The sequence below is a fragment of the Cricetulus griseus genome, chromosome 3 (assembly GCF_003668045.3).
Source record: "Cricetulus griseus strain 17A/GY chromosome 3, alternate assembly CriGri-PICRH-1.0, whole genome shotgun sequence".
NCBI lineage: Eukaryota > Metazoa > Chordata > Mammalia > Rodentia > Cricetidae > Cricetulus > Cricetulus griseus.
This window is the reverse complement of record NC_048596.1, coordinates 3941497-4013585: the sequence shown is the minus strand read 5'-3', so window position 1 is coordinate 4013585 and position 72089 is coordinate 3941497. Positions and strand designations below refer to the sequence as shown.

The 72089-nt window shown below is 43.7% G+C and overlaps 1 protein-coding gene across 1 annotated transcript; it reads left to right on the top strand.

Annotated features, from left to right (window-relative positions):
• The first annotated feature begins 22744 nt into the window (after positions 1-22744).
• Trub1 (TruB pseudouridine synthase family member 1) lies at positions 22745-71310 on the top strand. Its single transcript, XM_027406897.2, has 8 exons — positions 22745-22995; positions 29351-29449; positions 35542-35597; positions 56537-56618; positions 65928-66000; positions 67492-67631; positions 69647-69703; positions 70397-71310. The coding sequence occupies exons 1-8, from the start codon at positions 22779-22781 to the stop codon at positions 70654-70656; spliced, it is 984 nt and encodes a 327-aa protein (XP_027262698.1). The 5' UTR covers positions 22745-22778; the 3' UTR covers positions 70657-71310.
• The last annotated feature ends 779 nt before the right edge of the window (positions 71311-72089 follow it).

Genomic DNA, 72089 nt, shown 5'->3' with positions numbered 1-72089 from the left:
GGTTTTTATTTTCTCTTTATATTTTTCATACTTGATCTACATTTTTTATCTGGGAAATTGCTCTATCTTTTTTCTGTTACTGAAGAAAGTAACTGCTGCAGGCCAGGAGTTGGGGGCAGCAGCGGTGAATTCTTGCCTTCCTGCCAGTCTTTCTCTTGACCACTCAGGAGCTTCCCATTGCTCACACGGCCCCCGCCTCAGGCTTGAACTTTCTGCACAAATTCTAATGACAGGTCAATAGTTCTTAGTTAAGAGATTTCCTCTCAGTCACTGGTTCATTAGGTCAGGCTTAGGACCACTCTGTGTGAGTCTTAGTCTTCTCATGACCCTGAAGTACATCGTGAGCAAGGACCATTGACTTGGGTTGTTATCAGTGACTTGAACCTAAATGTAACTGAGGATTCTGGGTTAGTGAAAAGGCTTAAACAGTGGTCCTCACCCTTCCTAACACTGCAACCCTTTAATACAGTTCTTCATGCTGTGGTGACCCCAACCATAAAATTATTTTCATTTCTACTTCATAATTGTAATTTTGCTACTGTTATGAATTGCAATGTAAATATCTGATATGCAGTATGGTCTTAGTGACCCCGTGTAAGGGTCACATTTGACCCCCAACCAAAGGGTTGGGCCCACAGGTTGAGACCATTGACATGCCGTGTAAAGCACTAGCAAGCCTGAGTTATCCTGAGTTCAATGCCTTGAACTCACATAAAAGTAGAAGGGAGAACTGATCCCCATTGTATGTTATTGTATATACACACACACACACTGGAATAATGAAAATATATTTTTTAAAAATTCAAAAACTGGCCACGCAGTGGTGGCATACGCCTTTAAGCCCAGCACATGGGAGGCAGAGGCAGGTGGATCTCTGTGAGTTCGAGACCAGCCTGATCTACAGAGAGAGTTCCAGAACAGCCTCCAAAGCCACAGAGAAACCCTGTCTTGAAAAACAAAAACAAAACAAAACAAAATAAAATTCAAAAACTGAAAGCTCAAATAAAAATTTTTATAGGGGGTATGAGAAAAGAGCAAACACCCCTAAAATTGAAAGATGTAAAATTCCAAATCGGTGAGAAGCTCACCGTCACCATGCACTGAGGGCCTGGCCTGCATGAAGACACACCCCCATGAGACACACGCAGGGGAGTGTTTAGTCCCCTGAAACTCTCATTTGTTCTGGTCTGTGCACACACCCTCTTGTGGTAATACACTTGGCAGCCCAGTTCCTCCACTTGCACCTACTATGCGCAGACATCTTCTCCAAACAAGGCACCTAGCAGCCTCAGGGCCCCAACTACCCCCGAATTACATCAGGCTACAGGTACCAACTCTTATTGATAATATGGATATCCCCTCCCTGGTAACAATCAAATTTAGTTTCTATTCAAGTGTATTCCAAAGGCATTAAGGCATGAAGACCAGATGGCAGAACTCGGCTCCTGTGTGGTACGGTAAAAGCGTGTCCCCTGGTCCCATCTGGATAACTACTTGCCGTCTTATGCCTGTGTGAAGCATGTGTCTACATGTATCATGGGGAGGGTTATGTCCTTCTGAAAAATGGTTACATAACCTAATGTATTGGCCACGATGGAGTGCCACCCCAGATAAGGTCCATAGTGACCAGGCCCTCCTCCTTGTACCCATGAGAAGCAGCTCCCAACAGCTTCTGGTGCTCCAGAACACCCCACACACATGGCTGCTGTCAGTATTGACATGTCTCTCTCTAGTCTGTGCTGTCATTTTGTTTCAACTGTCTTGCATCTTTTGGAAACCTGCGTGAGACATACAGCCCAGTTGCCAATGGCCAGAAACGCTTGTGGTGCTGTGTCAGTCTGCTAGGGCAGTGAGCCGGCCACCAAGGCCTCTCTGTGAGGAACACAATACAAAGGAAAGGGATACGCAGTTGGGCTATCTGCCGGACAATGTGAAATCACACTGAGCGGGTTCCTGTTTTGAAGTCTAACATCAGAACCAAAGGTCAGGAAAGGGTCACTGAGGACACTCTAGTGACCCACTCAGGGTCTGTCCAGTTATCGTTAGAAAATGAAAAGTGACCTTGGCTATAGCTATTGCTTACTTGAGCAGTTTAAGGAACACATCTGGGGCTCATCACAGTTTCAGCCAAGTTCTGTCTATGGTTTTCATAACTGACTCAGAATGAATCGTGTGCCCATACGTCAGAGCAGGCCCTCATCTCTGTCTTTGTCGCTGACGAAGGAAGATGGCTGTAGGGGACATCTTCTCTCTTATGTCTTGCCAGAACATCCAAAGATTCATCACCCGCCCAGGACAACCAGTTGTTTACATTGGTATTCCTTGAAGGCTCTTAAAGTACTACATTTCATTGTATCCCAGGATTTTCTTCCTCCGTTCTTAATTAGGGGGATTACTGCTTGAAAAATGAGTGTGTTTTTATTGCAAGAGGAATTATAATAAATCTTATAAATTTAAACTAGGAATCAAAGCCCCACAGAGTCAGGAGGAAATCAAAGGACTGTAAAATCTTGCTCATTCGTTTTCCCCTGGGCAGCCTGACTCTCCTAATGTCAGCCAGTCTCTGCCTGCACTCTCGCCATAATGGGCTGAACTGTGCAGACATGCAAAATGAACACCACACTGTACATTGCTAATGAGACATGCAGAATGCCAATGCTTACAAATATTTAATGTGTTGTAGGGGAGAAGATCTTTATTAGACACCTTGGAGTTTATCAGCTTCCAGGATTAAACATCTTAAAAAGTTGTATCCAATTGAAGAATTAATTTTTCAGAACTCCCAATTAAATGGTGATAAGAAACTTCCAGAATTCAATATGATGGAAATGAGAGTGCCTCATGGAAACGAGGACTGATTCCTCCTTGCAAAGGTAAGCCTGCGTATTTTCTTCTACTCCTTCCTAGAACTTAAATGAGAGTCACTTCAGAGAACAGCAGTCATTATCAACTCTACCCAGAGAAGTAATTGCCACACTAAGTATTCTCACTGCGTAGAGCAGGGCATCTCGGTGTGCCAATGTTTTCCTTCAACCTCAGCAAAAAAAGATGAAATTGTTCTCTTACTGGAAGCAGCACCGGGTTAAGTAGTTCTTTAAAAACCACAGGAAAGCTTTTTGTGTAAGTGCGAGAAAAAGGAGGGTGGGGGTAGTGTCGTAAACTCCTAGGGGATACCGAGAATGGCCAAGCCTGTTTCCTTCTTTAGACTCTAAAACATAGCTTGCCCCGTTGCATATTCCTTCCAGAGGGGAGTGGAGAGAAGGCCATTGTCTTAAAACGAGCCACTGCACACAAATGCCCAGCAATAGGCACTTGTAGTTGCAGAGCCAGTTTGCTTTCCTATCATGTCTGTGACCAGTTATCAGCTTTTGATAAAAGAGCGGCGTTCTAAGAATGAGTACCAAATGACTGACGCCACTGAAGGAAGCAATCAGTGCACCACCGTCTCCATCAGCAGTGCTGAGCGCGTGACAAACGGACTCGCTCAGCCTACACAGCCACTCTGTCTTCAGTGTAAGTTCGGCCCTGTAGACAGATTTGTTGGAGGTCACTGACACTCCTTTTTTAAAAAAATTTTATTTGTGTGTGTGTGTGTGTGTGTGTGTGTGTGTGTGTGTGTGTGTGTGTGTGCACATGAGTGCAGTTGCCTGTGGGGTCCAACAGAGGGCTTTGGATCCACCAGAGCTGGAATTTCAGGCAGTTGTAGCAGCCTAAGGTAGATGCTGGAAACTGAACCTGGGTCCTCTATAAAAGCTGTGTGCTTCTTGACCACTAAGCCACCTCTCCAGTTTCAGAATCCTTGACGTATGTTCTTTATTTGTTCACAAAGACCAGTTAAGTGGGTCTCTTTTAGAATCCATGGATAGCTTCTAGTTTTTTTGTTTGTTTCAATAAATGAAAATCCATACCCATGTAATGTATTCGTCTCCATATCCTAGTCCCCCTTTTTTTCCTTTACAAAGAGATTGACTGTGATCATTACCATTTATACCCAACCCCATATAAATGAAAACAAACATTTATAAACAGTATTTGGGAATTGGGTGTTGCTCATTCCAAACTACTTCCTGCTGGTTGAGGGCGATGTTCATACCATGGGGATCAAGACAAAACACAGAAATCTGGCCATAGTCATCTATGGCAGCATCATCTCAGCTGTTTGGACATAGGATCAGTTGGGCCACTGCTTCAGGGGGTCTTGCTTGATCAAACCATATTAGTCTGAAGGAATCCACAGCTTTTCATTTCTGTGGAAACACAAGCAAGAAATCTTTTCCCAAGTAGTCTGTCCTTAGACTTAAATTTTAAAGTCAAAGCATTTTCAAAATGTATAAGTTGGATTAATTCAGCAGTATTTATAATTCAATGTATTTTAGCAGCTGTAACTCTTTCCTTGGCAATCAAACAATTTAAAGACAACAATATAGCATACAGTATCCAGACTCTCTGTGTGTTTTCCATCTTTACGTGGCTATTTATTTATTGTACTTTTATTTTTTCCTTTTTTGGGAGAGGGTTTCTCTGTGTAACTTTGGCTGCCCTTGAATTTACTCTGTACACCAGACTAGCCTTGAAGTCACAGAGATCTGCTTGCCTCTGCCTCCGGAATTCTGGGATTAAAGGCGTGTGCCACCAACACCCAGCTACTCTATTTTTTTCTTCCTCTTTTTCTCTCATAAGCCTACATATATTTTTAAACACAGAGTAAACCTTTAGAGGTTTTTCTTCATCTGAATCTGTCTTTATTGTAAATCTTTACCTTTTTCTGGCCACGCAGTCTTTTAACTGTTAAACAACACTGCCAAAGTTAAAGGGGCGGCTTTCTTAGCCGCTGTCTTCCAAGGAGCATTCTGCCGATTTGGAAATGTGGTCACTGCCACTGCCAGCTGCGTGGGGCACGAACCCACATCAAAAGTCTCATGCTCTACCAACTGAGCTAGCCTGGCCTCTTAAAAGGGAGCCCTGTCGTTTTTTCCACTTAGGTTGAGTCAGAAAACCCCTTTTAAAGGAAACATTCAAGTCTCTGCTCCCATCTCTAGCAAAACAGAGACCACCCAAGAAAATGCTGCTAACAAGAAGTCATGCTTGTCTCTGTTCTCTCCCTTTTTAACCTTTTGTGAAGTTTACATGGAAGTTCGTAACTCCACCGCCAACTGCCAAGGTTCTGCCGCTGCTTGACTAGTCGAGGCTCGCAGCGGTGAGAGCGCAGAATCCTAACTCTAGAACTCTCGAGGACTGCAGGCCATCTCAGGAGTGCCAAGTCCAACCCCCAAGAGCACAGGACAGCACCAGCATATGGAAGCTGCTCTGATGCCATGCAGTGGCTCCACACGGAGGGCTGTGGTGGCAGGTTCCCTCTTCCTTTGGGAACCTCGGGGCGTGGGATCATCCCACTCACTGACACCATTCTGTAACAATAAGTCTTTACTCCACCCGCCTGAGCCCTGATGCCACGTGGGTGCCTTCCGCCACCCACCCGAGTTCCACCTGACACCACGTTATGGTCCCAAATAGCACACAGAGACTTATATTAGGTATAAATGCTGCTTGACCAATGACTAGGATTCTCATCTGTTAGCTCAGTCTTAATTATCATAAATCTATATATTTTATAAGACTTATCTTATCGGACGCCAGCAGAATCGTCCTATCTTTCTGGGCTCACATGGTGACTGCCACAGCTTCTAGTTTTTAAGATGATATCAAACTATGGAATTGTTTTTTGCCCCCAACTAAATGGGGGTGCCCCCTGATTTCTCCACCTGCCATGATGCTGGCTACATTATTAAGTGGCCACTGACTGACAGTCCAATGGTTAGTCATGAGTGAGAATGACCCCACTTTAATCCTGAATTGGATACTGGCCAAGGAATGAGCACCCCACCCATTCCAATTTCAGCGACTTACATAATGAAGCACTTTCTGAGACTCATTAAAGAGAGGGAACCTTGTGCACACTGGAGCATATGCAGAGAAAAAGATGTGTTTTTTGTTCTTCACAGCTTGCCCCAAAGGAGCTCCTGATTTAGCAAGTTGTCATTTATTTATGTATAGTTTTTATTTGTGTGTGTGTGTGTGTGTGTGTGTGTGTGTGTGAGAGAGAGAGAGAGAGAGAGAGAGAGAGAGAGAGAGCACACATTGGATGTGTGTTTGGTGTGTATGCGCATGTCTGTGCAGTGTGTGCAGAGGACAAAGGAAGACATGCAGCGTATGCCTTTTTGTTATTCTCTATCTTTTGAGACGCTCTCCATGCACCCAGAATTCAGGCTTTAACATCTAGGCTAGAAGTCAGCAAGTTCCAGGCATACATGGGATCACACCCAGTCTGCTACAATGGGAGCTGGGATCCACCCAGTGTAGACAGACGTTTCTGTCCCACCTGGTCCCACAGCTGTTTAGTCCCATAAACACATAGAGGCTTGTATTAATTATAAACTATTTGGCCATGGGCTCAGGCTTCTTATCGGAGAGCTCTCTTTTCATTATTAACCCATGTCTGTTAATCTGCGTATCTCCACATGGTCTTGGCAGTGATGCCCAAGCCTCTTGCTTTCTTGGCAGCTACATGGCGTCTCCTTGCAACTCATTCTCTGCATTTCTCTTCCCAGAACTCTCCTTGTCTGGTAGCCCTGCCTGTACTTCCTGACTGGCTACCTCCTGCCTGTCCATTGGCTGAAACAGCTTTCTTCATCAACCAATAAGAGAAACATATATTCACAGTATACAGAAGGACATCCTCCATCATACCAGCTTGTTCCACAGGAGCTGGGATTTGAACTCTCGTCCTCAGGCCTGCACAGCCTGTGCTCTAAACCACCAAGCCATAACTGCTGCTGTTTTGCTGCAGCTGCTGTGGGCAATGAAACATGAACCACAAAACTTAACAAACCCACACAGAATTTATTGGGAAATGGAATGAAGGGACAGGTAGGTGTTAGCCAACTGGGAACAGAGAAGGAAGAGGGAAGGGAAGAGAAGAGAGGTAAAGACACACACACACACACACACACAGAGAGAGAGAGAGGGGGGGGACAGGAGAGAAGAGGGAGACAGGAAAAGTCCTGTCTGCCCCAAGGGAACAGCAGGAAAGAGAGGAGAGCTGGAAAGAGAAGAGATCAGAAAGAGATGAGGGGCAGAAAGACTGTTAAGTGGGCAGGGTCTTTTTCTTAAAGGGGCCCTTTGCACCTCCATGGAACCTTGGGTTGACCGGGGTACTGCCTGAGTGCATTCTGCCAGGTGACAGGGGCAGAACAGCATAATGCCTGAGTCATTATAATAAATCCAGCTCCTCTATTTGTCTTAAACAGTCTCATGTAGCCTAGACTGGCCCCAAAACTGCTATGTGGCCAATGATGATCTTAAACTCCCAATCCTAGTGACTCTACCTCCCAAGTGCTGGGGTGACACCACAGCCAGCTAAGCTGCGGTTATAGTAATGATAGTTCCAGTCCTTGCTTGTTTACTTCATCCCATCTGTATCTTATACAAAATTACATCTAATCGTCTTAAGAGGAAATCATCTGAACCATCCTGCTTTCTAGATTAGGAAAAGACTCAGAGTGGGTAAGCACCCTGCCAAAGGTGGCACAGCCAGTAACAACAGAACAGGATTCAACTCAGGTCTGAACCAAAACCTGTGTACGTTAGCCACTAATATTCCAAGTCTATAAAGGAAGAGTTGAGTTCTAGGGGGTGATGTTTACCATGGCACTAACAGAGAGAAGAGGTTTCTGTAGGAGGGCAGGCATCTTGGTTAGATTGCAGTATACTAAGGCATGTACTTGAAAGACATGAGTGCATAAAGCAAAAAGACAATGGTTTGGTTTAGTCAATGCTGCTCAGAGCCGCTCTGTAGGATGGCAGAGTAGTACCCATGAATGGTGTGATGAAGGTAGAATGTGAGTCTAAGCATCCGAGAAACTTTGAAGCCATATGGCAGAGAATGACCACAATAAATACAGCATTGCACCTGGAATTTTAAATTTTAACTTTTCTGCTAGCTCATATATATATATTATTTATAAAATTATCGTTCTGGGAATTCCAGAGATGGCACAGCAGTTACAAGCCCGTGCCCCTCTCACAGAGGACTGGAGTTCAGTTTGCAGCATCTACCTCAAGAGGCTCACATGTGCCTGTAGCTCCAGGTCCAGGGGATCTATGCTCTCTGATAGCCTGTTATTGTACCAGAGCCAATGCACACATGACCACACCCACATATGCACATATGCGTAATTAGAAGTGCCAGTAGGTACCTTATCATATCAGGCATTCAGGGTGTCTCTTCGGAGTACCAGATTAGACATCCGCGTGCTGTCCTAAGAAGAGCTCTTGTGTATTCCCTGGGACACTCTGCCATGCCCTTTACCATAGATAGTTTCAGAAGGATTGGTTTGGTCATATGGGCGTGTCTATGAAATATTTCAGTCATGTTAATATAGTTTGAGAAGGATTGGTTTGGTCATATGGGCGTGTCTATGTAATATTTCAGTCATGTTAATATAGTTTGAGAAGGATTGGTTTGGTCATATGGGCGTGTCTATGAAATATTTCAGTCATGTTAATATAGTTTGAGAAGGATTGGTTTGGTCATATGGGCGTGTCTATGAAATATTTCAGTCATGTTAATATAGTTTGAGAAGGATTGGTTTGGTCATATGGGCGTGTCTATGTAATATTTCAGTCATGTTAATATAGTTTGAGAAGGATTGGTTTGGTCATATGGGCGTGTCTATGTAATATTTCAGTCATGTTAATATAGTTTGAGAAGGATTGGTTTGGTCATATGGGAGTGTCTATGTAATATTTCAGTCATGTTAATATAGTTTGAGAAGGATTGGTTTGGTCATATGGGCGTGTCTATGTAATATTTCAGTCATGTTAATATAGTTTGAGAAGGATTGGTTTGGTCATATGGGAGTGTGTATGTAATATTTCAGTCATGTTAATATAGTTTGAGAAGGATTGGTTTGGTCATATGGGAGTGTGTATGTAATATTTCAGTCATGTTAATATAGTTTGAGAAGGATTGGTTTGGTCATATGGGCGTGTCTATGTAATATTTCAGTCATGTTAATATAGTTTGAGAAGGATTGGTTTGGTCATATGGGCGTGTCTATGTAATATTTCAGTCATGTTAATATAGTTTGAGAAGGATTGGTTTGGTCATATGGGCGTGTCTATGTAATATTTCAGTCATGTTAATATAGTTTGAGAAGGATTGGTTTGGTCATATGGGCGTGTCTATGTAATATTTCAGTCATGTTAATATAGTTTGAGAAGGATTGGTTTGGTCATATGGGCGTGTCTATGTAATATTTCAGTCATGTTAATATAGTTTGAGAAGGATTGGTTTGGTCATATGGGCGTGTCTATGTAATATTTCAGTCATGTTAATATAGTTTGAGAAGGATTGGTTTGGTCATATGGGCGTGTCTATGTAATATTTCAGTCATGTTAATATAGTTTGAGAAGGATTGGTTTGGTCATATGGGCGTGTCTATGTAATATTTCAGTCATGTTAATATAGTTTGAGAAGGATTGGTTTGGTCATATGGGCGTGTCTATGTAATATTTCAGTCATGTTAATATAGTTTGAGAAGGATTGGTTTGGTCATATGGGCGTGTCTATGTAATATTTCAGTCATGTTAATATAGTTTGAGAAGGATTGGTTTGGTCATATGGGCGTGTCTATGTAATATTTCAGTCATGTTAATATAGTTTGAGAAGGATTGGTTTGGTCATATGGGCGTGTCTATGTAATATTTCAGTCATGTTAATATAGTTTGAGAAGGATTGGTTTGGTCATATGGGCGTGTCTATGTAATATTTCAGTCATGTTAATATAGTTTGAGAAGGGTTGGTTTGGTCATATGGGAGTGTGTATGTAATATTTCAGTCATGTTAATATAGTTTGAGAAGGATTGGTTTGGTCATATGGGAATGTCTATGTAATATTTCAGTCATGTTAATATAGTTTGAGAAGGATTGGTTTGGTCATATGGGAGTGTGTATGTAATATTTCAGTCATGTTAATATAGTTTGAGAAGGATTGGTTTGGTCATATGGGCGTGTCTATGTAATATTTCAGTCATGTTAATGAGTTTCCAACTCAATTTTCCAGTCACACTGCTCTGTATCCAGAACATGCTAGGTTTTCCTCCCAGGACTTTGACCATACCTGTGGTCATGGGACACACATGAAGAATCCCTTCCCCGGAACTACATGTGCTCAGCAAAGTCTGTCTTCAGAGATGTACAACGACTAACCAATCATTCCACAGTGACCCTGAAGTTAGAAGAAAAAATGTTTCCTAGGTTTTAATTTACATTTTTCTTTCAGGAAACAAAACAAACGGAGCGTGGGCGTACTGTTGAACCCGGCAGCAGCTGTGACCGCAGGGCTCGGTGGGAAACATTGAAGACACTTGCAAGGTGGTGTAATTTATCCATCGCATTGATTGAGGGTTCTGTCCTTCAGCCTACCATGGTAGAGGATGTCAGAGAATAATGCAAGGTGATGTTTCTTTCAGACTCCTCTTAGGGCGGAGTGCAGACATATAATCTGGTACTTGGAAGAGACACCCTGGACAATTTATGTGCCCAGGAATCAGAAGTGGCTTATTCATGACTTCTCAGGGAAGCCATGCATTTAAAGAGTCAATTACTGCAACTGGTGATAAAACGCTGCTGTCAGCGTTTTATTTTCCATAAGCTTTTAAAAGAATTCTTTCCCCATGCCCTGGATGATAATATGTTTAAGACTGCAAATGCACATGCGGCTTCCTTACCTTCAGGGTTGTATCCTGGCTACAGAAACATCTGGGAACAGCATCACCTTCCTTGGAGTTGACAGAGTTGATTTCCTCCTGGTTGGTGACAAGCACAAATCCACTGTGGCAAAAGCTGACAGAATGCAGTCTTGCAGGCAGCCCTGTCTCCAGAGACCAGCATGAGCACACAAGATGGCTCTTTTATGTGCAACTTTAGGACTTAACGTGCTGGCTCAGAGGCCAGGGGAGAGCAGGCTCTTGGAGTGTCTTCCTTCAAGGTCTGACTGGGAGGAAGGCAAGTGGGTGGTGAAGTCACACTGCAGATGACAATTTTCCATGGGAGGTAGTAATAGTCCACTGACAAATTCTGCAAGGTGTGTTGGGAGAGGAGGCCCTGAAAGGCAATGTGCTTGTTTTCAAAGCCATCCATCAGGGGAAAGTACTCTTGATGGAGGACACTATGTCTAGGGCGTGCTGGAGTGTGCATTAAATGTGCCTTCCCGGTAACCAGTGAACAGTGTATTCATAGGAAATCTGTGAATATCAGGCACACAGGTTTAATGAGGTAAGCTGGCTAAACACTCAAGTGCATCAAGGCGAGAGATCACGCCTAAGCTCATCTTACTGCTGATGAATGGCATAGATGGGCAATTTTATAAGTATCGTATCTATGCCAGCCTTCTAATGAAGTAGGAAATGCATATGTTATAATACACACAGACAGTCGTCAGTGTACACACAGACTCATGGGAGGAACATGCAAGTGATTTTCTCCTCTCTCCTGCTTAATTTCCTGTTCTTCACTAAGCATTCATCCTCTATTACATGCAGACACACTCGCACACAGAGGGGGGAGCAATCCCTCTAGATTAGTTACTTATTATCAGAGATAGATATGATGAGTGGATGTAACCTATAGCATAATAGGCTAAAATAAATCAGTTCAGCTATTGGATGAGGAGTTGCAGCCAATCCACAGACCAGATCCGAAGTTTAAGTCTCCATGTTACAGATTAAGAAACAGAAGCCCATAGCACAGGGTTGGCATATGTTCTTAAAGGAACCAGGAGAGGGCTGGATCCTTTCCCTTTGGAAACTGTGACGTAGAAGCAATTTGGTTCTGGAAAGAAAACATGACCAAATGTTCATGGCTGATTAGTGCCATGTAGTGTTCAATGTAGGAAAGGGGACGTAACATTTATTGTAGACATAGGTTGTGGGCATTGATCAGATCTTATTTTTATGACTCCTATTGTAAAGTCCATAAACAAAATGTACACTGTACTACACACAGTTCAGTGTTAAGTTGTAAAACCTAATTTTGGTAGTCATATGCAAGCTTTTTTAAAAAATGAAACATGTCCACACTTAACAGCTAACTATAAGAATCTAGAAACTTAGATATGCCTTGGCTCCAAATACAAGGACACATTTTTATTTTCTAAATTGGCTAAAACACTCAACGGGAATAGACACACAATCACGGACCGGTAGAAACATCCAAGCTCTCCCCATCCTCCCCCTAAATCAAACTCACATTTAAAAATATGCAGAATATTAAAAAGGCAGATTATGCTTTTTCTAAATTCAATTAAGTAGTAATAGGGAGGGTTGAAGCCTCCAGAAGTTGAGATGATGAGTGATTGAGGGCAATGTCTCTCTCTCAGCCTCCAGGCAGGCCGTGCTAAATAAGAGGCTTTCATTCAACGTGGTAATGGGGAACATCCATCACCTGTGTCTCTGAGGCCAGCCCTGACTCGTCCTCAAGTGGAGAACATTATTAAATGCTTAAAGAAAACCGGAGTCACAGAAAGACATTACCTTGGCTCATGATAATGTAGATTAATCAATGGAGATTTGTACGTTATCTTCAGAATGTGAACATAGAGCGGCTTTAAACATTCCAAGTCCTCAGAGCCTTCTTAAAAATAATACGCATAGTAGCACTTCCTCCAAGTTCTTTATTAAAATGGCCCTGTAGGCATACAGCGTTGGCCCCTGTGTAAGTTACTTTATGTGCCCATCAACAAGCAGGTGTGTAGTAAATGTAAGCAAATGAGAAGACAAAAATGTTTTCAAACAAAAGCTATCAAAGGGATGCTACATTTCACCAACCCATTTGGTCTAATGTGTGCTATTTGTAACCTAATGCATATATGTTATTTATATGAAAAATGTGTGGGGCTGGAGAGACAGCTCAGTGGTTAGGAATGCTTGCTGCTCTTCCAGAGGACGCAAGCTGTTCCCAGCAGCCATGCCAGGGGGCTCACAACCACATGGAATTTCAGCTTCAGGAGTTCCTCTCCCTCTTCTGATTTCATGAAGCACACACACACACACACACACACACACACACACACACACACACACACACAGAGAGAGAGAGAGAGAGAGAGAGAGAGAGAGAGAGAGAGAGAGAGAGAGACATATAAATAAAAATTAAATTAAATTAGAAAGTATGTATACTATGAATACAAATTAATGGAAACTCAATGTTTATGGTTGTTAGATCTCTCGGGTTGTCCAAATATTCAGAAATGAGCTAACACTGGGCTATAGAAGGGTTTCTGGTGGTTAGATACAAGTCAGCATTCAGGAACTTGTGAAACTGCTTCCCATCTGCCAGAAGGAGTCGTTCCCCTTCCCTCTGGTGGAAGGGACATATGTGATTCCTGTCAGTATACCAAAGCCCATGCTGGCCTCCAGCCCCTCAGTACCCCAAGTACCCTTTGTGCATCTCAAAGCCTCCACTCTAGCTTTCTGGCTCCTCGCCTCTGTAGGCAGACTTCCATGCTCCCCAACACACATTTCTTTGTTCTCTTTATAAAGGCAAGGTTTTCACCCCTGCCCTGAATATTGTCACTATCCCCCCACCTCTCTGCCTTCTTCCCTCCCTCCCTCCCTCCCTCCCACTCACTCTCTCTTAATCTCTGACTCTCTCTCCCACTGGTTTATATGGCTATGCTCTATTCTCTACTCCAGCCATCTCTCCGTCTCCACTATTCTTTCCCTCTGCCCTAGCCCTGGTCACATCCAGTCTGTAGGCCATGTTCAGTCTTTATCTGCTCTGGACTCTTCCAGATGCCTCTGGCTGTTCCCTCTCTGGTATCTACAATAAAAACTTTAACTGTATCATGGCGTGGTTGTGTTGGCAGTTTCTTTACTGCACAGTATTTTTGTTTGTTTCTTTACTATTACCTCTCATGTCTTTTGACGGTGACGTGTGCTTTGCTGGGAATGTTTCGTGCCCTCTGAATGAATGATTTGGGAGTCTGGGAGTAATTATAGGCATTTCTTCAAAGGCCCCCAAAGCTAAAATTTTAAGTAGTCTTATTTTATACATTATAAGAGCTTTATGGCACTGGGTGCTTCTGAATCATATGCCCTCTTTTCTATTTCTTTGCCTGTTAGAGCTTTCATAGACTTTCCAAACACGGGGAAGGGTAGTTGGTTATGGTTTGGATAGGACATGTGTCCCCAAAAGTTCGGGTGTTGGATACTTGGTCTCCAGTTGGCAGCACTGTTTTGATGTGTTCTGGAAACTTTAGGATGTAGGACCTAACTAGAGAAAGTATGTTGATGGAAGTTTCTGTCCCACCTGGTCCCCAAGCTGTTTAATCCCAAATAAACACACAGAGGCTTATATTAATTATAAACTGTTTGACTGATGGCTCAGGCTTCTTATTGGCTAGCTCTCTCTTAATTAGTTACCAGTTTCTATTAATCTGTGTATCTCCATATGGCCTTGGCTTACTGGTGATGTCTAAGCTTCTTGCTTCCTCAGTAACTACATGGTGTCTCTCTTGAGACTCACTGTCTGCATTCCTCTTCCCAGCCTTTTCCTGGTCTGGTAGCCCTCTTTATACTTCCTGCCTGGCTCCATCCTGCCTGTCCATTGGATGAAACAGCTTTAATCATCAACCGATAAGAGAAATATATGTCATAGCATACAGAAAGACATTGGTCACTGAGGGAGCCTTGTCCCTGCTCTGTCTTCTGGTCTTCATGAGGTGGGACTACTCTTGCTGACACTCTCAACTCTCACCACCATGTCTGCCCTTTGAATGGAATCAGGAGACTATGAACTGAGTCATCAGAAACCCTGAGCCCAAGTCAGTCTTTCCTTCCTAAATCTGTTTATGTCTCGTGTTTTCTTCACAGCAATAAGACATTAACCAGCACAGGGTGGGAGAGATGCTTGGTGGGTAAGGCACTTGCTGCACACACAGGAGGCCCTGAGTTCAGATCCCCAGAACCCATGTAAAGCTGAGCACGGCAGCCCACACCCGCAGTCCCAGTCGGTGCTCTGAGGTGAGGTGGCGGCAGAAAAAGGAGATCCCAGAGGCTCACAGTCCACGTCTGCAGCAGGAGGCTCTGCCTCAAGCGAGGTGGAACAAGACTGACAACCAAAGTTGTTCTCTGGCTCCCACACACCTCTGTGGCACACAAGAGCACGCATGAGTGTACACGCATTCAAAGGCTAGCAGACCGCAGGGCGGATCATTTCTTTTTGTGCACGAATATGAAAACATGCTGTCTGACTGGTGGGTTGTGTGAGCCAACTGCACTGCTAAACGAACTAGCTTTTAGTGCCAATGAGTCAGCTGAAGCAGCAACATGAAGTCACTTTGTGGACATGGACCAGGAGGCCGTAAGCTGGCATTGTTATTACTTAATGGTACAAATTGTCCAGAAAATGTAGGTCAGGCCTGGTGAGACTTGGCAAGCAGCAGGATGTTTCTGTGCTTATGAGGATTCCCCCTTGTATCTGGACGCGTGCCTCATGGGTTCGTCAGCTCAAACGCAAAAAACCTCAGCAAAGAGACTCACCAAACCACTCACAGGTGGGAGCTCACTGACATCCTAATGTTCTGATTTGCTTCTTTGGCTCCCAGAATTCCTTCCTGGGGATCACATGGTCTTATCGGGCCGAGGAGAAAGACGCTTTGATGTGGGAAAAGAATGTAAAAGATTACCTCAAGCCAGCCCTGTATTCAGGGTCCAGTAACGCCTCCCAGACAGACATAATTCTGTTATTGCTTCCAAGATTATAGCCGGACATCGTCGCTCCCAAATATGACAACAGCGCTTGGGGGCTGAAGCAGGAGGGTTGCTTTGAGTTCAAGGCCAGCGAGGGATATGTAGCAGAATTCTGTTCTAAAAGTCAAGAAAGAAATGGAGGAATGGGGAGGGAGAGAGGGTGAGGGAGGGGAGAGAGGGAGGAAATGAGGGAGGGAGGGAGATGGGGTGGGATAAAAGGTATGGGGAAGAAGAGATGGAGAAAGAGAAAAGAAATGGCATTAACTAAGCTGGTGGCCCTTTTACATCAGTATAAATCACCCATTTTAGTCTGAAATTCCAAGATCTTATTGGATACTTGATTCTCATCTATACTTTCTTTGGCCTGCCCATGGAAATTGTTTTTTTTAACTTTCATATTCCAGGACCCTATGGCTATATCTGTACTACCTCTAAACTGAGCCTGTCTGTCCTGTCTGTCTGTGTGGGTACTGGAACATTATGGACTCTCTGTCTGTCCTATCTGTATGGGTACTGGAACATTATAGACTGTCCTGTCTGTCTGTCTGCATGGGTACTGAAACATTATGGACTGTCTGTCTGTCTGTCCTGTCTGTCTGTATGGGTACTGGAACATTATAGACTGTCTGTCCTGTCTGTCTGTATGGGTACTGAAACATTATGGACTGTCTGTCTGTCTGTCCTGTCTGTCTGTATGGGTACTGGAACATTATAGACTGTCTGTCCTGTCTGTCTGTATGGGTACTAAAACATTATGGACTGTGCGTCTGTCTGTCCTGTCTGTGTGGGTACTGGAACAATAAGGACTGTCTGTCTGTCCTGTCTGTATGGGTACTGGAACATTATAGACTTTGGATGCAGCAAACCTTGCTTCTATCAACTATCATCTCAGTTTTTGGGCCTTCATAACTACTTATGGCTTTTAGACACCAGTTTGCTTATCTTTACACAGCAACACTATTTCTCAGGAGGTTAGATGGGTTCCAAGTGTGTTTACCAAGTTTTTGTGCTAATCACTGAGTATGCAATGCATGGTTAGAGCTCAGAATTTATCTTTCTGTTCTCAGGTGTATTTCTTCTCTTTCCTCACCTTCCTGTCAGGGTCAAACAAGGTACACATATATATCTTCCTCATTCTTGTCCAAGTCAGCAATACTCAAAATTTGGATCATGACAGGACCCTGAAGCTACCTGTCACACAACACTAGAGATCTCTTGTAGATGTCATTAGTCTGTTAAGCATGCTATATTCCCTCAAATTATTCTATCTACCTCTTCTTACCCAGCATCATGTTCTTGAGAATATAACAGCAACCCTCCAAATAGCCTTCTTAAGCATAAATAAATCATAGCCACTGATTTCTTTCAGGCTCCAGCCTCTCAAGGAGGAAGTGTGTTAGTGTGCCATGACTTATTCAGAAGGAGGTCTGCACGTAGCATGGTGACTTACTTACGGCAGTGGAAACTCCCTGTGTGTTTGCTGAATTCTAAAACAGGGATAGATTCTGTTTACTTACTGTGAGTCACCACTGCCTTACTAGCAGAGTCTTCATATAAATGTTTATTGAATTATTAACCCCATTCTGGAGTATTATAATCACTACTTCTTTTTTATATATACAATTATCTTCTAGAATCTTGCTAATGTTTATTTATAGTTTACCAAATCTGCCTTCAATTCCTTTGGGCATAAAAGATATTATCCAAATTATGTTATTATAGTTTGTTGTGTTTATTTTTTCTGAGGCAGAGTCTCACATGGTAGTCCAGGCTGGCTTTGAATTTGTGATCCTTCTACCTCTGCCTCTAGAGAGCTGGAATTATAGGTATGGACCTCCCAGATCTTTGACAATGATCTACGGTGTCAGCCTTCCTCTCTCCTGTGTGCTAAGAGGTTAACCCAGAAAGTTTGGTTTACTCAAATCCTGAACATTCCATGAAAAGACTGGCCCTTGGGAGAATCAACTTCTGAGCCCGGGGATATCCCATCTGACAAGGATACAATGGTGTGTCTCAGGCCTCAGGCTGCTGCAGCATCGTTTTGACCTCTGCTGTGCAGACACTGAGTGTGTGGGGTCGGTCACTCAGAAGCCTTCTCTACATGACTGATTGCCATAACCCCCTGACTATGGCTCAGATGAGTTCCCGCAATGCTTCCATTACCGTGTAGGACAGGTTGGCCCTGTGCTTGCCCCTCCACGGAAAGACAAAACTGGAAGGGTGAGATAGTTTCATCCCTCTGCTTTGCCTCTTGCGTGTTTGATCTGAACCCTTTAAAAAACAAACTTTAACTGTGAGTGTGAGAAGTTTTCTGAACCCCAAGTCTTTCTCATGAGTCTGGCCTGAATTGCTTTCAGCGATTCCCACAGTATTGTTGGTTCTATTCCAGTCACGTGCTCGTGGTCAAATTAACCTCATTTAGTTTCACATTCCTCCTCCTCCTCCTCCTCCTCCTCCTCCTCCTCCTCCTCCTCCTCCTCCTCACCACCATTATCATTGTTTTGTGGTTATACCTTCCAATTGAAGAATTCCCTACTACAGGGCAGAGGGGCATTAATAAGACTCAGGAATAAACAAAGTTTACAAGACCCAGGAAGCTTCTAAAACTTAAAGCTTTTCAGCATGGTTATCTAAGCCATGGGTGATGGGAGAGACTCTCCTCTTCTCTCTTTCCTCTCTCTCTTTCACTCTCTCTGTCTCTCTCTGAAGCACAGCCACCTGCAAGTTGTGCAAGGAGCTCCAAGATGCAATTTCATGAGTCTTTACCCACACTGTTGGGGGGGGACTTTCTAGCAATGCAACTGCCTTTGAGTCACCCACGATCCTGTAGGTTACACTAATGAACTCACTGGTTCACAAAGCTCAACTTGGGTAGAACTGGTTTGGGACTCTGGCATCGGTGCCCTATCTAAGGTGAAGTGAAAGTTGTTCACATGACCCCATGAAAAATCACACAGCATCTACTTGGCAGTGCAGTTGTGCTATCAAGTTATTTTACTGAGAATTATCACAAACATTCCGGGGAAAAGCTAAGTCTCAGCATATAGCATATATCCAACCAAAGCCTGTTTCTTTGGCTCTGTCTCCCATGAGTTCCTGTAGGCCTCATTCCCCAGGATAGAATTCTCTTTACCTGAGTGCTAACCTCAGTTAGACCCAGGAGAGTTTCCTTTCAGTCTTTTCACTCTCTAGGACATTGTCTCTCTCTTGCCCTTCCTGTTTCCACCACTTGTTATCCATCATCTTTATCTTTTGGCCTTAAACAGCACAGTTATCTATTTCTCAATCTATTAAAAAAGTTCTTTTGGTTTTCTTTGAACATCTCTCGGATTTCTTCCCATTCCCAGATCATTGGATGTCAGCTTTTTTTTTTTTTTTTTTTGCCTTTCTTCGACATGTCTGTGATACTCCTATATTAGCCTTTTGTCACAGATCCTTTCTTTTCTAAGACAAAAACATTCTTTGCTCAATTTTAAGTTTTACTTATTGCAACTAAACTATCTTTCCTAACTACAAAAGGAATGTAAGTGAAAATCAAAACTTTACATATATTTATACTTCAGAAAGTGCACCTAAATGTTCTTTAACCCCCTCAGTTCACAGCAGGGAATCCCTTGTGTAGCCAAGTGATTTCTTTAATTATCTTGCCATTTTCTTCCCAAGTGGCATAGACAGGGACAAACTTTAAAGAGTTTTCAACCCTTTTTAATTCCGTGATGGAAATTATGAACAGATGGGACAGATACATCTGGCTCTGAACTTTTAAACACGGTGCCTTTCCCGTGTGTGTGGTGCAGATCTGTGCATCCTCAGCTCTGTTTTCCTAATGTCGGGAACACCTTTCTGTGTCTCAGTTTGGATACTCAGATTGTAAGGCCTCAAATCAGCCTCTGTGTGCTGCTGCCCATGGCTCCAGACAAGAGCGTGTACAGACGCCTCTGGGAAGAAAGGCTTTCCCAGGTCTGTGTGTCTATGTCAGGGGTCAGAGCAGAGGCCCAGGAACCACAGGAGACCCAGCACTGTATTTGGATCTGGTTGATTTTTTTTTTTTTTGAGTCTTACTCATAAACACCCTTTGGTGGCACATGGCTAGTTGAGGGTAACAAGGCAATTTTATCTAGAATGTTAGAGACTTCAATTTGTATTAATATTATTTCCAGACAGGGTGTATTAGTTATTTTTCTTTTGCTGTGACAATGCATAGGACCGAGGCAACATGTAGAAGAAATTGTTTATTTGGGCTAGAAGAATAAGGGTCTGTTGGGACAGGGAAGCAAGGTATCGAACAGCAGGTCAGATCAAGGTGCTGGGGCTCAAATTTTGAACCAAAAGCAGGAAGCAGAGAGAAAACTGAGAATTACACAAGGCTTTTAATCTGAAAGCCTGTCCCTAAAGCTGGACACAATGTGGAGCCAGATCTACACTGATAACAGGTAGTTTATTAAGAAATAGTACTCACCCAAGTCTGCTTAGCCAGGATGCAGGGAGTGAGAGAAGGGCCCCGAGTGTGCACCTCTAACTACTTAAACCTTTCCCAAGCGGGCATGGTCAGCATCACACCCGTGTCCAGCCCCAAGCGGGCATGGGCAGCATTGCCTCTAAACAGGGTTCCTCTACATGTCCCCACTGAGATACTTCCTCCAGCATGGCCACACTTCCTAAACTTACCCATACAGACACCAACTAGGGACCAAGTAGTCAAACATCTGAGCCTCATCTGAGCCTATGGGTGACATTCTCATCCTTACCACGACACAGTGTCTCACTGCATATCCCCACCCTGATACACTCTCCCAGCCCACAGAAAATAGTAAATAACATGACCTGTGGGTTTAAGGCTTGCCTAATGTGTAAGATGTTGGTTACTTCAGAAAATTGAAGCCTGGTGATTCAAATGTCAAGAATACTGTGTTTGAAATCATTGTTTGGCCATGTATTTGTTGCACAAGTGGGAAAAATGCAAATAGATGCCCTGACTGGGATCACCTAAGCAACTTCACTAGGACAAGGTATTATCCTAGGAGGACACCACAAGAGAGAACAGCTGTGAGGAAATGTGGGAAACCATTGAAAAACGCATTTAGGTATCCCACAACATCCACAGGAGTAAAGCCATTTCCCCCTTTATTTTGACTTACTCTGGGATCAAAATAGTGTTTGTGATTTTTCTCTGCTGGATTGATACACTTTTAGAGAGAAGATCTGATGTCCCATCTGCAAAGAGTTTAATTTTATTAACTTAAATCATAGGGTTTTGTTTTTGTTTGTTTCTTGAGATAGGGTCTCACTATGTAACCCTGGTTGGTCTGGAACTCACAAAAATTCACCTGTCTCTGCCTCCTAAATACTGGGATTAAAGACATGCACCATTATGCCCTGCCTTACTATAATTTTTTATATCTAATCAGTGTCTACAAAGGAATGGAAACCCCCAAAGAATATTTTTTTTTTAATCTTAGAATTGTCAAGAGCTGCATTTATCAAACCAGGCTCATATGGTTTGTTTTGGGGGAATTTGTACACTGTGTGAAGATGTATTGTTGTGAATTGGTGTAATAAAAAGCTGATCGGCCAATAGCTAGTCAGGAGGTATAGGCGGGATTTCCGGGCACAGAAAGGAAGAGGAGGAGGAATCTAGGCTCACAGGAGAAGCCAGGAGACACAGAGAGCAAACAGGAGGTGCACGATGGAAGAGAAGTAATGCCATGTGATAGAACATAGTGATGGGGAGGTCCTTCTGTGTATATGTTTCTCTTATTGGTTGATAAATGAAACACTGATTGGCCAATAGCCCAGCAGGAAGATGGGGCGGTGAGGGGGTACCAGGCCAGGAGAAAGCTGGGGAGAGGAAGGCAGAGAGAAGCCACAAAGAGACTCCTTGTAGCTGCCAAAAGAGTAACGTGATGGATTATTGGTAAGCCACAACTTCGTGGCAATACATAGATTATAGAAATGACTTAAAATTAAGACAGAGCTACCTAATAAGAAGCCGGAGTCATTGGCCAAACATTTTTTACTTAATATAAGTCTTTGTGTGTTTATTTGTGGCTAATCGACTGCAGGACTATGTTGGGCAGAAACCTCCGTCTTCAACACAGATTAATATAAATGGGTTAATTTAAGTTATAAGAGCTAGTTAGGAATAAGCCTAAGCCATTGGCCAAGCTTTCATAATTAATGACAAGTCTCCTTGGCATTATTTGGGTGCTGGTAGGTGGGACAGACTTGTTACATGACTTACCACTGGATTGGTCTATATGTTTCTTTGGGGTCTTTGAATAACTAGAATTCATTTATTCATTCCCAGGTATTTATTTAAGCACTCACTAATGTGTGAGGCATCTGTGATACAGAATGAGTTCCATAGGCACCTTGCCATAGCTGAGCATATATTCAGATGGTTGTCATTCTAAATGGCAAATCCAAGAGAATGCTACATCAGAATATATATATTATCTATCTATATAAATATCTATACATATATCTATATGTCTATATCTATCTATATGTATGCATGTATATATATGTGTGTGTGTTTATGCATGCATGTATGTATGTATGTATGTATGTATGTATGTATGTATGTATGTATGTATGTATACACACACACACATTCACAAACAAGAATATGAAGGTATAGTTTTTTTGGGGGGGTTGGTTCTTTTAGTCGTAGAAGGGTGCCCATGGGACGGGAAGTGAGTCCTTCACCTAAAATTCACAGTTTGCTGTTTGTGCTGGGTCGTTTACAGTGCAACTCGCTTGTACCCCTGCCTTGGGGACCTAAGAGCACTCCAGTAAGCAGAGATAAAGTAGAGATTCCATCAGACCAGAGACGCCACAGCAAGCCATAGGCCAGTACGGGAGCGGTCATGGACTACAATTCCCAGAAGGCGTTGCGGCACAGCGCGCGGAGAGCTGCGTCATCTGCGTGCGCCTCCCGGTCAGCGGGCGCAGGCTGTGGAAGCATGGCAGTCGCTGAGGCGGAGGTGGTGTCAGCTCTGACTGCAGACTCTGCAGGGACAGCCGCCACCCCTGGAGCCGCAGCCGCCCCGCAAGCCCAGCTCTCCAAGGCCGCCCTGGCTGCTAAGCTGTTGTCGCTCAGCGGCGTGTTCGCCGTGCACAAGCCCAAGGGGCCCACGTCAGCCGAGCTGCTCAATCGGCTGAAGGAGAAGCTGCTGGCAGGTACTGCAGCCCTGGGTTTAAGTCTCACTTTAGTACTTATTTATTTACTGACTCAATGTGCGCGCTCAGGGGTCGAGAGAGAGAGAGAGAGAGAGAGAGAGAGAGAGAGAGAGAGAGAGAGAGAGAGAGAGAGAGAGAGAGAGAGAGAGAGAGAGGAGAGAGAAACAGAGAGGAGAGAGAGGGGAGAGGGAGAGAGAGACAGACAGAGAGAGGCAGAGACAGAGAGGAGAGAAGAGAGAGAGAAACAGAGAGGAGAGAGAGAGGGAGAGAGAGAAACAGAGGAGAGAGAGAAGAGAGGAGAGAGAGAGAGAGGAGACACAGAGAGAGGGAGGAGAGAGAGAGAAACAGAGAGGAGAGAGAGGGGAGAGAGAGGGAGATGGAGAGGAGAGAGAGAGGGAGAGAGAGAGAGGAGAGAGAGAAACAGAGAGGAGAGAGAGAGGGATAGAGAGAAACAGAGAGGAGAGAGGGAGAGAAACAGGAGAGAGAGAGAGAGAGAGAGAGAGAGAGAGAGGGGAGAGAGAGAAACAGATAGGAGAGAGGGGAGAGAGAGGGAGAGAGAGAAACAGAGGAGAGAGAGGAGAGAGAGAGAGAGAGGAGAGACACAGAGAGAGAGAGGAGAGAGAGAAACAGAGAGGAGAGAGAGGGGAGAGAGAGAGGAGAGAGAGAGAGAGGAGACAGAAACAGAGAGGAGAGAGAGAGGGAGAGAGAGAGGAGAGAGGGAGAGAGAGAGGGAGAGACCGTTGAGTTGAATTAACTCTGGACTGAAACCCAGGGCAACTTGGGTTGCAGGCTCTTTTCTAACATTGGCCACGTGAGCTTCTCACGGGAGGGTGTGTGTGTGTGTGTGTGTGTGTGTGTGTGTGTTCCTGTGTGCGCGTGCGTGCGTGCGTGCGTGCGTGCGTGCGTGTGTGTGTGTGTCTAACATTGGCCACGTGAGCTTCTCACGGGAGGGGTGTGTGGTGTGTGTGTGTGTGTGTGTGTGTGTGTGTTGTGTGTTGTGTGTGTGTGTAGGTCAGAGGTGATGATGGTCATCCTCAGAGAAGGCTTTCCTTTGATTTCATATGTTGAGGCACAGTAGCTCTCTTGAAACTTAAGACAAGTCTAGCTACTGAGCTCTCTCTAGAGAACAACCAGCCTGGCTCCCCCAATGCCATGTGGTATTCATGTGGATGCTGGAGATCCAAACTCTGGTCCTCGTGAATGTGTGGCAAGCATTTTACCCTGTGAACAACCTCACTTCCGGTCTTGGTTTTACTTCTCGTATTAAGCCTTGTCTTTGCTGTCCTATAGAGACACGGGGATGAACAGTGGCTGTCTCTTCCCTTAACTATGCTTGCAGTCTTGTGATTTCTGCAGGCTTTAGTCATTAAAAAATGAAGGATATAAGTAATTTGGGCCTCACTTGGCACTAGTACAGAAACCTCTTACATTGTTCAGTGTCTGCTGGAAGACTTTGTCTATGTTTGTTTGTTTGTTTGTTTTGAGAGAGGCTTGTCTTGAACTCACTATGTAGTCAAGGGTAGCCTGGAACTCACAGTGATTCTCCTGCCTCAGCTCCTGAATGTGAAACTTACTGGTGTGCACCTCCATAACTGATCTTAAATTGTTCTTTAGACATGGAATCAAACTATTCTAATAGGAATTTGCTGATTATGACAGGTCACGTCCAACTTTAAATGTTTAGTGTCTAATTGGTACATGCTTCCAGAAGCTAAATGCTGGTGTTAAACCTGCTCATTTGTTAAGTGTGATGGTTAACTTTGATTGCCAGTTCACAGTGACCTAGAATTTCCTGGGAAAGAGAATTTCAGTAAGGGTGTGAGTGGGATTGTCTGTATTGGGTCTGTGTGTATGCCTATGAAGGATTGTTTAGATGAGTTCCCTGATAGGAAGACCCAGCCTACTGTGGGTGGCACCATCCCCTAGACAGGGCATCTTGACACATGTGAGATTGGAGAAATTGACGAGAGTGCAAGTTAGCTGATCATGAAGCACGCATGCCTTCCTTTTCACTGTGCTCCTGACTGGATGTGATGTGACCAGCTGTTTCAAGCTCTGTGATGACAGACCATAAGCTGGAGTTATGAGCTAAAAATAAACTCTGAGTTACCTTTTGTGAGGGTATTTTATTACGTACTTGACGACACTAGAATACTGAGTTTTCTTTACACTCCATTTCCTGTCAGGGGATATTGAACTAAGGGATAGGACTGATGGTGTCAAGGCTGTTGCTAGGCTGGTTGCTGGGCAACACTCAAGGAGATGGTGGCACCCTTCCTCCTTGTCTACAGTACTCATGATTGGGATGCTCTGTATCACTTCCTGAATGCCATCCTAACACCACCTCCTACCCACCCCCCACCCCTACCCTCACCCCTCACCCCTGTCAGAATCACCTTTCAAAATGCTGACAGTAGGACAGTATTCTGTCCTGTCCAGGGTTGATAAACACCGATTCACTCATAGTCAGCTGCCACAGTTAACATCCTTTACCCATCCTTACTGTGATTTCTGTCATTGTAGGATCCCTTCTCTTCTGTGACTTTGAACCTTCCAAGGCCTGAAGCATACTATGTTTTTTATAGTTAGAAAGTGTAACACGGAAAAATAAAAGACCCAGAGACTGATATTGGGGTTCAAGCTTCAAGCTGAAGACCAGAGAAGCGAAGCAGCCAAGCCAGTGGCTCTCACCTCTACCCAGCTGAAATGGCAATCCTGTCTCCAGGAATCCTCAGAGGCAAAAGCTCTCAGTTCCTGTCTTCTCCTCCTCCTTATATTCCTTTCTCTGCCCAGCCATATCCTCCTGTCTCCACCTCCCTAGGCTGGGATTAAAGGCGTGAGCTCTGTTTCTCTTTTAGACTGATTCACTCTTGTGTATCTCAGGGGGGGCTTGAACTCACAGAGATCCACCTGCCTCTGTCTCCTGAGTCCTGGAATTAAAGGTGTGTGCCACCACTGCCTAGCTTCTACAGCTAACTAGTGTGGCTGGCTTTGCTTTCTGATTTCAGGAAATCTTTATTAAATCATAAATAGTATATCACCACAAGAAAGGAACTTCAGTGGTCATCCATAAACACTCATCTGAATAATTGGTTCAGAAGACTGGACAAAATTTCACTAGTGTGGCAGAGACCTTATGTGTGTGTGTTAGAGATAAATTTGGGCTCAGACAAAATGATTGGATTTATGAGACCTTTATACTGTGAGACGTATCAGGATTCCCTAATGTATCTGATTGGGGAAGTACTTCTGTGTATGTGTTTGTCTTACCAAATGATAAATAAAATACTGTTTAGCCAATGAGGCAGCAGGCTAGACAGGACTAGGAGTCAAAGAGGATTCTGGGAAATGTAGTAAGAGAAGTGGTGATCCAGGCAGGAAGTGACATAGCAAGGAGACTCATATTTAAAGGAGAAACAGGAAGTGTCCTTTTTTCCCCTCCGCTCCTGCTCCAGCGGCACAATGTGATCCACCGGCAAGGAGGGACGCCAATAAGGCATCCGATAGATAAGTCTTATAAAATATATAGATTTATGATAATTAAGACTGAGCTAACAGGTGAGAAGTCCTAGTCATTGGCCAAGCAGCATTTGAACCTAATACAAGTTTCTGTGCATTAATTGGGGCCCTAACTCTGGCAGGCGGCTGCTGTAAAGCGTGGCGGTGGGGCTCCTCAGCCTTTGGCGGAAAGATTTATCGTAACGAGTCTTTCACGGACAGATCCATGGTATATTGGAAGGTGAGGCATTTGAAGTCCAGGCCTAAATTTTGAGCTATGGTTCTCAACCTTTCTAATGTTCTGTGACCCTTTAATACAGTTCCTCATGTTGTGGAGACCCCAACCATAAAATTATTTCCATTGCTACTTCATAACTGTGATTTTGCTACTGTTACGTATATAATGATCTGATATGCAAGATGTCTGATGCAGTACCCTGTGAAAGGGTCATGACCCACAGGTGGAGAACCACTGCCTGAGCGGCTCATGGTGCTTCAGTTGTGTTCTTCCCAGTGTGGCGATGTCCTGTCTGAGGGACACTAGGACTGTTGCCTGATCTCAGATTCCGAACCAGTGGGATGATCATGCTGTGAGGCTAGGGGGCCCAGCACTCCCTCTGAAGGGTTAATCTGCCTTCTCCACTTCCCCTATGGCCGGCTTCCTTGTCTCTGCCCTGCCCTCTCTTTTCACTTCATGTCATGTTTTCTGTCCCCTGCTGTCAAAGGCTATAAAGTAGTTTGATGGGCAGAGGGACAGAGTACAGAGATGGCAGTTGTCACAACAGTGAGAGACAGGGAACAGGGTGACAGTTGTCACGACAGTGAGAGACAGGGAACAGGGTGACAGTTGTCACGACAGTGAGAGACGGGGAACAGGGTGACAGCTGTCACGACAGTGAGAGACGGGGAACAGGGTGACAGCTGTCACGACAGTGAGAGACGGGGGAACAGGGTGACAGCTGTCACGACAGTGAGAGACGGGGAACAGGGTGACAGCTGTCACGACAGTGAGAGACAGGGAACAGGATGACAGCTGTCACGACAGTGAGAGACAGGGAACAGGGTGACAGCTGTCACGACAGTGAGAGACAGGGAACAGGGTGACAGCTGTCACGACAGTGAGAGACAGGGAACAGGGTGACAGCTGTCACGACAGTGAGAGACAGGGAACAGGGTGACAGCTGTCACGACAGTGAGAGACAGGGAACAGGATGACAGCTGTCACGACAGTGAGAGACGGGGAACAGGATGACAGCTGTCACGACAGTGAGAGACAGGGAACAGGATGACCCTTGTCATAAGGATGGGAATGTGACATGAGCTGGACTGGGAGCCTTATTTTTTTCTTTTTATTAAATGCAAGGTCTGCACCAGGTCCTCTAGGTTATGGCTGGTAGCTTCTGTTACTGGGGGACTCCTAACTTTGGGTGTCTTTTGCCTGCTCTTGGGGCTCTTTTTCTGCTGTTGGGTTGCCATGTCCAGCCTGGATATGAATGCTTTTGCCTTGTCTGATTGTATCTTGTTTTTTCATGTTGGTTTTTGTGTCTTGTAGGCCTGCTCTTTTCTGAAGAAAAATGGAGGGAGAGTGGTTCTGGGAGAAACGGGAGCATGGAAAGGGGTGAATGGAGGGGAAACTGGTCCAGATGTATTTTCTGAGAGATGAGTCCATTTTCAATTAAAAAAATGCTTCGGAGGTCAAGCGGTAACTTCGCTGTTCCATACTTGCCACTTACCGTCTTGTTGAGATTAGTTTCTTTAATGAATTGAAGGTTTTGCTCAAGAGAGCAGCAAGTAAAGCCAGTTTGAGGGCTGAGTGTAGGGACATGAAGCCCTGTGAGGTGCTTTTAGAGTTGGGAAGCACCCGGGAGGGCGGAGGAACCTGAAGATATTTAGAGAGGTTATCTGAGGACCTTTTAAACTAGCTGCACGTGCCAGACCATGCCATTTTCCAGCTGCAGGGGTATCGCTAGAATTCACAGAGTTAGCTTAAATATTGACTCACTCGAAACTGTTTTCCTTGGGGTTGCAAAGATGGCTGTGCTGATAAGAATCCTGGCTACTCTTCCAGAGAACACAGGTTCTATTCCCAGCCCCCACTGGGGTCTCATGTCCATCTGTAACTCTAGTTCCTGGGGCTCTGATGCCCCCTTCTGGCCTCCTTGGGCACTGCATGTATATGGTACACAGACAACCAAAACATCCATACACAGTAAATAAATAAACAAATCAGAATCGTTTTTCTTTTAAAATGAGTTCTATTTTCTAGTTGACTAATTTTGAAGTACTGTTTATTTTTCTTTACGTGCGTGTGTGTGGGGGGGTGTGGATGCATGTGTGTGGAGGCCAGAGGTTATCCTCAAGCACCGTCCACCTTGTTTGAGACACGGTCTGTCACAGGCCTGGAACTCACCAAGTAGCTGTCTTCAAGCCTCAGAGACCTACCTGTCTCCCCTTGCCCAGCTCTGTGATGACAAATTCATGTTACCACACCCAGTTTCTTCCATGTGTGTCCTGAGTTTGAGGTCAGGTCCTATGCTTGCATATCGAGGGCTGTACCAATTGAGCTATTCCCTGGCCTGGCTACTCAGTTTTTATTGTTTTGGTTTTTGAGACAGGGTCTCACCATGTATCCTTGACCAGCCTGGAATTCACTATGTAGACCTCCCTGGCCTGAAACTCATTGCTGTAAGCATGTAGCTCCACACTGAGCCTGCCATACATTTTAAAATCTGCTTTTTGCTAGATAAGTGGCCATCGGCTTACATCTGCATTGTCTTAATTTTGAATGGGTCTTCTTGTCTGAATTCCTCCTGACTTATCTTGGTAATTACTCTTTTCACCCTGGTCGCTCTTATAGAAGCTGGGATGCCTTCCCCAGAGTGGAACAAGAGGCAAAGGCAGACGTTGAAGATTGGACACGGAGGGACGCTGGACAGTGCTGCACAAGGTGTTCTGGGTAAGAGACACGAAGGAAGTTTAATAGCACTCCCCTGTAATGCCAGGAATACTAGTCGAACACAGATTAAATCATCTGAAACCCTGACTCCTCAGCACACCCTGGAAGGTTCTAGTTGCACTGTATTTACAGTGCTTCTAGGAAGCCCTTGAGTGGTGCAAAGCCACAGCACCCCCAGCACCCATACACAGCACCATGCAATATCCAGCACTGTATAGCACCCAGCACCACACAGCACACAGCACACACTGCACAGCGCACACACAGCACACACCACATAGACCGTACACACTGCACACACAGCACACACCACACAGCACCACACCACACACTGAACACACCACACACACCACACACCGCACACACAGCACACACAGCCCACAGCACACACAGCACACAGCACACACTGCACACAGCACACACCACATAGACCGTACACACTGCACACACAGCATACACCACACAGCACCACACCACACACACTGAACACACTGCACACACTGCACAGCTCACACACAGCACACACCACACAGCACCACACCACATAGACCGTACACACAGCACACACAGCACATACCACACAGCACCACACCACATAGACAGTACACACAGCACACACAGCACACACCACACAGCACCACACCACACACACTGAACATACCACACACACCGCACACCGCACACACAGCACACACTGCACACAGCACACACCACATAGACCGTACACACTGCACACACAGCACACACCACACAGCACCACACCACACACACTGAACACACCGCACACACTGCACACTGCACACACAGCACACACCACACAGCACCATACCACATAGACCGTACACACTGCACACACAGCACACACCACACAGCACCACACCACACACACTGAACACACCGCACACACTGCACACTGCACACACAGCACACACCACACAGCACCACACCACACACACTGAACACACCGCACACACTGCACACCGCACACTCAGCACACACTGCCCACAGTACACACTGCACACAGCACACACCACACAGCACACACTGCACACAGAACACACAGCACCATCATCTCTTCTACACTTGCATGGGGCTTTGAACAGAGTGTTGAAGCCGAGCAGAACAGTTAACACACCATGTATGAAACCATTGTGTTTGGAAAGCTGTGGCGTGGCTGCCGTCTGTGGACCTGGATTATGGGAATGACTTCCTCCTTTTACTATCTCATAACATGGTTGGCTCTGTGACTCTGTGGGCTTCTGCTTCCATCTAGGAATCTGGAATTCTGGGCTCCCTCACAGGCCTGGGTGACCATTTCCCAATGCCAAATAAAACGTTGCCTGACATGTTTGCTGAGAGAAGCATTGTATATGTGATGTTGCATTTCAGCATGTTGAAAGAGCAAGCCAGTGTATCCCTGAAGTGGAAGGAGAGAGGTTGGGGAAGTGGGCATCTCTCCAGTGCCTTTTTCCCTGGCACACCCTACTGTGTCAGGAGATCTCGCTAAGTCATAAGTACACTATAAATAATGATCCCTAGCTGTTTATTAGTCTTGGGCATGGGACAGTTGTGGGGGCATTGCTATGTCTAGTATAACCTCAGATGAGTGCTCTTTAGAATATAAGCCTGATAGTTCTCAGGGGGAAGCATTTGTGTTTCACAGACATCTATAGGTTTAAGTGCTGTGGAAGAAAACTTGGTAGTATTGATTGAGAGGAGAAAAACCATCTGTCCTTTTAAATGTCTTGTTTGAGAACTCTGGTAGAGGTTCTGAGTCTCACCTTTACGGGCTGTGAAGATGCGCACCCATAGGATAGGGTGTGTTTAAAACTCCCTGAGATTGCACCGTAGGCACAGGAATGCGTATATTGGGCCTCCTGTCATCTCCATCCCCACGTACTAGAACAAACATCTATTGCTCTATGCGATACTTGACTTGAGTCAACCCTCCTGCCTTTGCTCCCTGAGAGCTGGGATTAAAGGCGTACACCACCATGTTGGCCCTATAGAAGCTTTTTGGAAAGAGTGAGATAAAGATACTGATGAAGAAGGCAGGAAGCACAAGCAATCAGAGGGGCTTCCTTTCGGGCCAACTGAAGTCAGAGTCGTCCTGGGTTCAGGTGAGCATGTGGACTGGGTTTTTCCTGTGACCGATGCTGGGGTTGTGTTTTTCTGTGGTGTGTGTGCTGTTGTTTCCTTTAGATCAGGCCTCTCCTTCCCTACCAGGGAGAGTCAGGCTGGAGGGGATAATGGTTGGTGTCTCCCCTGCCCCGCCCCCCACTGAGTCCCTCTGCTGTCCTGTTGTTCCCATCATCCCATTGTGACTTTCCTGTGTTCTTTCTCCCTTTCTCTCTTTGACTCCCATTCTACCTTATCTTGATTCTGTTCTTGCTACATGTTATACGGGACAGCTTTTGATCTGCCGTCTTACTGGGAAGTACTTCATGCGTTTTAGAAACTGTTCTTTGTATTCATGGTACAGATCCCGGATCTAAGGTGAAAAGTAAATGTGAAATATATTACAGGAGAGCTTGCAAAATGAGCTAATGTAAGAGCTGTTGCCAGGAGCCATCTCACCACAATGTATTACAGGAGAGCTTGCAAAATGAGCTGTCAGAGCTGTTGAATGTCAGAGCTGTTGCCGGGGGCCATCTTACCTTCATCCTTAGAACCCCTGAGCAAGTTAGGTTAGGTCACAGGGTCCGGGGTCAGCCAGAGTTAATGTTGCTGGTCAGGTGACTTAATAAGATTATCCTGGAGTTTCCAGGTAAGCCCAGTGAGCATCTTTAAAAGCAGATGAGGCACCAAGGAAGTCAGGACATGGCAGTGGAGGCTGCCGTGATGTGATTGCTGGCTTTGAAGAGAGAAGGGACCATAACCCAAGAGTGTGAGTAGCCTCTAGGAGCTGGAAAAGGCAAGACATTCGTTGGGGAAGCTTTTAGCTGTGGCTTCTCCTCAGGACCACAGAAGTGGCACGACATGTCAGTCCCCGGAGTTCATTCTAAACTGATGTGTTTCATTGTCGTAGCCCGTGGTAACCTGCTTTAGATTTCTTACCCGAGACCCATAAGCCAGGGCATTGGGTTACTTTAAGCCACGTGCACAGTTTGTGACAGCAACCAGAGGATACTAACCCACACTTCATTGCCAGTCCCTTAAGATGGAAATTTAAGTGTCCATTAATCACTTTACATGGGTAGGCGTAGCTTTGCAGGTTATAAAAGCACAGTGGAAATTTTCAGAAGTATTACAAACTGTATTTCTTCTTAACTCTCTATTCATGTGTATTATTATTTACTTTTATTTTGTATCTCTGGGTGATGCCAGAAGAGGGTATTGGATGCTCTGGAATTAGAGTGATGTTTGGTTATAAGCTGTCGTATGGGTGCCGGGAACTGAACCCTGGTCCTCTGGAAGTGCAGGCAGAGCTCTTAACCACAGCACCATCTCCCCAGTCCCCGGCCAGGCCTTTTCTAACATGGAGCTTTGCTTTGTGGTTTTTTTTTTTTTTTTTTTTTTTTTTTTTTGTTAACAGAAATATTTCTCAAGATAGTTTAAAAACTTTGAAAACACTTTGTAAACATTTTTCATGTCTATGTAACAGTAAATGCACAGTTGTGTGGTCAGTTCTCCAGCTGAGGCGATAACTTTTCTGCACGTGAGGCCTGCTCCTTAGCGTTTGGTAACATTTGTACCCTTGTTTCCTGCTAGGCGGTAGCTCTGCCGACTAAGCCAGTTTCACTCAGTCCTTCACCTACACACTAAGTACGAAATAGAATTTTGCTTGATCAAATGCGAGTGCAGGCCTTGGGGTGGGGTGGGGAGAGCCACCACCAAGTGAAAGCACAGAATTGTCCCTTGACTCTTCATCCAGCCCTCATGCCGCTTCTCTCCACACACACCCCTGCTGGCTCACCCCACTCGCTGTGTTGATTGAAGCCTCTCTGGCCTCCGCCTTCCTGGTGGTCTTCTTGCCGCTTCCTGCAGCAGGCCCCTCTCTGTGTCCATGTTGACACTTACATGCCATCACGTCATTTAGCATTACCCATGAATGGGGACAACCGTTTTAAGCACTGATTTCTCCCGGTCTGAGTTTTGCTTCCCCTGAGAACACAAGCGATGTCTCCTCTGTTGCCCTCTCAGGACTGCGCACGTAGCAGCTACTGACCAGAGATACCTGCATGTGATCAAATTATCCGAGTCTTTGTGGCTATCGTACAGTTCTGGCCTCATCAACAGTATCAGCAGGTGCTGCCATTTGAAGAATATCGAGCTCTTCAGAGCCACTGAGCCACTGGCCTTGGATCTTAGCTCTTGAACTATTATGGTTCTACTAAAGGAGCAATCCCAGTGAGGGCCATGGGCATTCAGAGGGGCCTGGGACAGACTTTATGAATGAGTTGAGACGAGCTGCATTTTGAAGGTTGACCTTTGAATACTGCGGAGATGAGCTGTGCAGCGAGCACAGCGAGGGTTTCAGGAACAGCTAGGAAGTGGTTCAGGGCTGGGAAGGGTGGCCGGGAAGGGAGGCCAGGAAGGGAGGCTGGGATGCAGAGGTGCAGTGGTCGGGCTGGGGTAGCAATGGTGAGGAGACCACACAGTTTGGTTTGAACTTCAACTCTGCCATGTGTGTCTTGAGTTGTGAGAAGCTGGCCAGCATTCTCAGTCCCCAAGGGCCTCAGTTTCTTCATGCCTGAGGTAGAAATGAAGACTGAAATACCTTGTAAGGATTGAATAACTTAATGAATGGAAAGCACGGAGTGCAAATTAAACGGTATCTGCTGTAGATATTGACGATGATCTTTTTCAGCTTGCCAGCCATTTTGCCTTGGTTCCCCTGGATTCTGAATTGTGCAGCTACATTGTTTTCTTATGGTAATACTTGGATCCTTACCAAAAATTGTCTGCTTTTATAAAAAGAAATTATTAAATCCTCTCTACCATCCCTGGTGGCTGCGGTGTGTGAGAAGTTGTTGTGGGATACTAGTTTAACCAGGCAAAATTGTGTTACATTTGTTCATGCTGCATTTGTTAACTAAAAATGTGCTATATTTGCATTAATTAAATAAAATTAACCTGGGCTCAGAGAAACGGGGTTAGCAACTGGTTGACAGGAAGTAGCTTAGTGTAGGTTTTTTGGGAGGTTGGGGGCAGTGTGGAAGGGAGTGTTTCTGGGAAGCCAGCAAAGAGAGAAACTTAGTTGCTGTTCTGACTCTCTTTCACACTCACTTTTGAATCTCGTGTTTTCTTAGAACGATAGAGATTTAGTTAGAACTACCTTTAGTGGCAGCAACAGAGCCATCTGCCTGGGGGAGCAGAATTCCCCAGGCTCCGGCCTTTGTGGCTGACTGCTAGTAGTTTAAAGCCCAGCCACTGTGAGGAAGGTCAAACACCACTAACTAATGTTTGAAACAGATGAGAACCACGGTCACTCTGCTGAGGTTGGCTGGTCTGGCTTGAAGCAGTTCTCTCTTCGTCATTCCAGTTGTAATCTTTCTTTCTTTCCTTCCTTCCTTCCTTCCTTCCTTCCTTCCTTCCTTCCTTTCTTTCTTTCTTTCTTTCTTTCTTTCTTTCTTTCTTTCTTTCTTTCTTTCTTTCTTTCTGTGTTTTCCTTGTTGGCTCATTAGCCATGTTTCTCTTTTCCTGATTGTGTGCTGTCTGCTACTAATCATCTTTAATGGTTCGTTAGCTACGATGATGACTTTTGCTTTGTTTGGTAATGAGTCCTGCCAGAGTTGCATCAGCATACTTGAACATGACAAATTGTACCATGCCTTTGTTACGGTATCCAGATAAAATCCCAGCATCTTTTGGTGCTACTTTGAACCTCCATACTGAAGTTGGCTGTATCGAGGCATCTGCTGTGTTTAATACTTGGGAATGGGAAGATAGTCTTTTTTCTCTTTCCCTACTCAGAATTTCTTAGTTTTCTGACATCATCTAACCGAATTAATTGGGGCCTTAAATTCTATTAAATGTCTGTTCTTTACAACCTCGAACTACATAGGCCAGTGAGTTATGAACAAGGTGTGCAGATGTTTGACAAATGTTGTTTTCAGAATTGAATGTCATAATATTTCTTTCTTTCATAGTGGTTGGGATTGGAAGAGGAACAAAAATGTTGACCAGTATGTTGTCGGGGTCCAAGGTAAGTCTGTCAGAATGTTTTTTTTTTCTTCTTTCATGTGGTTCTCAGCGACTTTTCTATTGCTGTGACAAACCACCACGACCAAGGCAACTTATGAAGATCCTAATTGGGCTTACAGTTCCAAAAGGTTAGCTTCTAATAAAGGAGCAAAGACCTGGCACCAGGCAGTTGGAGCAGCAGCCTAGAGCTCACATTTCAAATCATAAGCAGGACCCAAGAGCACACTGGAAATGGCAGGAGTCTTTTGAAACTTTAGTGCCCACCCCCAGTGACACACCTCCTCTAAGAAGACCACAGCTCCTAAACAGTTCCACCAACTGAGGACCAAGTACTCAAGCATATGGGGGCCATTCTCACTCAAACTACCACAATGACCTACCTGTTGAATTTCATCAATAAAAACAAACAAGAAATGCAGAGGACTGGGAGATGACTTAGAGTATTTGTTGCTTTTCTAGAGGACCCAGGTTCAGCCCTAGCACCCATACGATGGCCACAACCAGCCATAACTCCGGTTCCTGGGGATTTGACACCCTCTTCTGACTTTTGAGGGCAGGCAACAGGTACTCATGTGTGCTCATATTTAACATGCAGACAAACCATTCATACACAGTAAAAAATATCTAAAATCCCTCAACCAGAGTTAAAAAAAAATTGCCAGACATGATGATATAGGACTATGATTCCAGGACTTGGATGCTGATGTAGGAGTATTGTTGCAAGTTCAAAGCCAGTCTGAGCTACCTAAGAGAACCCTGACTCAAAAACTAAAATAAATAAGTAGTGGAAATTGCATGAATAATAATGCTGTAAATACAAGGCTATGAATTGAACAGTTAGACCAAAAATATTTAAAAAATTCTATATTTAGATTTCTTTTTCTTTCATTAGTTCATATTAGGAACAAGCTTGTTTCACATGTCAATCCCTTCTCCCTCTCCCACCCCATCCACTCTCTACTCCCCAGGCAGTGTTGGGCCCTCGATGGGGGGCTCCCCAAAGTCCCCCGCATCATCCTGGGCTGGGCCTGGGCCCTCCTCCATGTGTCCAGGCTGAGAGAGCATCCCTTCATGTGGGATGGGCTCTCAAAGTCCCTTCTTACACCAGGGAAAAATACTAATCCACTACCAGGGGCTCTCTGGAGTGCAGAGGCCTCCTCATTGACATCCACATTCAGGGGTCTGGAACAGTCCCGTACTGGTCTCCCAGACAGCAGTCTGGGGTCCATGTGCTCCCCTTGTTCAGGCCAGCTGTTTCTGTGGGTTTCACCAGCCTGGTACCCACCCCTTTGATCTTCACTCCTCCCTCTCTTCAACTAGGTTCCAGAGTTCAGTTCAGTGTATATCTGTGGATGTCTGTCTCTGCTTCCATCAGCCACTGGATGAGGGCTCTGAGGCTGGGGCGCCTGCTGCAGGGCCTGTTTAGATTTCTTAATGATGAAATGAAATTATACACTATAAATTCCAGTGGAAGATTGTGTGTGTGTGTCTTTGTATAGACATTTATGCTAGTGCTACTGTGCCTGGCTCTTAACGGGATTTGGAGATTTGAACATAGTGTTTGCATGGCGAAGGCTCTACTCACTGAGCTATTATTATCTCCAGACTTTTTTTTTTTTTTTTTTTTTTTTTTTTTTTTGGCCTTGGGATTTTTATAAAAACAGACCATTATGTTAACTGTGTATTTTTAATAAAAACAGGCTTTCTTCAGTAATTGTTAAGTGAAGACACAGGGTTATGCAGAGAATGCTCAGTAGTGCACTCAGTAGTGCAAATACGAAAACCTGGTTCAGATCTTCACCCTGTGTGGAGACATGTACATGTAACTGCATTGTTGAGGGGCAGAGACCGGTGGATCCAGGAGCTTGCTGGCTGCCCAGTATAGGCAGAATGGTTAGATAGGCTGGAAAACCATTCATGGAAGATGTTCCAATGTCAGCCTGTGCCTCCACACATGTGCACCCCCCACACCTACACACACACCCACACACCCACACACACACACCCCGACACACAGTCACACTCATATGAGCACAAAAATAAGATAGCAGGAACCCTTTAAGATGATAAATTGTATTGCTTGTCTATGGACGTAGCCTTGACTAAATCCAAGTGTACTTTTTTAGGCACTTGGGAGGAGAAAGAGGCGGTGGGGAACTGTGGTGTGGGGGCTGGGGGGCATTTGTGTTCAGCATGGTAGAAGGAATGAATACTGAAGAGAAAGGATGTCAAAGTGGTCAACCTTCATAGGCTCCCCCCACACATAAAGTACATACATACAACTCGCACATACATGCAAAAGTGTTGAATGTGAGGCATTGCCTACTAGCAGTAGATTTATATATTGTTCTTTAGGACTGTCGTGCAGTTTTCAATCTGTTTCAGATACGAGTTTTTGCCAGTTGCTTTAATTGTTTCTTAACTACAAAATGTAAATGGTGGCTATTTAGTAGGGGAATAAGGATTATATTTATTTTATTTTTTACACTGTTTGGTGTCTTTAAAAATTTTACAGTAAACAAACCAGTTTTATGTCAGTAACAAAAAGACATATTTCCGTTAATAATTTATTCAGGCTTTTTCCCTCCAAGCTAAATGGGTTGAAGTCACTGAGATATTTGCTGCTTAACCTTCTCTACAAAATCATAAGCACATGAAGTGCTCTGTGCTACTCAGAGAGTTCACTTGTAAATTCCAGACATATTTTCAGAAAAGTGATGACTGAAGATGTAAACACATCTGGCTCAGGTTTTATTTGGTAGAAACCGTTTTGGTGTTCAGCTATGAAAGCTGAATGTCACACAGAAATCAGGGATCCTCAGATGACTGTAACGGAAATAGAACACCCAGGTGCATCTTGTCACAGAAACCTAACTCCTTGTTTCATAGAATTTTGGATCAGGCTTCGATGTTTGCTTTTCTCACACTTATGATTTTATGTTACGTATTTGTTAAAAAGACTAAGTCATTTTATTTTGACTTGGGTGTTGAAGATTGCATTTTTGTTAGGAATGATTAGTAGCTATTAATAAATACTGCTCTGGCACTAGGAAGTGGAGACAAGGGTGATGTGGCTGGGCAGAGAGGACTCTGAGGAGGAGGAGACAGGAACTTGGAGGAGGGAAGCCTGAGGTTTGCTGGATACAGCATTGTAAAAAGAAAAACATAGATCCTGTTCTGGTAGACTATATTCCTTACTTTGTATGTTGCTGTGATAAAATGTATAACAAAAGTAACTTAAGGGTTTCTTTGGGCTCACAGCTCTTGGGTTCAGTCCTTCTGATGGTCAAAGCAGTAGCTCCTGCTTCAGTAAGTGAGGAAGCAGAGAATGGAATTCTGATGCTCAGCTGGTGGTCTTCCCCTTTTCACTAGGGCTGGGACCACAGCATGTGGAATGGCACAGCTACATTTAGGGTGAATCTTCGTTTCTTACCCTAATCTGCACAGCTCTTTACTAATGGGTTCAAATACTTGTTTGCATTGTGCTTCTAGATCCCATCAAGTTGACAACCATACAGACCATAGTAAATTCATTTGCTTGTGAAGCTATATATACACAGACATCTATAAAAGCAAACATTTTCATCAAATAACACCAGTCCTATATACAGTGTATCTTTGTTTGTTTGAAACCGGGTCTCATGTGACCAAGACTGGCCTTGAATTCCTGACCCTCCTGCCAGTGCCCTTGAAGAGCTGGGACTGGGTGTTCCACCACCATTCGACTGAGATAGGCTGCTCTGCCCCACTACTCCCCAGTCTCTGGTGTAGTTTTGACATTTTCTTCTAGCTTGTTTTAAGAGATGTCAGTGACTATAGCCTCCACTTGACCCAGACTTAATGGAATGGCTGAACTAATGTTCACTCCTTCTCTGCTTCCTAAATATGCAGATGATACTTTATAGAGCAGGAACTCACTGCTTCCTGAGTTCTAGGATTAAAGGCTTTTGTCACCATTAGGCTCATATATAAAATCTTCAGGACATTTGCTGTTGCTATGTCTCTGAAGATGGAGACTGTCTGGACATGTAGATCTTTTCTTGTGATTTCTTGTTCAGGTTAGGGTATTAGAGCCAGGAGGCCTACCCTGTTCTCTTGGGGCCTTACTGTAGGGTTTGCTGTGCATGTGGTCTTGTTGCTCTTAGGTCTTGTGTGTTTTTCACTGCTCTTTTGGCTTATGTGTATAAGGTGTGAAAAGCATCTAGGTTTTCCTTACAGTTCTTAAGTACACAGAGTGCTCAATAAGTAGTGTCATTACTATTCCTGAGAGTTTCAGGGATCAAGTCCTTTCTCCTCTGAATTCCAGGCCCGCTCGATTGCTCTAACTACATTTTCCATATACACCTGGAGTCAATTTTATCCAAACAAGTTCTTGGCGACAGTTAATTTTTTCTTCTTTTTAAAATCCCTGTAATTTCTTGAACTATAGAGAAAACAGCACTCATCAGAAAGAAAAATCTATTTTTGTTTTTAAAGAAGAGACAATTTCTGCAGACAGAAATTCTACACATTAAAGGATTTGGGGTGTAGATAGATGTGGTTCTCAAAAGAGTTTACAAGCCAAGTATGGTGGCACACACTGGCACACACTTAGTCCCAGAGTTCTCTTGGGGAGGCGGAGATGGTGGTTATAAGGCCAGCATTGTCTACATAGGAAGTACCAGGCCAGCCAGGGCTGCACAGTGAGACTCTATCCCAGAAAGAAAGAAAGAAAAAAGTGTGGAATCCATGTAGAAATGGGACTTTGTAAGATATAATTTAGACAAAATTCTCCTGGGCGAGTGGACTAGTGTCTGAGGGTGTAAAGGAAGGCAGTACCTCCCTCCCTCCCCTAAGTTAATGCTTCGAACCGGTTAACTCAGCCAAGGCTGGGGAGCAGGTGCACTCTGAAGTCTCAGGCTTTGATGAGCTGCCTTCTCAAGTTTTCTGTATGAGGATTATAGTTGGCTACTTTCAGATGCCTTAGAGACCGGAGCACACAAAAGAGTGACCTGTTATGAAAACGTGAATCTGATTATCACCATACAGACATGAGGCTACCCCATTTCTACAAGGAGGTAGACCACAGTGGTCTCTCAGGCAAAGCTAGTAAATGCCACAGCAGAACAACTATGGTTGGCTCCATAGCTTCCCACCCTGGATGTGGTCAGGGGACAGAAGTTTCTCTAAGAATGTCAGCATCTTAGGGTCATCAGTCATGATTAACCTGTGAAATTCAGCCAGGTCTTTAAGATTCTATCAGTTGTGGGATATCTACACTGTGTGAAGATGTGTTTGCTGTGATTGGTATAATAAAGAGCTGAACAGCCAATAGCTAGACAGGAAGAGGTTAGGTGGGACTTTCAGAGCCAGAGAGGACTCTGGGGAGAAGGAAGGCAGAGACACCAGGAGATGCGAAGAGGAAACAGGGCTTGCAAGATAAAAGAGAGGTAAAAGTCATGTGGTAGAAGTTAGGGTGGTAAAAATATCAGTTAATGTAAGTTATAAGAGCTACTGGGACAAGCCTAAGCTTGTAGACGGAGTTTCTGTTCTGCCTGGTCCTAGATAAACACCTAGACTTATATTAATTAGAAACTGTTTGGCCGATGGCTCAGGCTTCTTACTGGCTAGCTCTCTTTTAATTATTAACCCATAACTATTAATCTGTGTATTTCTGTTTGACCTTATCTTACCAGAGATCGCTCCAGCATGTTACTCCTTCATCAGCTACATGGCATCTCCTCTGTGTCCTCTCCCAGAATTCTCCTCCTCTAGTAGCCCGCCTCTGCCTGGCTACTGTCCAATCAGTATTTTACTCATCAACCAATAAGAGATACATATACAGAGGGACACCACCACCCCCATCAGCTGAGCTTTCATAATTAATGAGAAGTCTCCATGTCATTATTTGGGAACTGGCTGGCGGGATAGAGAAAGACTGGTGTCAATCAGTCTTCTTCAGAGGCAAGTTCAACTTGTTCCTTTTCTATATCTTAATTTTCAAATGTTTCTTAAGAAGTTTATTGAAAATTGAAGGCTGACACTTAGGAGCTGAGAAGAGCTGTTCCTTTTATAAGGAGGACATTCAAAGCCACATGGTTTGGCTCTCTTTTTAAAACAAATATTCCTCATCCTAAGTAACATGTCCCCCTTTCTTTGTGCAACCTTGAATTGTGAGCTTTCAGATCAAGTTTGACAAGAGTAGAGGGGAGCTGTTTTAGTTGGAAATCACAAATCCCGAAGAGCACAAAGTTCAATGGGGTTTTGTACAGCGTTTCTACTTGTTTGTTGTATAAAATTGTACTGCAATAAATACATCAATCTAACAGAGTTCACAACTCCCAGGAATTCGTGCTGGAGAATAAATAACTCAAACCCAACTAGTGAGAGGGAGTGCCTTAGACCCCACAGGAGGACACACTCAGTTCTGTGTTGTTATTTTAGCTTCAGCACAATGGCTGCACTTTAATCTACCATTATTTCAGCCGGCAATTGCAATTCTGCAGTTAGTGGCCTGCTTCTCTAGCAGTGGCCTGACCCCTCAGATCACAACCTGGTGGTGTGAACACCGACTCTGTCACTGCAGCTAAAGGTAGCTTTAACTAAACTTTATTGTTCTATTTACAAATAAGTCTCGAGTTTCAAGGGCCGGGGTAAAAACCTGCGAGCTCAGAGAGCCTGGGTTGCCCCTAGCTGACCTTCCCTCTTGCTGGCATCTCCAAAAGACTCATGCTTCCACTGCACCAAACCAGAAAAGGATGCACCACTCCAAATTCCTCCCTGCTACTTCCTGTGTCTCTGTATCTCCTGGATGCCCAGTGATGCTCTGTGATGACTTTCTGTCAACTAGTTGCTAACGCAGCCTCCTGACCCAAGGTTAATTTTATTTAATCAATGCAAATGGAAACTTCGGGTTCACAGTTTGATCAAATATCCTCCTTTTTGTCTAAATAAAGAGGGAAGGTTTTTAACTCTATCACAATAAAACTCTGTACAGTAAGAACTATCAGCTATTATCTAAATAAAGAAGAAAGGTTTTTAACTCTAACATAGTAAAACTGTATACAGTAAGAACAATTATCAAGTAAGGATTACATTCACAATGTCCAATCCATTTGTATTTGACAAATTCAGAGAAACTATTTTGGTAAGTCCAGTTTTGTACCTAATCTACTTTCTATCCTAACTTGTATACCAGCCCCAAACTATCTTCTTAGACCTCATTTTCTTAGATAAACAATTTAAGCTTTTATGTCTCTCATCCTTACACACTTTACACCTCTTTTGTGAGTTTCTTTTCTGAATTTGGTAACAAGGAAAACTGTAACTATAACTATCTCATCTTCAACTCCATCAGAGACCAGAGAAGGATATAATATTACCTGAGTAAACAGGAAGTGTGGAGCAAGCAATGTCCAAAACTAAGAAAGAACAGAGACAGCTGGCTGCCTGGACAGTCACCCAAGGTTCCTCTGTAATGTTGGGGCATCCATCTTCAGACTACAGGCCTAGAACATCTGACAGACTTGTCTATGAAGCAGGAATTTTGAAGGACTGGCCTACCTTGTTTTGGAAAACTTCATTAGTCCCCTTCTTTTGTATCCCGCTTGTCCAAGTTGGACAACATACTGTTAGCAGTTGAGACAAGGGCAGTTTTTTGCTCAGTGGCTAGCTTTGCCCACAAAAAGCCAACTACACATGGAAGTTCTTCAATGTCCATCATCTTTTTTTTTTCTTTTTTTTTTTGAAGTAAATTGGTGCTGCCAGGAGCAGATGTGTCTCCCTGTCAGGAAAAGCCTTATGTTATTAAAATGCCATATTGTGTAGGTCAAGTGTTTAAAGACCATCTTCTATTTACAATATATCTGTTTAACCTTGATAACATATCTAACATAACTACAAGCTTGACTATTATAGATGACTATTAATCTATATTTCTTAATTATACATTATATTTTAGAATGAGCTGCATAGGTACAATACCTTAAGCAAGAATAGAAACATACACAATATAACAAAAATAACCTTAAATTTGTATCAGTATATAAAAATCCATACCAATGTAAACTATTTGAGACTGCTAGTTGTTTTTTGAGTTTAAAAGTAGATTCAAGCCGGGCATTGGTGGCGCACGCCTTTAATCCCAGCACTCGGGAGGCAGAGGCAGGCGGATCTCTGTGAATTCGAGGCCAGCCTGGTCTCCAGAGCGAGTGCCAGGATAGGCTCCAAAGCTACACAGAGAAACCCTGTCTCGAAAAACCAACCAACCAACCAAAGTAGATTCAATAATCTACCAAAAATAACCTTAAATTTGTATCAGTATACAAAAGCTCATACCAATGTAAAATATCTGAGATGAATAGTTGCTTTTTAGTTTAAAGTAGATTCAATAATCTACCCTGTTATCCTATCCTTCCCATATCCCCTCTTTTTTCTCAGAAATAGATACTTGAGTCCATCCTCCGTTGCTTAGTTTCCTCCCTTACCGTGACCAGTAACAATCTGCAACCAACCCAATGATAAACATTCATGGCCCACTGAATGACCAAAACCACCCAGCCCAACTCTTGGGAATGCGGGCCTTGTATTCTTAAAATTACTTGCTGTTCTCTGAGGGCAATGGCATCTTTAAGGGACCCTAAGAAAGTTGAGATAATGATCAAGTCCTAGGAAAGCTACCTGTATTATTTTCTGTTTAGTCTCTGTGTGATAGGAAAGGGGAGAGCTTATCTGAAATCCTGGCTAGAGTAGTCTGTGAGGATGGACTATCTCAGCTAACAGACAGACTTGCAATTGTCGTGAGCAGTTTGTTGTTCAAAGCTCATCATTGGGTGGTGTTTGTCAGCTTAATGGTGTTACCACAATCCAGGAGGAATTGTTGTGGGGCCTTATCATCTTTTTGGAGACTTCAAAGGTGACTGGTGACTGTTACTAATGGTCCCAGCTCACTGCAGAAAATGTAAACATTTTAAATGTCATACGAGCAGATCTCAGTGAAGCTAAAGGATCACAATCAATTTAGTATATCCAGGGTACACAAACTTAATTCCTGGTGACCTCCTTTAGACTCAAGCCCCAAAATCATGTACAGGAAGCTAGGTGAAGCCTATTTCTATAATTAGTACTCTATATAACCATTAATATCACAACAGAAGTATATATTATATATATTTATATATATGTATATATAGGTTACTATATATGTATATATATGTACATACACACACATATATAATAATCTTATAAATTTAGAGATAATATTTATACCTCAGTGATGATAGAATAATCCCTTAATTTTGGTCTTACTTCTGTCCCATATCAGCTGGATCTTCTGACATGAGACAGATATTTTGGATTTTCCTTCAGCAAGCATGTTTAGATTTAGAGAAGGAGAGAGCTGTGTTCCAACTCCAAAACCAGTTTTGATCTTTTTTTTTTTTTTTTAATTGAAACAGGACCACAAGAAGACCATTTACCTTTTATGTTTGTAAAGAGCAACAGAAACAAATATTTGAGAAGATTTATGGAATTTTACCTTATTAGAAATGTGCTATACATGACCAGGCGGTGGTGGCGCACGCCTTTAATCCCAACACTCAGGAGGCCGAGGTAGGAGGATCTGTGTGAGTTCCAGACCAGCCTGGTCTGCAGAGTGAGTTCCAGGTCAGCCAGGGCTACACAGAGAAACCCTGTCTCAAACCAGCCCCCCCCCCCAAAAAAAAAGGAAGGAAGGAAGGAAGGAGAGGAAGGAAGATAAGAGAGGAAGAAAAGAGGAAGAAAGAAAGAGATGTGCTGTACCATTAGGCCAATTTTACTCTTTTTCTTGGGGGATTTTCTCTGGATGATTCGTCCTTCTTCAGATGTCTCATTTTGTCCAGGGGTCTTCAAATTTCTTAGTTGGATGCTTTTAGTCTCCTGGACAGACAGAAACAAAATTCTGCCCCAATCTTAATTTTGGGGATTTCCTTTTTTGTCAGGTTATACTCTTTGTTAAGACAAAATGGGGTTTGGCAACAGAAAATGTATTATCTTTTAAAAATTTTTATTGTTGTTATTGTTATTATTATTTAACCTGATCAAATGAAACACATTTGTTAATCTTATAAGTTTATTTGGATTTAGTGACCAAGGCGTTTAATGAACTATTGCCTCTCCTAATCAAGAGGTCTCTCCCGTTTGAATCTAATCTTTATCTATTTTGGTAGTATTCATAGCTTTTCTTCTCCTGTGGAAACAAAAGCAAAACCTCTTCCCCAAGGTAACATATATTCTGATTTCCATTCTGAGGTCAGCATATCTTTAAAATATATAGGATGATTTACTTTGGGAGGTCTTTCTTTTACCCAGTGTCTCTCTGTAGCTGTCGTTCCTTTTTCATTAGCATTTAGAAAATTTAAAGTTAAAGCACTTTGCAATCTATCTCTGGAGGTCTTTATTACCCCCTTTTGTTTATTAAGCATAGCTTTTAAAATGCAATTAGATCTTTCTATAGGAGCTTGTATTGTAGAATTGTATACTTTACCTGTAATATGCTTTATGTTGCAATATGCAAAAAGCTGTTTCATTTTACTAGATACCGGTGCTGGAGCATTGTCAGTCTTAATTTGTGCAGGTACCCCCATGATGGCCATACCTTCTAACAAATGTGTAGTTACAGAATCAGCCTTTTCAGAACTTAAAGCAGTTGCCCATTGAAATCCTGAATATGTATCTGAGGTATGGTGCATGTGTTTTAATTTTCCAAACTCTGCAAAATGAAACTATCCATTTGCTAAATTTCATTTCTTTGAGTACCTTTTGGGTTACTTCCTTCAGGTAATGGAGTTTGATTATGCAAAGAAAAAGTAGGACATTTCCTTATAATTACCTTGGCTAGTTGCCAAGTGACAGATAAATTTTCTTCAAATCTGTTGTTCACATGGTGTTTCTTAGGAAATTCTGAGGTCTTTAGCACAGTTCCTACCAATAGCTGATTAATGCTATCATTACCTTGTGCTAGAGGGCCTGGTAGACCCATATGGGATCTGACATGTGTTATATACGAAGGGTGTTTCTGTTTCTGATTACTTGTTGTAGTTGAATAAATAACAAGGCGAATTCTGAATCATCTTGAATAAGTTCACCAGTTTCAATATATAAAACAACTTTTTCTGCATATTGAGATTCAGTAACTATATTGAGGTTCTAGAAAATCTTGTAATATTACAAGAATAGCATATAATTCTGATTTCTGAACTGAAGCACAAGGGTTTTGAGACACTTTACTTGAATTTCCTCACTTATAACTTGCCTTTCCTGGTTGGTTTGCAGGTGTTACTTTTATTATATGAGGGAGAATCCACTTAGTTCTTTTACTTGATGTCTCTTGGTTTGGGAATATTTGTTGTTAATCTCCCCCAAGAAATTACTGCAACCTCTTTGCAAATGTTCATTTTCTGCTCATAGTGAGGCAATTTACATATTGATAAAGGTACCACAATTTCTGCTGGATCTACTACTGCTAATTGACAAAGTCTCACTTTTCCTTTCAGAATCAATGCAGAAACCCTTTCTGCATAGGTCTTTAATTTTTTACTCTGTGTGGTAAAAATATCAATTCTAAATTATTATCTTCTATCTGCATAAGAATTCCCGTAGGAGAATGGTAGAGGGTAATGTGACCAGGATACACTCAAGCTGTGGATCCAAGTGATCCGACTGTGCATGCTACAATTTCACTTCTACCAAAGCCAGTTCTCTTTCAGCCTCAGCTGATAGGTTTTTTTTGGACTATTTAAGTCCTGATCACTACATAAAGTTTGAAATAAATTACTTAGTTCTTGAATTGTTCATTCAGTTGTGGGCTGTAGTCAGTTAATATCTCCCAGCAATTTTTGAAAATTATTAAGATTTTGTAATTGATCTCTCCTGATTTGTACATTGTGTGGTTGAATTCTTCTGTAAACCTATCTTATAGCCTAGGTAATTAATAGAATCTCCTTCATGTTTTAGCTGGAAGAATTTGTAATCCCCAACAAGGCAAAATTCTCTTTACTTCATCAAGCATTTTTTTTCCCTAAAGTATCTGTGTCTGAATCACCCAGTCAGATATCATCCATATTGTTAGACCCCCGGAAAACTCAGGTATCCGGGGTCCCAGGCCATGACTGCAGTCACCCTAATCACCAGGCGGATTCGAGAGCTTGATGCAAACTGCATGAGGCTTTCTTGTAGTTTAATGAGCTAACCCCATGTTAGCTCGGGTCTTTCACACACCCACCATGGCGGATGGCTAGCAAAGACAACTCCTAGGGCCTCCCAAGAGATCTTGTAGGGCAGCGTAAGGGGAGTGTCTAGGGGTACGCACAGGCTCACTATTGGTGTGCCTCCAGCCTTGGAGGGCTTGCCCTGTGTTGATTGGTCAAGTGGTTGTTATGGCCCATAGGCCCTCCCAGGGTGGTTGCTATGCTCTGCATCATTGCTGTGTGCTTGTCAGTAAAGCACACCCAGGGTCGTAAAGCATAGCGCCACCAGCTAACTTCAGATTGGTTCCTTGTCATGAAGCAGGCACCTAAACTCTAGTGACTAAGACAAGGTCATAGAGCACGTGTTACTGTCATGGCTGCCGAAATGGGGAGCTGGTCCCTTCACATATAATGGTACATTATAGATTGAGGAATCCTATTCATGAATTAGTTCCAATGGCTGTTATAGAAAATATTGACACAAGGTAGGGTTGTTTAACATCACTGTGGAAGAACTTTCCACTGATCCCTGATCCCTTTTAACGGGGTGGGATGTATTATAAGTAGTCACTGTGAAGGCAAATTTTCCCTATCCTGTACTTGTAAAGGTATAGTAAAAAAAAAAAAAATAGTCTTTTAAATCAGTCACTGTAATAGACCATCCCTTAGGTAATCAAGTAGGCAAGGAAATTTCCAGGCTGTAAAGACCCATTGGCTGAATTACCTTATTTATGGCTCTTAAATCTGTTCACAATCTCTATTTTCCAGATTTCTTTTTAATAACAAATATAAGAGAATTCCAAGGACTGGTCAATTCTTCAATGTGTTGAACATTTAGCTGTTCCTGTACCAGCTGTTCTAATGCCCGTAACTTTTTCTTTTCTTTTCTTTTCTTTTCTTTTCTTTTCTTTTCTTTTCTTTTTTTTTAAATATTAGTTCAAATTAGGAGCTAGTTCAAATTAGCTTGTTTCACATGTCAATCCCTTCTCCTTCTCCTTCTCCTTCCCCTCCCTCCTCCCCTACCCCAACCTACCCCCCACCCCATCCACCCTCCACTCCCCAGGCAGTGTAGGGGCCTCGATGGGGGCTCCCCAAAGTCCACCACATCATCCTGGGCCGGGCCTAGGCCCTCCCCATGTGTCCAGGCTGAGAGTGCATCCCTTCACGTGGGATGGGCTCTCAAAGTCCCTTCTTACACCAGGGAAAAATACTGATTCACTACCAGGAGCCCTCTAGAGTGGAGAGGCCTCCTAATTGACTCCTTTCTCCTAGATGGCCCTTAACTCTCTTCACTTGTTACTTACACACTTAGCACCTCTGCCCAGGTGCAGGCCTATTTAAATGCTTAGTTCTGTAGAGATGCAAACTAGGAGACATTCCTACACTGAGGCTATGCTAAACAATAGCAGACTTGCTGGAAATTACCAATACAATATTGGGCCGGAGCTCCTGGGTGCTCCTGTTTAGTGAAACTGGAGGCTGTGCCTCAAGACATTCTATAACAGAACTATTTTGGTCCCCCACAGGGTTGGAGTTTTCCTTCCAGAACTTTCTATAGTGCTGGATTTGTGGATATGTATTGGTTTTGTCATGAAATATCTCGTTTTCGCCATGTATAGTGATTGAAAGTTTTACTGGGTACAGTAGTCTGGGTTGGCATCCATGCTCCCTTCGTGTTTGTAGGATATCTATCCAGGACCTTCTGGCTTTCAAAGTTTCCATTGAGAAGTCGGGTATGATTCTAATTGGTTTGCCTTTATATGTTACTTGGCCTTTTTTCTTTGTTGCTCTTATTTTCTTTTTATTCTGTAGGTTTGGTGTTTTGATTATTATGAGGCAAGTGGACTTCTTTTTGTGGTCCAATCTATTTGGTATTCTGTAAGCTTCTTGTACTTTCATAGGCATATCCTTCTGTAGGTTGGGGAAGTTTTCTTCTATGATTTTGTTGAATATGTTTTCTGTACCTTTGAGTTATATTTCTTCACCTTCTTATTCTATTATTCTATTATTCTTAGGTTCGGTCTTTTCATGGTGTCCCATATTTTCTGGATATTTTGTGTTAGGTATTTTTTGGACTTGAGATTTTCTTTGGTTGATGACTGTATATCCTCTAGAGAGTCTTCAACAACTGAGATTCTCTCTTCCATCTCTTGAATTCTATTGGTTATACCACATCTTTAGTTCCTGATCGTTTATCCAGCTTTTCTATTTCCAGCATCCTCTCATTCTGTGTTTTCTTTATTGTTTCTATTTCAGCTTTTATGCCTTGAACTGTTTCCAGTGCTTCCTTCACTTGTTTGGTTGTTTTTTCTTGGCTTTCTTTAGATTCTTTAAGAGATTTGTTTACTTCTTGAATTTTTGGTTTGTCTTTTCCTCCATTTCATGTGATTTTTTCCTTGTTTTTCCTTCTATTTCTTAAGGGATTTTCTTGTTCCCTCTTTAAAGGTCTCTATCATCTTCCTAAGATAGTTTTTGAGGTCCGTCTCTTCTTCATCTTCTGTGTTGGCCTTTTCAGATCTTGCTGGAGTGGAGTCCCTAGATTCTGGTAGTGTCATATTGGTCTTTCTGTTGTTCAGTGTGTTCTTACTCTGTCTTCTTCCCATCCCTTCTTCCTGTGAGTGCAGGTGGTGTCTCTCCCTCTCTGGTGGCAGGCGGAGGGCTCAGCCTCTGGCAACAGCTGGATGGCAGAGGGCTGTGGGTGGACAAGGGTGAGGTGTGTCCAAACTCAGGGCAGGCCTTCCTGGTCTGGGCAGGTCCACTCTTGTCCGGGTGGGCTCAGGCAGAAGCAATCAGGGGTTGATGGGGGAGGTTGGGGGGGGCAGAGCAGCATCCAGACTCACCTGAGGCTGGTGCCCCCCACCGCAGGACAGAGGGCAGAGTGTAGACAGGGGTGAGGTGTGTCCAGACTCAGGGTGGGCCTTCAGGGGTTGATGAGGGAGGTTGGGGGTACAGAGCAGTGCCCAGACTCACCTGAGTCTCAGGCCTCCTGTAGCTTTTTCTGATGTCAAAGGCCATGTTCCACAGACATAGGTTTGTCAGTTAACTATAAAGATAGGGCTGTTGAAAAGTGACTAGCTCTTTTTCCCCACTTAGGCAAAATATGAGCAATTGGTGACTGCCCTTGACAATATTTTTCTCAGAAGTGTTCTTTATTTTGTGGTTTGTTTCTGAGATTGGAGGAATGCAAATCTGGATGTTCCTTGGCTGCAACAAATCAATTCTCCATAAACTCATTGCTATGTTAGCCACATATGGCTTTTAATTTTCCTCTCTGTCCTTCTGGCCCTACACACTGAACCCATCTTGTGCTTTGGTCTTCCTGAGATAAAGTTCCAGTCCCTAGAAGCTGAGCATTTACCTCCTGAAGAGGTCAGTCTAGATGCCAGGATTTGGGTGAAATTGTTGTATCTGTACCTTTGTCTACTAAACCCTCAATTTCTTTTCTTTTTTCTTTTTTCTTTTTTTTCTTTTTTTTGAGACAGGTTTCTCTGTAGCTTTGGAGCCTATCCTGGCACTCGCTCTGTAGATGAGGCTGGCCCCAAACTCACAGAGATCTGCCTGCCTCTGTCTCCTGAGTGCTGGGATTAAAGGCGTGAGCCACCAAAGCCTGGCCTAAACCCTCAATTTCAATTGCGTTTATTTGTATTTTTACCTTTCGTCTTTGATAATTTATAGAAGTTTGCTAAAATACTTGTTTTATGGTCTCTCCTGAAAATTTTGTTCTATCTATTGATGCTGTTTTGTCATCCAGAGCAGTGTGGTTTTTCACAACAGGCATTAAGTCTTTTAAATGCTCTGTGGAGGAGTTTCCCCAATGTTGACAGGGAATGGTTTAACCAAATTTGACTTTGGGGCCTGCAAGAGGCCCTATAAGGGGTTTCCAGGTGGCAAAGGGTCACCTTACCTGTCCCTTTTTGATCTGCATTAATTAGTCTAATGCTGCCCTCTGCCACACCTTCTGCACACTCCAGAATTATCTCTAGAAACAAACATTGTTTCTAGGAACACCTTGCCTACAGTTCCTTTTCAGAAAACCTTGCATACCACAATTAAAACATCTGACATTTCGATTTTTCTTAAAATTTTTAGAAAACACTACTCCTATCAAAGAAGCTTCATAAGGATGAGATCTAACATCAGCTGTATTTCTAATCCATTCATCTATTGGTGCTGATCTTGCCTTTAAAGGCCTAATCATCCCTTTGCATTCTCTGTTAGCATTTTCAAAAGCCAAGGTGTCAGTATTTTCTAATGTCTGTTCCTGATGTCATTCTCTTTACAACTGAGGTCAATCTCTGTTAAAAAAAAACATCAGTGAATTCTTCTTTGTGGCCTTGTATAATTTTAGTAACTGGCCCATCTCTTTCCTGATTCTTCAACCCTGTCCCAAGCACTCAAAGCTGCTGTATGGCATAGAGCCAAGGTGTAATCATCAAATTGACGTACTGGCCCTCATCGAGAAGCTGATCTTGGGAAATATCAATACCTCTAGCCCTACCTTGTTGTTTAATTATCCTAACTTCCTCTCTGTACGTATTTCCATTGTAACTGAGGGCCAGTTTCCAGTACTGCTGTAAGTAAATCTTTCCAGTCTTGTGGAATAATTCTGTTCCCAGGTGTTCATGAATTAAACATCTGCTTCACAAAAGGTGAATGCATACCATATGAAACAATTGCTTTCTTAAATCTCTTCAAATCTAACATTTCTGTAGGATTCCAGTTAACTTCTGCATAGCCTTGTGGGTGTCTATCATCTGGTGGTCATTCTTGTATAACTGGATAAATTAATGTTGGTTTCCTAATAACTTAGACCTCTCCTCTTCAGTTTTATAATGCAGTGGTGCAGTAGGTTCTGTTCTAAATTCTTCTGTGTCTGAGTATTTTTTTTTTTTTTGTAGTTTCATAAGTAGGTCTTTCTAAGGCTTGTATCTTATGAGTCAAAATTTTCTTATTTTCATTGGTGAGTCTTTCTAAGGTTTGTATCTTACCAATAGTAAGGCTTGTATCTTATCAGTCAAATAGTATTTGGCACAGTTATCAAACCACTTTTTACAGGAGAAAATATGAATTACCAAACTGATAGTATAATTACAATTGACATTGTGTCAATCCCAGCTAAGTCGTTTATATCCACATTAAGTTTTCCATTTTCAAGCCATCCATAATAGCACTCTGCAGGGTCTTAGCACCCTACATTGTGATGTTCCCTCTCCTAAAGGATGTCCCAGGTATCTCACCAAATCTGCTGACTTCCCAGTAGTTTGTCGGTGGTGTCAGAGGTGTAGAACTCAAACCGCTCCCACAGTTTCTAAGCAGTGGGTTGAGGTAAGCAGCAGTCGCCGGCTGTGAGTGCTCCCATGAGGACTGTCTCCCCTACCCCCTCTAGCCATGTGAGTGCTCCCATACAAGAGGCTCTGAAGCCAAGTGTGGCAGCTGGCATGATTCCTCTGTCAGTGTGGTTGTGCCGTGTGTTGGAGGACCAGATGTTTTCATTTCAGCACAGTAGCTGTGCCTTAATCTACTGCTGTTTCAGCCTGCAGTTGCAACTCTGCAGTTACTGACCTGCTTCTCTGGCAGTGGCCTGGCCACTCAGACTGCACAGTGTGAGAGCCCAGGAAGATTAGCCATCAAGTGGCCTTTGTTAAGTGTTACAGTCAGGCCCTTTTCTCTTGGTGGGGTTGCCTTCGGTGTCTTCTCTTTTCATACAGTAACATCCTAGAGGTGTAGAGTCACTGTGACCTGACGCGTGCTGAGGATAAGGTCTGCGCTTTCTCAGCTCTTAGGAAGCATGGCGGAATCTGGGTTTGAGACGGTCTCCCATTACTTTTATGAATACAGTTTATACTGATTACCTACTGTTGTCCATCTTTTGGAAGTGACAGTCTGGAAGTTGTGGGGCAGGGGGGATTAACAGGGTGACTTTGAAAAATGAAAGGGTTTGATACTTAGGAGAAAAAAACCCAAAGTCATGGACTTGGCTTGTTCCAAGGTAAAGGTCATCTAGAATCCAGAGACCAAAATGTAAGCATAAGGCACGCAGTTCAAGCATGATGCATAACAGACACTGCAGATAACATTCAAAAGCACAGTATATAACATCATCACGTCTTTTCTTTTAAGTGTAGACAGCTGTCTCACTGCCCATCCCACCCTGTGTGTGTGCTGCTCTGTGACTGTGTGGTAGCCCGTTGTCAACCTTGGGCACCTTTTCTCAGGAGTGTCACCTTGATTTTTGAGGCTAGGTCTCCTATCAGGACCCTGGGCTTGCTGATATGTTAGCCTGGCTGGCCAATGAGCCCTAGGGATCCACTCATCTCTGCTGTCCAAGCACTGGTTCTATAAACACAGAGTACCGTGCTGGCTTTTTATATGTGTTCCGGGTCCTTCCGGTATAGCAGGCACTGAGCCAGCCATCTCACTAGTCAGCTTTCAAGCTACCTGTAAGAATGCACACACACTGTGACGTGTGAGTCACTCCGAATCACTCTGTTTTTATGTGGTAGTGATTGTTATCCACTGCTTACCGGGACAGAGATTGTTGTTTTAGATTCCTGGCTTTCTCTCATGAGGCACTTTTTATTTTTCCCTACTTTAAGATGAACTGATTCTGAAGCAATTAACATGCACTTAAGCACTTTACCATCTGTGTTGGAGCTGTAATTGCCACCCTGCCAGTTTGAGTTTGAGCCTCTGCTCTTGCCACTTATCCTTCTGTGCCCTCCCTGTGGGACGCTGACTCAAGGTTGGCTGCTGTGAGCTGGAGGAGAGAAGCTGTCTCAGGTATGAGACCAGAGAAAAGCCACGTGCGTGAATCAGGTGATGAGATTGAGTGTAGAGTTATAAGGAGCTAATTTTTTGCCAGTCGCAATGAAAGTTTTAAAAACGATGATTCAAATGCATTGGGGATTCACTCCTGTGTTGCATTTATGCTAAGAAACGTGAGACATGTGATATGAAGGCGGCTTCATCAAAGGCCTTTTGCTGTCATGACTGCATAAGTTACAATTTTTAATATTTTCATATTTAGTTCCTTTACTAGCATAAGTTTGTCATTGATAAATTTGTATTTCTACAAAATACTTTGAGGTTTTGCCCTCAGGCAGCGTCTCACTAATTAATGTAGCCCACCTGAAACTCACCGTGTAGTACTGGCTGGTCTTGAACTCACAGACATCTGACAGCCATTGCCTCCAAAGTGCTGAGATGAGATGCTGCAGCCTCGTATCTGGCCTGAGTGTCTCTTTAAAAGTCACAGAAGTACACACTACTTTCTTCTTTCTCACTACTTCATGGGAAACCCCCAACAAAACCAGAGTTTGTCCAGGAGAGTAGTGGAAACAATTTGTGGTGCAGGTAGACCTAAAGAGAGGTGGCCCAGGCCTAAAGAGAGGCGGCCCAGGCCTAAAGAGAAGAGGCAGCCAGGCCTAAAGAGAAGAGGCAGCCCAGGCCTAAAGAGAGGAGGCGACCCAGGCCTAAAGAGAGGCGGCCTAAAGAGAAGAGGCGGCCAGGCCTCAGCTGAGGCATCTTAATGCCATGAGAACTACGGACAGTGATCAATTCTAAAGCATTTTCCTTCCAGACAGCTTTAGTGTCTTTATTGGTCTTTATTGAGGAGAAATGCCGCTTGCTAAGGGTGCCTGTGTTGTACTTTGTGTTCTAGCCCACTGTTGCCCAGAGGTTTCTAACATTTAGCTTTTGTTTAAATGTGTTATGTAGTTACTAAGACAGGTTTTAGTGTTAGTATTCAGGCATCTGTACTGGCCTGCCTTTGGAGTTCTGACAGGATACACCTCAGCTGCTGCCACTACGAGCACCACCTGTGCCTGTTCAGTGTGTTCCCTTTTAAAAGGGCCCCGCCCACCTCCCTGTGTCTGGTCTATCTGTTCCTTTCCCTCTTCATCTCCCCCCCAATACCTTTTTCCTCTCTCTGGCTGCTCCCATCCCCAGAGGTTAGCCCCTCCCCCCTTCCCCGTTTTAGGATCCTTTTCCCCTGATTAAAGAAAAGAAAAAACCCTCTGCTTGAACTCTGTCTCATGGTGTCTTTCTCTCTTGAGCTGCTTTTCAAATGACAGCAGTTAGTATTTCCTGGAGTAGTACCAGCTCACTTGGCTTGAAATCATTTTAATTGTATGTATGGTAAAGTAACTGATTCTTGTGATACCACGCTGTGTTTTATTGTACCATTCTGTCCACTGTGTGCCTATAATGTTCCCAGTCTCTCATGCTTCTGAGTATCTCTGTGCTTGTAGCACGAAGCAGCTCCTATAGAGGAAATGCTATGTACGCAGTTGTTACACTGGATTATTTGGGGAATAACGACAAGTCTGCACATAATCAGACTGATCCTTTTTATTTTTAGAATTTTTTTTTAATCTATGGTTGTGGAAGTGGAATGAGTTCATGATGCAGACAACTGACTATGTTTGCAATTTCTTTAAAAACTGGTGTGCCCAGTATAAAATTAGTTTTGGAAATTTGCAGTAACAGTATACATTTAAGCAATAAACTGTTTTAGTGGGTTTGTTTTTTTCTTGTTGGCTGGTGTGGGGAGTCTGAGTGTTCCTGGGCATGCACGTGCTTCCCACACAAGAGACACAGACTGAGAAGACAGTGTCAGTGTGTGACTTTTGCCTGTGCCTTGTTTTGGGTTGTTAGTGTGAATGAAGTTCTCTGTCTTAGAAAGCACACCTAACAATCCTGAGTTACTCAAGGCTGCTCTTCTCATTTCCTTCCCTAGAGATACATTGCCATTGGAGAATTGGGGAAAGCAACCGACACGCTGGATTCTACCGGGAAGGTAACCGATGAGAAGCCATACGGTAAGGAGCCTCTAACACCCTTTTCCTCTGCCATTAAAGAAAGTTTGTGTGATTGCAAAATACAGAACTTAAGTAGCAAGTCCAGCACTTGGGAGACCGAGGCAGGAGGATTGCAAGTTCCAGACCAGCCTGGCTACACAGTGAGACCCTGTCCCCAAAATTAAAGTCACAGCAGAATGAGAAACAAGTGTGTTGCTTGGTGTTTTCAGTTCTCAGAGAACATTTCTCTAGCTTGAGCAAATTGGAAATTGCTCATCATACCACAGCTATTTGCTGTCTGTCAGTTTAATAGCGACTTTGTAAGTGCTGTTCCCCATGAGTGTTTGTAATGCTCAGAATTATTTGTATTTATAGCTGGGATTTAGGGTGTTCTTCCCCAGGAAGGAGTAACAAAACAGAGCCATTATCACATTGGATTTGACCTGTGTTGGGCCTCTAGTTTTTTTAAGCCAACTCCCCAGCTGTTGAAATAAATGTGCCTGAGTTGGTGCTGTAGAAGCCACCGTGTGGCTGTGGCTTGGAGTGAAAAGATCCAATAGGAGAGCGCTAATTCTCTGAAGTAGAAGGGAACTCCCCAGGGCCCACCTTAATTTGTCTGCTATTCTTTCCACCACTTTAAGGAAGGGAAGATAAATGAACTGGTCTCCTAGCAACCCACACAGCGCAGGAGCTATTTATAATGCAGTGCTGGGGCATTGTCAGGAGTTCACCTGCATTGCTGTGTCGCCGATGGTGAATTATTTGTAGGCCTTCTTGTTTTTCCCCATCCTTGACATTAACTCTTCTTGATTTGACAGCAGATGGTGTGGTGTCTGCTTCCCCGAGCTTCTGTGTTGGTGGCCCTTACTACAGATTCCATATTATGCCAGCAGCAAGGACAACCTTGACTTGCCCTGGTGACGTCTCTATGCCATGTAGTATCTCACTCAGTTAATCAAGTAACACAATGAAAATTAAAACCACTGATGGTGAACACCAGCACTTCCGCTAAATAAGGGTATAACATTCAGCCAGTGGGTTTGTTTTTAAGGTGTAAGAGGCATAAGACAAGAGGCGGGATGGACTTTCAGAGTACAGCAGGGATGCTGGTGACAGTGACACCCAGATAAGCCGACCTCCTGTGTCCTCATCCCCATTGGCCAAGCGTAAACCAGGGAAGGGAGTTTCAGAGGTGGTGGAGGAGGGCAGTGTGAAGGGGGCACAGCTGGAGGAGGATTTAACCCTGCCTGCCCTTCCCAACCTGCGCTCTGAGCACTCCTGAAGCTCTTCGTTTGTAATAGTGACTCAGCTCCATATTGTTGCTGAGAGATGACAGTAGTGGCCGAGGACCACACAGACACGTCACGGTGTCTTGGACAGAGACAGTTTTAATTAAAAGAGACTGGAAAGGTAAAGTGGTGCAGCCTGCTTATTGGTGAATCAGATGGGGACAGCTGTCAGTTGTGACCTAGGATTTGAGGTTACAAAACTGTTTAGGGAATGCTGCAGTTCCCTGGGGGTAATTGGTGGAGGACTGAGGGCAATATTTTCTTCCTAGCCTTAAGCATTTTGGAATCTTAAAATTTCTGCATTGCATTTGTTAATTTGTCACTTCGTTTATGCTAAAGAAAGCTTGGGGTATTTAGAGAGATGACCCAGTGGGTGAAGTGAGCTGCTCAGGAGTGAACGCCTGAGTTCCCACCCCCAGAGCCCACGTAGGTCTAGCTCGGGTCTCTAAACCCAGCACTCCTAGGCAGAGATGGAGGCAGAGACAGGAGAATCTCCAGACGTCATGGGCCAGCTAGTTTGACATATGCAGCAGCAAGCAGGGTGGCAGGTGTGGACTTGAAGTTGTCTTCCGACCTCCACACGTTTGCCCCTGTCACACGGGCACACCCACCCACACAGGCACATGCACGCATTGGCACACACGTATACTCACACATGCATGTACACGGTCTCTTACACATGAACACACACATATACACTCGCACACACACACACACACACACATTCACAAATTTTTGAAAAGTGAAAGAAAACACATGTGTCGATGTGATGACTGATAAAGACAGTGAAGAGCTGTCATCCACCCCCAGACGGAAGCGTCCGTCACACAGTGTACTGTGCAGTGTTTGAGACCCTGGAGGGTGGTGGCTCCAGACAGTCTTTGCAGGTCGGCAGGGTTTTTCCCTTTCTTTTAGTAAATCATGGAATATTTGCTATCTGAAGCCACAGTGGGCACCAAGGTTTAAACTCTAGCTTCTGTCTTGAGGAGCTGACTGCCTAGTGGGGAGTTCTGTGTTCAACCCTGTGAGGCCAGTATTTTATGCGCCTTCAGTATTATCCCGAAAGAATATCCCGAAAGAAAATCAGAGACACTGTGGCCTGTCTGCACACATATGTCTCTAAAATCAACGTAGACTATAAAGAAGAAATAAGAGTAATTTACACTAAATACAGTATACTGATATGCAAATGCAAACACTAGGACACTAAGGGCTCCAGGAAGCAGCATGTGTGAACCGCCAACTGAATGGGCACACGTCTAAAGTAACACACAGGCGTTGTGTCAGCCACTCGGTACAAATCAAACTAGACAAAAATTATTTGTATTGAAATAGAAAATGGAGTGAAGTTCTAGCAGTCTCCTTGTATTGACATTTATTTGTATTTAAGCTTTGTTACGAAGTTTCATACAGAAAGCAAAAGATAACTTCACAGTTCAGTTTGTTATCACCAAGCAAACACCCAGGTAGCTAGTGAAGAGACAGATTTCTCAAACCTCTCCCTCCCTGCCCTCTCTCTCTCTCTGTGTGTGTGTGTGTGTGTGTGTGTGTGTGTGTGTGTGTGTGTGTGTATGTGAGCCACTAGCCCGTGTGTGTGTGTGTGTGTGTGTGTGTGTGTGTGTGTGTGTGTGTGTGTGTATGTGAGCCACTAGCCCGTGTGTGTGTGTGTGTGTGTGTGTGTGTGTGTGTGTGTGTGTGTGTGTGTATGTGAGCCACTAGCCCTTCCCTCTTTTCTCAAGGTGGACTCTGACTTTCACATTATGGTGGTAGCCCTTACACAGTATGTGTCTTCTGTGTTTGGATTCTCCCATGTGTATATACGAGGTTTGTTTTTGTGTGTGCGTGCATGTGTGTATCTGCTGTCCATGAAACCCAGAACAGAGCATTGGATCCCCTAGGACTGGAGTCACAGGCAGTTAGTTGTACCTCTGGCTTCTTCTGTTGACAGACATGTGGGTTGTTCATAGTTTGGAACTTCACAAACTAAAACTGCATTTGTGCTCATTTCTCTTATGTTTAGACCCCTAGAATCCCTAGACCACAGGGTGATCATATGTTTATTTAACTGCATTGGAAATGGTAAAATAGTTTTTCCCAACTTGCTGTGTTTCCTTCTCTGTCTCTCTGATGTGTTTGAGTGAAGAACTCACCTCCACCTGCATACACACACACACATACACACACACACACACACACACACACACACACACACACACATGTGCACGTGCACACAATTTTTTTTATTATCTATCTATTTTACATCCTGGCTACAACTGCTCCCCATCTTCGCCTCCCAGTCCCTCTCCCCGGTTCCCACCTCCCACCTGCCAGCTCCCCCCCTCCATTCCCATCTAGGAAAGGGCAGGTCTCCTATGAGGAGCAGTAAAACATGGCAGGCATATCCAGTTGCTGTAAGACGAAGCACCTCCCCATATATTAAGGCTGGGCAAGGCAATCCAGTATGAGGAGTAGAGTTCCAAAAGCCAGTAAAAGAGTCGGAGACAGCCCCTGTGCCTGCTGTTAGGAGTCCCATAAGAGGGCCAAGCTATACAACTGTAACATATATGCAGAGTGCATAGGTCAGTCTCATGCAGTCTCCCTGCTGGTCTGTCCAGTTCAGTCTCTGGGAGCCCCTATGAGCCCAGGTTAGTTGACTGGGTGAGCCTTCCTGTGGTGACCTTCCTCTGACTGCTACACTCCTTTCTCCTCCTCAGCAGGGTTCCCAAGTTCCAGCCGGTGTTTGGCTGTGGGTCTGCTTCTCCCTCATCATGCTGGATGTCACCTTTCTGATGACAGTTGGGGCAGGCACCAATCTGGTCACAGAAGACAGCCAGTTCAGGCTACATATCTGCTTGCTATTGCTAGGAGTCTAAGCTGGAGTCCTCCCCAAAGACTCCTGGGAGATTCCCCTGCACCAAGCTTCCACACAACCCTGAAATTCCCCCCAACAGTCCCCCTCAGCACTCTGCCCCCTCCCTGAAAACCTGATGCTCATGTTACCATTCCCACCTGCCCTCATTCCGGCTCACAAAATCTCTTCTGTCTCTCCTTCCCCCATGAACTCTCCTTGTTATCTGTCTCTCTAGGTCTGTGGATTATAGCATGGTCCTCCTTTGCTATATAGCTAATATCCACTTATGAGTGAGTGCATACCATGTTTGTCTTTATTGGTCTGGGTTACCTCACTCAGGGTGATTTTTTTTTTTTTTAGTTCCATCTCTTTGCCTTCAAATTTGCTGATGTCTTGTTTTTAACAGCTAAGTAATACTCCATTGTGTAAATGTGCCACATTTTCTTTATTCATTCCTCAGTTGAGGGGCATCTAGGTTGTTTCCAGGTTCTGGCTCTTACAGATAAAGCTGCTATGAATGAACATAGTTGCACTAGTGTCTTGGTGGTGCAATTGAGCATTCTTTAGGTATATGCCCAAGAGTAGTATAGCTGGGTCGTGTGGTAGATTGATTCCTAGTTTTCTAAGAAACCACCACACTGACTTCCAAAGTAGCTGTACAAGTTTGCACTCCCACCAGCAATGGAGGAGTGTGCCCCTTGCTCCACATCCTTTCCAGCGTGAGCTGTTGCTTGTGTTTTTGATCTTAGCCATTCTGGCAGGTGTAAGATGGAATCTCAGAGTCATTTTGATTTGGGTTTCCCTGATGGCTAAGGAACATCTCCTGAAGTGTTTCTTAGCCATTTGAGTTTCTTCTGCTGAGAATTCTGTTTAGATCTGCACCCCATTTTTTAATTGGATTATTTGGTTTATTGATAATCTAGTTTCTTGAGTTATTTATATATTTGGAAATCATCCCTCTGTTGGATGTGGGGTTGATGGAGATCTTTTCCCAGTCTGTGGGCTGCCGTTTTGTCCTCTTGACTGTGTCCTTTGCCTTACAGAAGCTTCTCAGTTTCAGGAGGTCCCATTTATTGGTTGTCAGTCTTAGTGCCTGTGCTTTTGGTACTCGGTTCAAGAAGTTGTCTCCTGTTCCAATGCGTTCAAGATTATTTCCCACTTTCTCTTCTACCAGGTTCAGTGTATCTGGATTTATGTTGAGGTCTTCTATCCACTTAGATTTGAGTTTTGTGCAGAGTGGTAAATGTGGATCAATTTGCATTCTTCCACATGCCAACACCCAAGTTATGCCAGCACCATTTGTTGAAGATGCTCTCTTTTTTTCCATTGTATAATTTTGGCTTCTTTGTTGAAAATCAGGTGTCCATAGGTAACACACAATTTTTTTAAGCAAAGGATATTTTTATATACTCTAGAAACCTTTATTGCTTTGCCTCTGACAGTACATGTCCAATCCATCACTTTCCCCTTTGTGGATATCCAGTTGGCCTTGCACTTTTTCCATTATTCTGTCACAAATCAAGCACCTTAGCAGGCATGGGCTTGTCTGGAATCTTCATTGCCAGCTTAGTGAATTTGTCCATCCTTGTCTCAACACCAAAGGATCTGTTATCTTAGAGGAAAAATAGATCTTCCCACCTTGTTTATTACAGACCCCACCTTTAAAAATAGCTGTTTTGTCAAAGGAATTCATCCCTTTTTTTCTTTCCTGCTTTGCTGAAATTTGGTTTGCTTTTAAATCATAAATGGAAGAGAATTATGGGAAGGGTTGTTTGTGGGCTGTCTCCACCTTGTGTAGGTAACCTCAGCCCTGGGTTCATGAGTGGGCTAGCCATGTCATGTTCAGAAGACAGCATTAGCAAAGCTTTTCTCTGATTTTTTAAATTTTATTTTGTTTTCTCCGTATTCAGATGTTAAGCTAACTGTACATTTCTGGAGTTGATTTAACTTGGTCATCGTGTATTATATGTACATGGTAGACTTGATAGGTGAATGTTTAGTTAGGGTTTTTGCATCTGGGTTTATGAGTAGGATTACCTTGTATTTTTTTTTTTTTCTCTGTGCTCCCAACTTTACCTTCTCAGGTTCTGACTGGGCCTAAGAGTTAGGTTCATGTGAGAAAGATGTCACTGTCTTTAGATCTGGTTTTATCTTTGTGGTGCTGGAGAGAGAACCCAGAGCTTCACAGTGGCCCTGCCCCTGAGCTGTCCCTGGCCCTGTTTATCTTGTCTGCTTTCGGGAAGAGTTTGTGTCCAGTTGAAATTACTTCCTTTTCTAATATTTGGTAGTGTTTACTGGTAACATCCCTGGGATATTCTTTTATAAGGAAGGTTTCAAATTATAAATTTTTTAAATTCCAGGCAGAAGCACATTTTGAGGTGTTTGTCTTTTTGTCCTTCTCTCCGATTGACTGCAGTCCTTGTTCCCTGCTGTGTAACAGCCAGCATGAGGTTGCCTGAGGACTGGGATGCTTCACAGTGGTTGTGGTAGCGCGTTGTCCAGCAGTGGCTCACTGTGGTAGAACACAGTGCTTAACTTCCTCACTCTCCTGTTGGCTCTGCAGTTCAGGTCGGTAGCAGGCACCATGCCGTGTGCACGGAGGGCTTGCTGCATTGTAAGTGAGTAGTGATTGGGTAGCCTGTCCATGCGTGTGGTCATTTTATGGGGATGACGTGTATAGGAGGTACCTTTTTCCATGTTAGGCAACTGCTTCACCACTGAGCTACAACCCTAGCCTAGATAATGACTTTTTAAGATGCAGTTCAAATGGATGCTTTCAGGTCGATGGCTCATTACTTTACTGAACAGAGAATGAATATCCAGGTCCCTTTGCACTTGTGCTATGCCTCTCTCTTCTCTTTGGGTTCATCACTGGATTTCCTTGTGTGGAGAACTTTATCTGCATCTTTAAGATCTTAATGGTGGCAGCACTGTTAAATCATGGGACAGCTATTTGGTTGGACTAAGGCCAGCTTTAGACATAGCCAGTGTTTCACTGCATATCCGAGTGCCCCAAGCTTGGCTGCTATTATAAAATAACCTTTTCTGTAGGCTCTCTGCCTGGTCATCCTAACAGTGGATAAATGATTGGCCGAGGTGACTTTTAAATGCCCTTCAACCTGGAGATTCTATTACCCTGAGCAAATTAAAGTTCAGCAGGAATGTGTTGAGTGCCATCCTACCAGTGTCTGTCATCTCAGAGACACGCTGGCTTTGTCTTCAATCTGAAGATTTTGTTGGTGAGCTAATAGCTCAGCATGCTGTTGAAAATGGCTGGGATGAACAGCACACACAATACAGATGCCTGCACTAGAGGGTCAAAGAGAGATGGTACAACAGAAGTAGAATGAGAAGGAGCATGTGTCATGTGTGTGTTGTACATCTGTGTGTGTGTGTCTGTGTGTGTTGTACATCTGTGTGTTTGTGTGCGCACATGTGTATATCCATGAGAGAAAGCCACTGAATCAGGACAGTGACAAGCGTGTTCACAGGAAAGCAGTGTCAGGGCAGAGCTGGGCCTGACAGGAATGGACAGCTGTCTTGTTTTGAACTGCCTGGCTAAGTCAATGCACTGTAGCAGCTTTACCAACTATGGCATCTCCTTCAGCAGGTCCAGCCTGGTGGTACCATTGGGCCTGCTACATCTGGCAAGCTCGGAATAGCATCACTAAGGTGCCAACTGTAATTATTTCTTACTGTGACAGTACAGTTAAACTTTTCCGTGGGAAAGTCCTCACCCAGACTTGCAGTCAGGTCTCTGCGCAGCCGCGGCGCTGTAGGGGCTGCTGTCTGAGGTCTGTGGTGTTGGAGGCTGCTACAGGAAGTCTTCCGACATTGTAGCTCTTTACTGGCTGAGTCTAGCAGATCCCAGCTTTGTTTGTGTTTTGCTTACAAGGTCATAGTGAGGCTACGACTGTCTTGCTGAGTGTACACAGACTCCCTGGTGCCCTTCAAGCTTTATCATGGTACTGTAACAATTTTTGTCTAATCTTTTCAAATAAAATGAAATGCACATTTACAAAAAAAGTTTAATAAATTTTCTACAAAATAATGAAAGCACTGGCAGTAATCTAAGTATTTCCAAGGTATGGTTTGTTCTCAATCATCTGCAAGTATGAAAACCCAAAAACTGAACTTGAGCTAGTACAATACTTCATCCTTCTGTTAAATGCACCAAAAAAAAAAAAAGCCTGAAAAGATGACTGACATGTGAAAAGCTTTGTGTGTGTGTGTGTGTGTGTGTGTGTGTGTGTGTGTGTGTGTGTGTGTGTGTGTGTGTATTTTTTTCTAAAATCTGCCTTTGAAAAATGCTTAGTGAGCATGCCAAAGTCCTTGCTGTGTGTGTTCCTTTTCTGTTCTGGTTTGTTTTTGAGCTGAGAGTGATCATTTAAAAGTGGAGAGAAGTTCCAGGCAGGGAAGGATGGGGAGACAGATCAATAGCTCTGCTTGGAGACAGAGCTGAATGTGTGTATGTGACATTTATTTCATAACATAGCATAGTTAAATCCTATCAAGTGAGACTTAAGGTGCCACTACGTCCGCTGTCCTCTGTGCTCAGGCACTCAGGCACTCAGGCACTCAGACATGGAGCCTGGAGAAACAGAGCGCTGCAGCGTGGGGCATTCGATGTCTGCCCTTTGATCACGCTGCATTGACTGCTGTGTCACCATGTCTCTAGCTAATTTCCCATCTTTCTTGGATTTTCTAGGCGGCATCAGAATCTCCCAATACGTATATGATGCATCATTTTTAATAATAACTGGGGAACAACTGGGGTAGCATGAGGCTTAAACTAAGGGAAATTAAGTTTCTAAAAAGAATAACATAAAATTTTCTTTGCTTTTCATCTCATTAATATGCATTTTATTCTTTTCAACAAGGTGGCATTTGGCCTATGAGCCATACACTGCAATTTATGATGTTTTATTTGTATAGGTGTTTTGCCTCCATATGTCTGAACATTGTGTACCTAGTGCCCTCTGAGGCCAGAGAAGGGCATCAGATCCACCGGGATTAGAATCTTAGAGCTGTAAACCACCACGTGGATGCTACGAGTTGAACTAACCACTGAGCCATCTCTGCAACTCCTGTAATTTGTGTTTTATTGAGAAATAATAATGATGACTTTCAGAGTTGTTGGGACTGTTGCCTATGTGGCTGTGTCATCTTTCCTTGATTCATTTCTGGCAGATAAAATAACACAAGAAGATATTGAAGGCATTCTGCAGAAGTTTACTGGGAATATAATGCAAGTACCCCCACTGTAAGTTCATTTATTGAATTTATGTTTAATTTTATCATCTATAGGCTAACATCAATAATTAGTGGGCTTTTCTTTTGCTCTGTTTTTATCTGGACACTGTAAATAATCAAAAAGCGAGGAGCAGATTCATCCTGGAGGCAAAGCTTTGATCCCAAAGTGCATTCCAGTCTGTACTGGACGTTAGCTTAGCCTGGCGTCTGTTTCCCCAGCTCTTCAAGCTCTGTCTGTAGATATCAGGGCAGTGACAGGTCCAGAGAGGGCACTTTCCCAAAAGTAACAGTGAAAGCACAGTGTTGAAGCAACAGACCTGTGAATTAAGAGTCCTAATGTGTGCTTCCTTCCCACCCCAGAATCTTTATTTTTATTTTTTATTTTGTTTTGGTTTTTCTAGACAGAGTTTCTCTGTGGCTTTGGTGCCTGTCCTGGAACTAGCTCTTGTAGACCAGACTGGTCTTGAACTCACAGAAATCCTCCTGCCTCTGCCTCCCGAGTGCTGGGATTAAAGGTGTGTGCCATCACCGCCCGGCCCACCCCAGAATCTTGACAGCATATCTAACAGATTAAAGTTATAACTTTGTAATAAATGTGAGTATAAATTGCCTTACTTTGTCTTGGTGCATTGGGCTGTCTATAAGAAAACAGCCACAAACTCATGAGCAGTTTCCCACGGTCCTGGGGGCCATGTCCAGGTTAAGGCAGGCGCTGGTGGATTGCTTTGCTGGTGAGAGCCTGCCTTCTCATCGATGCTGCCCTCATGTGGCCGAGGGCTGAAGGCATCTGTCTGGGGCAACAACTGCTTCCTTGAGAACTCTGTTTGTGACTGGTCACCCTCTCCTCCCAATGCCATCATCTTGGTGCTTAGGATGTGAGCAGTGACTGGGAGGGGAGGCGCTCAGGCCACAGTGCCTCTTACCATCTGCGTGTGCTCGTTACTAGGAAACATCGGGATGTGTTGCTGAGGTTCTTTGAGAATTTAGATTTTATTTGTATTTAGAAATCTTGTTTTTGCTTCCCCTGAGAACACTGGATTATTCTATGGAGATACATCATTTCTTCAAGCTTTTTCTCAAACATAAAACTTGAAAAATTTTAGCAAAGTCTGCACAAAATATTTGAATCATTTGTTAGACTAAGAGAAGTATATATGTTTATTGTATGCAAACTGCTTTAATGTTTTCTGTGGTTATCCATGGGTTTGTGATGCCATGAGATTTCACTGTGTGAGACGTTTCTCAGGGAGAAGCTGCTTCTGAGTTGGGGGCTAGCAAAGGGCGCTGACAAAGTCATCTCCAGGAAAGCTAAAGAAGAAAATGGGTGCCGCTCACTGTATATATCAGTCTCAGAGACGCGTAGGGACTTTGTCCCCGAGATGGGTAGACCAGGAGAAGAGACTAGTTGAATTTTAGACAAGTCTTGAGTATGAAGAGCTGGGAATTACCCTCTCAGCTGCCATCACCGTCTCTCTCACCCCTGCTCTCTCTTACCACAAAGCTACTCTGCACTGAAGAAGGATGGGCAGAGGTTGTCAACGCTCATGAAGAGAGGCGAAGCTGTGGAGGCCAGACCCGCCAGGCTAGTGACTGTGTACAGCATCGCCCTCCTGAGGTTCCAGCCACCGCTCTTCACACTGGGTAAGATGCACAGGTTTGAAATAATTTGTTTGCTCGTGTCTTTATTTTGTGTTTGGCTAATTTTATATAGTTAAAATGGATCCTTTTGGTCTTGGAAAATTTTTTGAAGGTAGGAAAAGTTATGGTTTGATTTCATGAGGTAAATGTAGCTAACCCCATAGAAGTTCAGAAATACCTAAATAGGCTACAAATTTGGGAGTAGAATACTTTAGATCTCTTCAGAGAACTACATGGGGGTATGTGTATTTTCGAGATTTGAGAGTTGGGGCCTGGAGAGATGATGGCTCAGCGGTGAGGAGCATTGGCCGCTCTTCCAGGGGGCCTGGGCTTGATTCCCAGCACCTGCATGGCAACTCACAACTGTCTGTAACTCCAGTCTCAAGGGTTCCAACTCCCTCTTCAGACCCCCTTGGGCACCAGATACACACGTGGTACTACTCGGATGTGTGTGCAAATAAATTCCCCATACATGTAACAATAAAAAATAAATATGATTTTTTTTTTTTTTTAGTTTTTATCTTTTCCTTCCATTAAGAATGAATTTGGATCCATTCTTAATGATTTCATTCTAGAGTAAGTGTTGCTCTGCCCCTGTGAAACAGCGCCTTTAGTTAGTTTTGGGATGGGGCTGTGAACGCATCCTGGCTTCCATCCCATCGCTTCTTTGTGATCTGCACTAATGTTGTGACAGTGTGGGAGAAACAGGGAGGCAGATGTGCTGCTGGACACCTGGTCACATTTTTAGTTCACGCTGTCAATTTGAATATGTGATCCATATTTGAAGTAAATTTTTAAACCAAAAAATACCCTTGTTTGTATGGTTTAAAATGATTTACATAGCTTTAAAAATGTAGTTGTTAGTCCTCAAACTCTTTGAAATCAATCCAGCCTTCATTTCGCAGTAATGTCGAATAGGATTCCCTCAGATGGTGTCTCTCACCCTCACTGCTTCTCCTTGGTGTTCTTACTCCATACACAGTAAGTTCCTGCAGAAGGTGGTACCGTTGAGAAAACAAGGCTTTTGCTATGATTCCTGATTCTAAATGACTTGACAAATAAGGAAGGAAAAAACATGAAAATAAACTCCATGAGAGTGCAGCCTCCTCTCTGGCAGAGCAGACAGACCATGAGCCATTAGGGTTCCTGGCTGCCTGTAAGTCAGGAATGCCTCATCGCGTAGACTAGAGAGTGTGGAAGGGCAAGTGTGAGGAGCAGCTGTCTTCTAAAGTCAAGTGTCACTCAAATGCTGGCACAACCCAGGTTGGTCCCAGCGTTTCACCCCCCTCTGGTCTCGGGAGCCCCCCGGTTGGGAGTTGTGGAGAAGAATTGGAGTCCCCAGGTGGTGAGTTTTGATTAGTGCTTCCAAATCTCTTTGATTTGATCCATGCGACAATGGGGGCCTTGGAGTGTGTGGCCGCTCCACTCCAAGTCACCTCAGGCCCTGCCTTCCATCCAGCCTGTGAGGCCTTGTAGGTTTACAGCACTGTGTGGTTAGGTTATTTTATGGCTCTTAGCACACCCCAAGCACAGTTCTTTTCCTTACCAAAGGGAGTTTTTGGTTGGTGTTTGGTTAAATTTTTTGTGTTATAAAATCTGAAAATACTTAAGAAACCCACAGCTCACGATAGAATAGCTGAGATTTCTAACCGTCTTGAACATAATAAATGAACAAAGGATACAGATCTGAAAATATTTTTTAGTATCCATAGCTCATGATAGCAAAGCTGGGATTCTATTTAAAACCTATTAAACGAACAAGGCTGAGGTATTAATGTGGTATGGCTTGCCAGTTAATTTAAAATGTGTTCGTGACTTTCTGCCTGCTCCACACTCTGACTTTTCAATCTTGCAAACACATATGCCGCTGGATGAATAATTTATGGTTTAGCCCATAAATATTTTATGGCTCGATTGTTTGCATAGTGCGTTTTTACATGTGTTGAAGACCGTCATTTTTATGTAAAGTGGATCTCTCAGGAGGTCAGCCTTTTACTGTGTCCCTGCTAACATTCCAGATGTTGAATGCGGAGGCGGCTTCTACATCAGAAGCTTGGTCAATGACATTGGCAAAGGTAAGCAGAAAAATGAATTATGAATTATCATTTAGAGAGCAGCGCTCCTTTCTGATGGGAGAGGGAATTTTCTGTTTTTCGTTTTTCTGAGTACTGGCCGAGGAGCTGAACTGTTGCTGCTTCTGTCTCAGATGCATTGTGGGTTGCAGCATGCACTTCCAAGCCCCAGCAGCTGCAGCCAGGGGCTGGTAATGGGGATGGGTGGGCGTGACACACGGATAGAGGAACAGAAAATGAACACAGTGATAATGGATGAGAAAAAGCAACATTTTTACTCAGAGTGGGGGTCAGGAACAAAAAGATTTATCCTTCTAAAAATTATTTACATTGATACAAATCTTTTTTTTTTTTTTTCAAACTGGAAGCCAGAGTATTAGAAACATCCAGAAAGTTCTGGTTCTGCCTTTCCTGCTCCTTGGTCACATAAAAGTGGACAGGTCACACTATTCTATTTGCAGAATGAGAGCAATATTTACCTCATGGGGTTGCTTCAAGTGCCAAGTGGTTTTGAAAAGCAGGTGTACGTTTAAACCACTAAAGCCTTCCCTGCTCAAGCACTGGTTTACCTCAGGCTGTGGACTCTTATGTTGGGCTGTTCCCCTGAGATATCCGAGTGGAGCTCTGTCGTTTGTAAATTTGCAGGTTGTGAATACCATGTGGCTCACCTCCCCCTTTCACACTTGTGTTCTGTAGAACTCTCTTCCTGTGCCCACGTGCTGGAGCTGACCCGCACCAAACAGGGGCCGTTTACACTTGAAGAGCATGCCCTCCCCGAAGACAGATGGACCATTGATGACATCGCACAGTCCCTTGAACACTGCACATCTCTTTTGCCAGATGAGTTGGCATTTAAAAAACCAAAATCTGAGAAATCCAGTGACCAGGCTTTAAGCTATGAATACATTACTCTAAGTGAGACAAAGAGGGAAGAGGATGAAATTAAGACACTCTGAGGCCAGCCTGGGTGTGTGCCCTGACGTCTTAGTGTTGCTGAACGATGAATGTGATTGGATTCAGATAAATCAGCTTTCTGAATTTGATCTTTCCTTAGTCTTTTTCATATGAAAAAGTAAACAATTTTCTAATTACGGAAGACAGGTAGTCCTGTTAGTCTCACAGAAGTGAGTATACGGAGTGTCAATGTTTGCTTTGTTTAAACTGCCAGGGGCTTCCATTGTTCTGAAATTCCTTGGGTATACATGAAGTGTTCAGTATTGAACTGTTCCGTGTGTTTGCAGAGCTCATGGCTGTTGTGAAGCATGGGACTGATGGACTATACTCATCTGTGGCTGTTTCTTAAATCTTGAAAATGAGTGTGGTTTCCTAATAGACATTTGCAAACGCACAAACTTCTGTTCTACCCCATCAGAAAGTAATAGGTCCACACATTCAGAATCCTCATCTCCAGTTTAGAGCAGAACTCGGCTCCTGTAGCTGTGTATTGTGGCAGCTGTTTCTGTGGTCAACCACATTGTATTAAATTACATTGTATTAATACATTGTATTAATTTACTAAATACATTGTATTAGATTACTAAAAATGTGATTTTTAGGCTATACACTAAAGAATGTATCTTGGATTAAAATTCTCTCCTGCCTGCTTGTTAGCATGTGTGTCTGTGTCTCTGTGGTGCAGTGGTCCCTGTGACATGGTTTCTGTAGTTATTTACTCCTTCAGGTGACATTGTGGCCTGGAGAGAGCAGCCCAGCACCACCAGCTCCCCTACAACTCTCAAATGCTTATTTCATGTAGTTTCAGGAAGTTCTCACCCCATTTAATATGATCTTCGAAATATGATCACTTTGAAAAACAGCAAATCTCAGGAGTGCATAGTTTTTTCGTTAGGGGAATATTTATTCATTTATGTGTGTGCTTTGGGTTCTTGGAGACAAGGTCACCTTACCTCAGGGTAGTGGAGCTGGAGAAGTGGCTTGGTCGCTAAGAGGACTCATGTCCTTTTCAGCACACCTCAGAGTTTAGATCCAGGCAACCACACCAGGTGGCTCCTGCTACTCAAACCCAAAAAGACTCAAGGCTACTTCTGTCCTTGGGTTTGCACACATGCCCCCATGGACACACAGATGAGCTCACTTCTGTCCTTGGGTTTGCACACATGCCCCCGTGGACACACAGATGAACTCACTTCTGTCCTTGGGTTTGCACACATGTCCCCATGGACACACAGATGGGCTCACTTCTGTCCTTGGGTTTGCACACATGCCCCCGTGGACACACAGATGGGCTCACTTCTGTCCTTGGGTTTGCACACATGCCCCCATGGACACACAGATGAGCTCACTTCTGTCCTTGGGTTTGCACACATGCCCCCATGGACACACAGATGAGCTCACTTCTGTCCTTGGGTTTGCACACATGCCCCCATGG

What these genes read in the sequence shown, in the direction of transcription:
- Trub1 (XM_027406897.2), top strand. Translation starts at nt 22,779, where the DNA reads ATGGCAGTCGCTGAGGCGGAGGTGGTGTCAGCTCTGACTGCAGACTCT. An exon ending in GTATGTTGTCGGGGTCCAAG is followed by an intron (nt 35,598 to 56,536) that starts GTAAGTCTGTCA and finishes TTCCTTCCCTAG; the next exon opens with AGATACATTGCCATTGGAGA. An exon ending in GGTCAATGACATTGGCAAAG is followed by an intron (nt 69,704 to 70,396) that starts GTAAGCAGAAAA and finishes TGTGTTCTGTAG; the next exon opens with AACTCTCTTCCTGTGCCCAC.